Source organism: Fistularia commersonii, chromosome 5 (assembly GCF_037954325.1).
Source record: "Fistularia commersonii isolate RoL2024-O1a breed Wild chromosome 5, RoL_Fcom_v1.0, whole genome shotgun sequence".
NCBI classification, from domain to species: domain Eukaryota; kingdom Metazoa; phylum Chordata; class Actinopteri; order Syngnathiformes; family Fistulariidae; genus Fistularia; species Fistularia commersonii.
Window position 1 is genome coordinate 10,429,076 of NC_141288.1, and position 72,089 is coordinate 10,501,164.

General features: G+C 41.9%; 4 protein-coding genes across 5 annotated transcripts in view; 2 read left to right on the forward strand and 2 right to left on the reverse strand.

The window, feature by feature from the left end:
- LOC147234048 (toll-like receptor 1) overlaps positions 1-1,382 on the reverse strand; it is a 3,688-nt gene extending 2,306 nt beyond the window's left edge. Inside the window, exons 1-2 of the mRNA XM_086146759.1 lie at positions 1,294-1,382; positions 1-1,161 (exon numbers count right to left, since the gene is read on the reverse strand). The exon at positions 1-1,161 is cut by the window's left edge and continues 2,306 nt beyond it. Of these exons, the coding sequence (XP_086002885.1) occupies positions 1-1,161; positions 1,294-1,307 (1,175 nt within the window). The 5' untranslated portion in view covers positions 1,308-1,382. The remainder of the gene's footprint in view (positions 1,162-1,293) is intronic.
- An 18,293-nt stretch (positions 1,383-19,675) lies between these two features.
- On the forward strand, positions 19,676-43,671 carry mkrn1 (makorin, ring finger protein, 1). The gene is made up of 8 exons (XM_086146760.1): positions 19,676-19,799; positions 20,435-20,566; positions 31,637-31,818; positions 37,420-37,643; positions 37,997-38,211; positions 40,013-40,123; positions 40,288-40,432; positions 41,723-43,671. The coding sequence occupies exons 1-8, from the start codon at positions 19,726-19,728 to the stop codon at positions 41,933-41,935; spliced, it is 1,296 nt and encodes a 431-aa protein (XP_086002886.1). The 5' UTR covers positions 19,676-19,725; the 3' UTR covers positions 41,936-43,671.
- A 1,637-nt stretch (positions 43,672-45,308) lies between these two features.
- On the forward strand, positions 45,309-46,650 carry tmem121b (transmembrane protein 121B). The gene has a single exon (XM_086146763.1). It carries the CDS (start codon positions 45,324-45,326, stop codon positions 46,551-46,553), a length of 1,230 nt encoding a protein of 409 aa, XP_086002889.1. The 5' UTR covers positions 45,309-45,323; the 3' UTR covers positions 46,554-46,650.
- A 6,897-nt stretch (positions 46,651-53,547) lies between these two features.
- On the reverse strand, positions 53,548-67,404 carry il17ra1a (interleukin 17 receptor A1a). Of its 2 annotated transcripts, XM_086146761.1 has the most exons (11): positions 67,179-67,404; positions 63,188-63,212; positions 62,385-62,531; positions 60,645-60,766; positions 59,504-59,630; positions 57,789-57,836; positions 57,472-57,620; positions 56,202-56,276; positions 56,039-56,108; positions 55,643-55,750; positions 53,548-55,556 (listed from the first exon to the last, which is right to left on the reverse strand). In XM_086146761.1, the coding sequence occupies exons 1-11, from the start codon at positions 67,272-67,274 to the stop codon at positions 54,157-54,159; spliced, it is 2,367 nt and encodes a 788-aa protein (XP_086002887.1). In that variant the 5' UTR covers positions 67,275-67,404; the 3' UTR covers positions 53,548-54,156. The 2 variants fall into 2 exon arrangements, with proteins under 2 accessions (XP_086002887.1, XP_086002888.1); XM_086146762.1 differs by lacking the exons at positions 60,645-60,766; positions 62,385-62,531; positions 63,188-63,212; positions 67,179-67,404 and adding an exon at positions 59,771-59,948.
- Between the last annotated feature and the right edge of the window lie 4,685 nt (positions 67,405-72,089).

Below are 72,089 nucleotides of genomic sequence, written 5' to 3' on the forward strand. Positions count from 1 at the left end.
GAGGGCCACCAAAAGCCTAAATCAGACAGGAGGTTATCTGACAGGTCCAAGGTTTCCAATGCTGGTAAGGTGGACAGAAGGTTGCAGGGTAAAATGTTCATTCCAGTTTTCGAGAACTTCAGATAAGTCAGGTTTGAAATGGCCTCTGAGCTGATATTAATTATGGGGTACCTGTATTGATAATGAAGCACGTCATCAAAGGTAAGTGAGTGAAGACTGATCGTGTGATTGATGGTTGGAAATGTGAACCCATCCGGTGTATCTTCATTATAAGTGATGTTGACAAGCAAAAAGTTCTCAAGAGGGGAGAGCCATATATTTTTCAGAAGCTGCTTCAGAAATGAGCTATTCGTCCAGGTGTTCTCGATAGTGAGGTTCCGTAACAGTGGCATCGTTCTTATGTTCAGGAAGGGGTCACTGGTCACTTTGCAGTCAGATGGAAATAAAGTGACAAATCTCAGTGCTGCTGCTCCTGTTGCATTGACGTCCCTCAGTACGTCGCCAAACATATCGAATCTCCCACAAAAAGACACAAATAGAGAAATCTTCTGGACAGACAGTTTTCCAAGAGCACCGGACTCATACCTTTGCCAGGCACCACCTGTTCCCAAAGCCAAGTGTCGTAGCGAGATGTTGGTGAGGGCAACAAAGTCATTAAGGTTGATGGACAGATCACCTTCTCCTCCTAATGAAAGAACTCTGAGATTAGTCATGTTCTGAAAGGATGCCGGGAGATGGTAATTGTTATATGGGTTGTGAGCCAAGTAAAGACTTGTGAGGTGTTTCACTGAAATATCAGGAATGGTAGTTAAGTTGTTGAATGATATATTGAGAACTCTGAGAGCCGGCATGTGATCAAACACACCGGGTGCAATGTCCTGCAGACCACAATGTGTCAGCTTCAGGAAACAAAGTTTTGAGAGTCTGTGAAACGCAGCTACATTCAGTCTCCGGATTAAGTTGTGAGAAATATCCAAATATTGCGTGTCATTGGGAAGATTTGTCGGGACTTGTGTTAGATTTTGATAGGAAAGATCTTTCACTCTCTTCCTTGATGTGACACATAGTTCAACGTCCAGTACATCTCCCTTTACAGCCATGTAGTCAAGCTCCAGTAGCAAGGTGATAGTAATCATCCCAATCAGCAAAGCCACGTTTTTACTGAAAACAACCAAAATATAACTTTTTTTAAAACACCGTCATCATCAGACATTGTCATGAGCAACAAACTTTAAGGAATCAATTCAAAACGAAGAGAGTTGTTGAAAGGAGGAATAAAAGAAAACTCTTTACCTTTGTGCAAGCATAGTCTCAAGGGCAAATCCACAATAAGTGTCACCAGCTCCGGCATCAGCAGTGTGCTATGAGCGCTCACTTAAACCCTTCAGCAGTCAACCATTAAGGACTTGTTCCTCTTTTTTTGTCATGTAAAATTCTGATTTCTGCTTTTTTTTTCTAAGGCAGTAAAGCTACGTGACGACTTTTCAATCCAGTGTTTGAACACAACACAGTAGCGCATTGAACTTAAGCTTGTGAATTCCATAGTGTAGTCTAAGGTGAAAGTATCGTAGGTGCGACCAGAAGTGTTGAAAATTTGACTGCGACAGCCACTTATTTATATTACAAACTCCAATTTAGCATCCGTTCAATTGGTTGAGACTGACTGTTTTTGATGCAGGAATGATCTGCAGTTTCAACACAGCCACAGTATGTTTATTGTTTGATTATAACGCAAGCACCCCACACAAACTTGTGACAGCCCCTTGACAAGGAAAAGACATTTCTCAGCATCCATCACTAATGATGCAACCATGACAGGACAGCTACAATATGTGTGCAGACACAGTTATGGCTGCTTAAAAAAACTTTCCCCTACCGCATAATTAGTGACACTTGTTGGATTACAGAACACTATTTGGTTGACACATAAACACCCACATTGTTTCTAGTTGACTATTTTACTGGAATAGCCACCTTCAAAAATTAGCATCTCTTTTATGCAATATAAGCAGATATATTACATGATAGAAAGCCATAGAATCTTTTCTGTTTATCAATTTATTTATAGAGGGTTGGGGGTATGAGTGATATAAATTCACAAGGTTTCTTCATTACACGCACACACACACACACACACACACACACACACACACACACACACACACACACACACGCACACACAAACACACAAAATAACAAAATATGGTCCACCACAGGCACAAAGAAATTAAAAAGCTGTAGCCCTGTGGACATTTTGTATTTTCTGTTCCAATATAAAAACAAATCCACCACAACAACATGAATGAGAAGTCTTCAAATTTATGACCGACTTTGAAGAAGTTATGCGTTTTTTATTTCTTCTCGGGGTTTACACCTGTATTTCGGGATTCCCGCTTGCGATAAAGGAAGAGGAAATTTATTGAGGAACCAAACAAAAAGAGGACAAAGACCTTAACCACTAGCTGCTTCAGTATAATGTCCTTGCTTTAGATTAAAACAAATGTAATTGTACCTCGTACTAACATTCCTTTACTGAGTCCTGATCTTGGTTCCACAACCATTTGCTGTATGTCACTTCATTAAGCCGCAGTTCCAAACTCAAGAATGTTTGGAAGTCCAACCACTACTCACTCTGAACCAGGGTGAAGTTCTACAACAGCAATTTCAAGATGGAGTTGCTGTATGGGTTTGAATATGCATTGATATGCATTAATTGGTATGCATTGATAAGATGCATTGTTGGAAGGAAACTCATTTGCTACTCTATGCAAAACACTATTCCAAAAACAAGGAAAAAAATACTCAAAATGGAAATTATTGTTTCCTTGACTTCGCACTACATGATAAAAAAGTCAGAGTAATTCAAGAACGTTGAATGAAAGTGAAGTCATTATCATTGAAATCATCTTTTCATATCAATATAAATATGATTTTACAGTGCAATTCATTTTTTTTGCAGTGCAATCTCAGGAAACCAAACAGACATAAAAAATAAAGCTATGAAAATGTTTTATTTGTGAAAAGTGGAGAAATTGTCCTATGTATTGTATATGCAAGGCCAGATGTCTAATAAACTCAATAACAGGGCCCTCACAGCCACAAGGGGTCTAGCATGGCAGAGAAGACTGGATATTAAGTCACGACAGAATTCATATGACGATTTGAAACAACTGAAAGTCAGTCGGGTCACTTAACAAGATAAAACATATCAAACATATGTGGCCACAGTGGCTAACACTTTAAAGAACAGACATGCTTCTATAAAAATATTAAAAAAACAGAGCCTTTTGATGCAATCCATAGAAGATGAGCGTTTGAGGGTGTGTCCAAAGCATTCATACAATCTAAATAATAATATAATCAAATCGAATAGAGTCCAACATAATGGCACTGTCAGCCGTCTCTTATTTTTCAGATGTGTGCACTGAAGTCTGTTTGGTGTTCCCTTGAGGTGTGCTTCACTTTGTGGCTGTAGATTGCTCAGTCACTCTCTGGTTCAATGCAAAAGAGGTCATCTCAGTCCAATTTAAAACCAAGCCAAAACATTTCAGTCCTGTTGATATCTGATTGGACGTAAATCTGGCAACAGCTACTATGGTTGATGGTCAATGGTCAAGTGACAGAGGCAGCTATTCTTCTTCATGTAACATGAGGCAACAAACTCTCCATCATATGTCACCCTGTTGTGTGTTAAACAAGCTATCGATAAGTATTCTGTTCAATATTCAATTCAGTTAGGTATTGACCCATATTTTGAAGGTCAAATTTGCAACAAAAGAAATACCATATCATGAATACACAGTTGAATACACTGTTGTTCAGAGAGATATGGTGAAGTACTTTGTTCCAATTAATTTCAGGGTCACAGGCACAGACTCAGGTTCCAGTGTTGAAATTTGTGTTTTGTAACAAGGGACTTTCATACTACTAGTTGGAAACAAGATATCCTTCCTGTCCAGGCCTTATTAATCTTAAATGACAAAAAATATGTTTTGAATCTAAAATGACTAATTTCAATCAAATTTCAAGATGGATGGATGGTGTCAACACTCTTTCCTCAGATCTATCTGTTAACGGCTGCAAAGGGCTCAAATTTGCAATAAACTACTTTTGTTCAACTGAAACGTCTTATTTATGAGATTTGGACTTTAGCTAGAAATGACCACCATTGTTTTGTCCTGTATGTGGTTTGCACTGGACTTGTATGGACAAACTGCCATTTCACTGCCACAGACTATTTTATTCAGCCCTGTACAAACAGGTGTTCATTTATATCACCTTATTAGATCCTTATAAGTGGATTAAGTCTCCCTTTGCCATGACGGGCCCCTAAGCGGTGCTTTCGGAGGTTCCTTTGGGTCTGCAGCTGTAATTTCCCAAACATTGGCAGCAGCTTCTTAGTAAGGTTTAGAATAATAACCTTATGTTGATTCTCCGTTTTAAAGGCAGAGAAATGTCATTGTTGTACAGCAAACCTCTTCCTTCATAGTGCCGTCCAGATTTTCTGCCATTAATGACACAATGGTTCTGCATTGTTTCGCCTCCACAAGTTGGTCATCTGCAAACCTCAGGAAGAAGCTATCCTTGCGAGTGGCATTAAAATGAATCAAAATGGATAAAATCTGACTTGAATTAGCTTGGTCAGGCCCTGTATCCATGTTGTGGTATTTCTTTGTTTTTCCTGACTTGACATTGTGAACAGCCTTTGAGGCTGTATCCATTTTATTTTACATTTATGGTTATCACTATCTTAATTATTAAACGACACAGAGCATTAAACCCATATTAATTTAGGTTCCAGAAGGAGATTTTTAATCAAATGCTATGCAGCTACAGTGTTCATCTTTATGGTCTTCACTTGAATAGCACTTTCAACATCTTGCATTTTCAAGGTGCTTTACAAGAAATAGAATTCATCCATGTATAGATGCACTGATAACTGTGGAGATGCCATGCAAAACGCTAACCAGAACACCACGAGCAACTGTGGGGGAAGTTAATATGTGTGTCAGCACACACACACACACACACACACACACACACACAAATACACACACACATACACACACACACACACACACACACACACGAACACACATACACCCCCCCCACACACACACACACATATATATATATATATATATATATATATATATATATATGTATACATGTATATATTGTTTCGGTAGAAAAAATTTTTTGCCTGGTGGTCTTGGCATACAATGCTCTGTAGCATCTTCCAGAGCGTAGGGGATCAAACAGTTTATGACCAGGGTCTGATGGGTCCGCAGAGATGGTTTCTACCCGTTCCCTGAACCTGGGCCAATGAGGGTCAGGAAAACATGCTAACTGCACTGCAGCTGCATAGATGAACACAAACCTCACTGTTTACACAGTTAGCATTTACCCATATATACAGTGTCGTCCAGGAACAGACAAAAATTCTGTCCCCTCCCAGTACTTTTAGACCCCCACTTTGGGATCCCTGCATTTGAGCATAGCCCAACACTTCAAGTTACACTTGTCTTCAGGCTCAGCGTGTAATTCCCACATATCCCCCAACATTCTCAGACCTGGTCTGTGATCCGTCAGACCCCTGGTGTTTTTAATTTCTCGCTGAATGAAATAACAGTCAAAGATCCTCTTTCAGTTCCTTTTTACATAATAAATATAGAAAAAGTTACTGCTCTGCATGAATCTCTAACTGTCTTTCAGTGGGGCGGTGGCTTGTTCATATACGAGAAACCACTGCAAAAGGTTGTTTAAGATGACAGTTATGAAGCGACCCATGTTTCTTATGTTCAAAAACTATTGTGAATGATGGCGTCATAAGAAATTGAATATTTGGCTGGTGAAAACAAATTAAATTTGCCTTTAAAAAAATAAATAAATCTTAATGTCTGTGAAATGCCGTCATTTGGCTTGAGAACTGACTGCTTTTTTCTCAGGTTGCTTAGAGGCAGTGTTGTAATTATTCTGAAATTAAAAACTTGTTTTTGATTGATCCCTTTCTATTTTTCTACACTGTTTGTAGCATAGGTGATAGAGGAGGTGCCGTTGTCAGTTAATTGAATTTGAGTGAGAGGATTATTTTGTGTGTGTGTGTGTGGGGGGGGGGGGGGGGGGGGGGGGGGGGCTTTTTCTTGCCTTATTTCTTTCTTATAATGTGGTTAGACTTCATTCCCACTCACAGGTACTCATATATAAGTAGATGTGATTGAATAAAAAACAGCATAAACACCAAAGTCCTCCAAACTGAAAACTTGAAATGAAAACCATTTTTCAGACGTAAAAGTAGCTTGGTCATTCATGACATGCACTTGTGACTGTAAATATTTTGACTGTTACTAATCTCTCTCCTGAAAATAGGCCACTCTTAGTTTTGTTTATTTTTGTTTTGCTATTTGCCAGCTTTTTTCCAATACTGCTTCATATGTCATATACCCCGTGTGTGAAAATTTCCTCTCTTGCAATTGCAAAATTGAATAGATTCTGTTCCCTTGATATGGAGGAAGTAATGATTCAACATTCAGGACTTGAATTTGTGTTGGGTGTTTCAATATTTTGTTTTCCAAGAAATTAGAAGCTGGGCCACACTAAAACCTGATGATATGATCACAATCAACTGCTCACTGACCTCCAGAGGAAACAAATTAAATCCTTCTTGCTAGTGTTCCAATCATTAGACAGAAAGGCAGTAATTCAACAACTTTAAAAACAGATGAGTCATCTGCAGTTTAATGAACCGACATCTTATATGAGCCATTAATATCGATAACGACAATAGTTTGGTAAAAAACTTATGGTAATTAGAATATGTCTCAAAAACATGTGACTAAATCCACATCGTGATCCACAGTAAGGGAAGTGAATAGACATACAGGAAAAATTGCTTATTTTAAAATGCACGTTTCATTTATCCATTTCTTCTTTTTCATACACCAATAGCACAATCTGGACTGCCTTTAAGGAAGAAAAGAATTTCTGAAATGCTAGCCTTCTGTCATCTGCTTCATAGCTGAAACACACATTCTAAGTCCAACTAAGGGCATATGTCAAGTGCATCCCATTTTTAATGTATATTATTTGTAATGGAAACATTTTGTATGAGCTGGGTGGTCTCCATATATGGAGAATTTAATGAGGCTTCATAAAATTCGAGACCGGACCTGTTTTCTACTTGCCTCCCAACTACCCCTCCTTTTGATACAGGTGCTTTTCCTCAATCTCTTAGTTTCTAACAAACCCACTGTCCAGAAGCTTGCAACGTTGATTCCGTGGGGAACATGTGAATATTACAAAGGGGTCCATCCTCAAGGCGGGCCCCACGGTCCTGCTAAGGTATAAAAAAACACATCCTAGAGTTGAGTCTTTGTACTCTCCTGCAGATTACCATGTAATCTGTGAGACTTTTTCCTTTGAGGCCTCAAATAAATATGCAAAGACCATTCTCAGAATCAGAAGAACTTCATTTGTTCCCAAGGGGGTGGCAAATGAGGTAGTGGCATCAAAATTGTGAACATCAAGAATAAAAAAAGAAAAAAATTAATTATAGATATATATATATATAAATTACTATACTATACTATACTATACTATACTATACTATACTACATATATATATTTCAGTTATGCTCGCTCTGCATTTATATGATAGATATATCATGAGCGGCAATAATTATTGGGGGGGAGAATTCCTCTCATGTTGGGTGATGGAATGGAACCAGCAGGTGAAGGATAAGGTTATTACGTTCTCAATGAAGGCATAATAGAACGTTGCTAAGATTGTGCTGCTTGCCTCAAATGACCTCAGCATCCTGAGCAGGTGAGGACATTGGTGACATTTCCTGATGATCTCCTCGGTGTTAGAGGAGAACTTCAGGAGGTTGTCGAAGACGATGCCAAGGTATCTGTAGTCCTTCACCATTTCTACTGGCTCCTCCTGTATGGTGGTGGTGGTGGTGATTGCCTCCGCTAGTTGCCTCTGCATACTGGAGAATGTAATGACCATGTCCTAAGTCTTGCTCACATTCATCATCAGGCATGAGGCTTAGCAACAGAGCGCAAAGTCCTTGAGGGCTGAGCCATGGTGGAGTGTGGGACCAGACATTAGGGACAAGAGGACAGTGTCGTCGGTATACTTCATCAGGTGGCAGTCTTTTTGGGAGGACCTGCCATCGTCAGTGTAGAGGACGAAGAGATGGGGAGACAGGATGCAGCCTTGCAGTGAGCAGGTGGAGGTGAAGAGTGTCAGAGAGGATGTTGTTCGCCAGAACCCTCTGGCATCTGTTAGTGAGGAAGCTGATGATCCACTGGATGAGCCGTTGGATGAGGTGGAAACATGTCATCAGCTTCTCCGCCAGTAGAAGCTGATTCTTTGTCATTCATGGAATTTCTTATAGAAGCCTCCAAAAAGAAAGAAAATGTTCACAATATATTATTAGTATTTTTATGATTATTGGCCTGTGTCCTGCTGTGTCCAGCTACAGCAGGACAGTCCCCAGAACTGCGTATGTGGCTGGACAAAGGTTACTTCCACCCTTGGCCTGAAGATACACCAGGCCAAGAAAGGGTGCCTAAAGAAGGGTCAACAGGGATGTCGCATCGACAGCTACTTTTTGAGAAGCAGGTCGACTGAAGTCCAGCAGCGGGACACACACCACAGTCTGTAAGACATCAATGCCTCTGTCCCAGAGGAGGAAGAGCTGGGCACAAGAGGGGAACCTGAATCCAACACGGCACGTCCAGCAGCAGAGAAAAAGCTCCTGGGACGAAGGCCATTTGTCAAGTGACCAAAGTTCTGCGACAAGTCGCTGTGGAAGAAGATCGATACTGATCTCCGCAACTTCCTAGAGGGGATCATAAACACCATCATGAAGAGGTTGGAGAGAATGGGCGGGCTGATCTATGCCTATGGAGCGGAACGGTTCGGTGTGGTCAAAAGCAAACGATCAAATAGAACAGTTCCTACCAATTCCAGAAGGCAGACAGAAATAGGCCGCCTAGTCAAGGAGAGGAGGCAGCTGAAGAAACAATGGTGGAAGGCCACAGAGGAGGAGAAGGAGGAAATAAACCTGCAACAGGAAAAAATTCAGAGTAGGCTTACAACATTGAGGAAAGCTGAAAACCTCCGCAAGAAGCACAGAAGGAAGGAGCAAACAAGATCATGCTTCTACAAAGGCTCTTCCACTTTGTGAAGACTCTCTTCACAAAGGAGAAGAGTGGAAGTCTCTCAGTGTCAAAGGCTGACCTGGAAAAACATCTGGAAGAGACCTTCACAGATGACCGACACCATGAAGAGGTTCCACTCCCAACTGACATGCCATCAGTCAACCCACCACAGCACGAGCTAGACATTAGCCCACCCAGATGGAGCGAAGTGGACAAAATTGTGCATAGAGCAAGAGCCGCGTTGGCCCCAGGTCCCAACAGAATACCATACAGGCTCTATAAAAACGCACCAGATGTTCTGCGATTTCTCTGGAGGCTGATGAGAGTTGTGCGGCAAAGAAGGAGATACCGATGTCCTGGCGGAGAGTTAGAGGGATCCTTACCCCCAAGGAAAAGGATTCATCGTAAATCTGCCAGTTTTGCTAGATCAGCCTTCTAAATGTGGAGGGAAAAATCTTCTTCAGCGTGGTTGCTCACAGACTGGCATGATTTCTGAAGGAAAACAACCTGATCGACACATCAATCCGGAGAGCAGGCATCTCGGGCTTCTCTGGGTGTATGGAGCATGCTGGTGTCATCTGGCATCAGATCCAGGTTGCCAAGAAAGAGGCAACAGATCTTGTGGTGTTCCTGGATCTTGCGAACGCCTTTGGGAACGCCTTTGGCTCATTCCCTCACAACCTCCTGTGGACAGCCTTCAACTACATCAGTATCCCATCAGCTCTTACAACCCTTGTCAAGGCCTACTTCCAGGACATTCAGCTCTGTGATAACAGCAGAGAGTACACCACAGCATGGCAACAGCTAGAGGGGGGAATCATGGCCGGTTGCACCATCCCCTGGCCTTCACCTTGGCCATGGAGGACATCATACGGGCTTCGTGGTTGGTGGTTGGTGGGCAGCGAATAAGACCTGGACTGAGGCTGCCACCTGTCAGAGCCTACATGGATGACTACACAACACTTACCACAACCAAGGCTTGTACAGTACGGCCACTAAGCAAGCTCCAAAATAACATTGAGCTGTCTTGCATGAAGATCAAGCCAAGCAAGTCCAGAAGCATTTCCATTGTCAAGGGGAAACTGTTAGACCACCGCTTCTACATTGGTGAGGAACCCATTCCAACGGTCTTGGAGAAGCCTGTGAAGAGCCTAGGTCATTGGTATGATGCCTCCCTCAAGGATAAAGAGCAAATAGAGCAGCCAGAAAGGAGGTTGCCAGCGGCCTGGAGAACACTGACAGAACCCTGTTTCCGGGCAAGCTAAAGCTCTGGTGCATGCAGTATGGACAACTCCCAGGCCTCGTGTGGCCACTAACCCTATATGAAGTTCCGCTCTCAAAGGTAGAAAAGCTGGAGAAACTGGTCAACTCAAATGCAAGGGAGTGGCTTGGCCTTCCCAGATGCTATAGCAAAGGGATGCAACACCTGCCCATTTCCACTCTAGCAGAGAAGTACAAGTGCGGCAAAGTCAGATTGGAGATGATGCTATTGGATTTGAGCGACCCATTCATAGCACAAGCGCCCCCCATGCTGGCAACTGGGAGGAAGAGGACTCCGCTGGCTGCAACTTAACAGGCAAAGGCAGACCTCAGACACAGGGACATCGTGGGCTGAGTTCAGAAGGAGAGGAGTAGACTTGGGCTCAAGGCCAGTACACCAGCCTGGAGCAAAGCCAATCCAGCCCAGAGACGCAAGCTGGTGGTCCAAGAAGTTTGCCGGGAAGAGGAAGCAGGAAGGCACACACAAGCTGTGTCACAAGCAAAGCAAGGGCAGTGGATGACATGGGAGGGAGTGAAGAAGCCGAAGATCTACTGGAAAGATCTGTGGGAGATGGAGGCCTTCAGGGCGAGCTTTACCGTCATGGCAGCCTATGATGTCCTGCCTTCTTCTGCAGATCTAAACCAGTGGCATGGCGAAGACCCTACTTGCCCTCTATGCGCAAGACCAGCCTCACCTAAGGCCGTTATACCTGGTGGCACAACCAGGTACTAAAATGTCTTGCAGCGGTGCTGGAAACTCGCCGGACAAGTATGAACGCCCTTCCTCCCACATCATCCTGTTGGCACGCAACTCCATTCGTGCGGAAGGGGCAAGCCAGCCTCGCCCCCATGAGAACTGACTTGGGCAACTCGGCAGTGCACAGGACTGGAAGCTGCTGGCGGACCTGGACAAGAGACTTTGCTTCCCAGCTGAGATCGCAGGCTCAGGCTCGTCTACATCATAGAGCTCACGGAAGAAGCTGAACGGAAGAAGCTGAGATATGCTGAACCTGTTGTAGATGCTCAACCACAAGGTTGGAAAGCGAAGGTTCGTCCAGTGGAAGTAGGCTGCAGAGGTTTCATAGCCACCTCAACATCTAGGCTACTTAGAGAGATAGGAGTACAATGACACGCCCACAGACCAAGGACCTCTCCTGGGCTGCTGAGAACAGGAGCCAGTGGCTGTGGTTGAAGAGAAAAGATCCAACTTGGGCCTTCAAGTGAGCTGATGACATCTCGGGAGGGAACCTGGGACGCTTGGATTCACTGCTGAATCCTCAAGAGATGCCGTGGGCCAATCAGCGAAACATCCATGAAGGAGGGCGCTCACTTGACAACCCGAAGGAAGCCATCGCTCACTTGAACCCCACAGAGCATCATCAGTGCCTTAGGTATGCTTTTATCAAGGGATATCAACACCGAGTTCTACACAACAGATCTTATTATTCTATTATTATTGTTGTTGTTGTTGTTGTTGTTATGCCATTATTTTTTGTTATTATTAGTATGCTATTATATTATCATTGATTCCATTATTATAATTATTCTTATATTATCATGAATGTTGTTGTTACTGCTATTAGTTTTGCCAAAGGAAACACTCTTCAGTAATGTATGTTTGTGCAATGAAGGGTAAGTCCCTATAGGGAAAAATATCTGATATTTCTACGAAGGAATTTTAAGAATAAGAATAAGAATAAGAATAAGAATAAGAATAAGAATAAGAATAAGAATAAGAATAAGAATAAGAATAAGAATAAGAATAAGAATAAGAATAAGAATAAGAACAACTTTATTTGTCCCGAAGTAAATTGTTGTGCCAGGGAAGGGCACAAGAAAAATATAACGATAATAAATAATAGTAGAAAAATTGTATAAACAGTAAAAAACAAGAAACAGGGGGAGAATAAGGAATACAAATAAACTATAAAGTGTCTTAAGTAACAAGTGAAAACTATAAAGTGTCTTAAGTAACAAGTGAATAATAAGGAGTGCACAAGAGTATGACAAAATATTGTAGATGTAGCTGTTATGAAATGAAATTTCATTTTCATTTTTATACATTGTTTACAGTGGCTTTGTCCTAATTGTATTACTGTGGGAACAAAAATCTCCGCTGATGGAAAATATTTTTGGATGTGATTAGTGTCCATAAATGGTAAAAGCTGGTATCCTGTAAATATGACTGCTCTAAATAGGTTTTATTTCATTGTTGAAGCAAATTACATTTAAGATAAAACATCTTTCTTTATTGTATTAATTTTTTTATCTAAAAGTCATGTTCTCTTGACCATTTTCCGTACTTCTACATGGGTTCTGTTGTATGTACTTATAATTGTATCTGTGGTAGCACATCCAGTTCCCGTTCTCTTATGTTACAGTTATTTTGTACAGAGATGGCAGAACTTATCTCTTTCTTGTCTATTTGTCTTCAGGACATTTGTCACAAAGTTGATGGAAACATTGTCAGCAGTAGTAATGCAAGCTTCGTGATTGTTTTACTACAGAATTTTGTATTTTTTTGCCTTGTGTTACATTGCTGCTCAGCATTAACTTCCCGATGCCCAGCTGTTAATGTTGGTATATTTATGACCTACTGTGGCTTCATTAAAGGCTAAGATAAATTACTTTGTGAAAACAAGGGAAAGGTTGATGAGTGGGCTGGGGTTACATTTAGCCAGGTGAGCACGGCAATCTCAACCCAATGGCTATCGCCAGTGACATCTGCCCAGCGGTCTGGCTCCCGACCTTGCACCCGGCTGCCTCCTATATACATCCTCTGACCACAGACAGCCTGCCAGCAAGCATTGTGCATGGCTCTGAGAAAAACTGAGGAGCTTGTAACACACGCTGTAACCTAAATATGTCACGCTTGTGTTGTAATGGGTTACATTCATCTTTGAGGGCAAACGAATTGTAGTGCTAATTCATTTTATACAGTGTCTGTCCAGAGCGCTCCTTTACAATACTTCTGCACCTGTGGTCTCCTATCTATTCGTATGAAGATATACAATTTAGGATATGGGAATTAAATGTATACATGTATACATACACACACACACACACACACACACACACATACACAAACACACACACACACGCACACACACTATATATACATTTATACGTCCACATCCACCTATATATTAACTTTTATTTGCCTAAACTATTATTTAAATCAAAGTTTAACAACATAGTAGTTTAGAGAATTCTAGTACAGTACGGGCAGAAAACCAAGCTTAGGATAGGAGTCTCAAGGATTGATTGGCATTAGTGACATCGCCATTGAGGTAAAACTGTTTATGATTTTAGATTTTTATCACTTGAGGTTACATTTTTACTATTTATAAACTTTAATTTTCCTTGTCCACAAAAGGATATGAGTCTCAAGCATTAATAGGCATTAGTGACATTGCCATTGAGGTAAAACTGTTTATGATTTTAGATTTTTATCACTTGAGGTTACATTTTTACTATTTATAAACTTTAATTTTCCTTGTCCACAAAAGGGGACAATTATCATTTCTTGACACAGAAAGTAAAATTCTGCCCTGGGCTTTCCCAAAAGGTGTCTGTGACGCAGTTCTGTCTGGACGGTCCATATTAATTAGCCCAAAGTGATAGTGATAGTTTTTTGTAATACTGGAAGTTTTCTTCAGACTGTGTTTTTTGACAAAATTCTGGCTTTTATTTTGCAATGCACTTCCCTTGTGTGTCATCTGTGGTTTTACAGCATGTAATTTCCCGCTTCCTGTTTCCGGTCTTTGTTAAGTTTCCTGTTCTTTTCTGTTTTTATTATTTGTCCTACTGTGCTTCACCTGTTTAAGATTAATCAGTTATTTTATAACTGAGGAAGCCCTCGCAGAGACAGACGTCACAATATAAATCGAAAAATAAATTACATTTTGTTAAAATAAATTAAATCTGTTACATAAACTATACATCTATGAATAGCCTTCCCGCTTGGAAAAAATATATGCTCCGTCCTTTATGGAATCATTACAGAAGGATTTTGCTGCATTTTTCCTGGTTCTTCCTCATGTTTTTTGGGATATCAGTAATTTAAGCCATTTTTCCAGAGCACAGCCATGACATATTTAATCAGAATAATAAAGCAAGTTGTGCCTCCCAGTATTTTATTGTTGGTGCCTTTGTGACTCGGGGACTCACAGATGGCTCTGATTTGATGTTGAAAACTTCCATTTCCTCTCTGCTAAAGGAAAGGGCTGCCCAAATATGGAGGCAAAGTGTTGCAAGAAGACTGCATTTCAGAAGGCTTAGCAACAACCACTTGCATTTGCATTCATGCACATCTCTGTCTCCGCTCCTCATAAACAAATCTGCCTGATGCGCGACTGTGTTGTGTCTCTGTTTGTAGATCTTCACTTACGCAGTCAACTTTAAATGTCAGGAGAATGAAAAGCAGGAAAATAGATTCTACATTTCCTTCTATCATGAAAAATCATCTCAAGGGAGAAAAATCCATATATGGATGAGATGTGAGGAAAAGCAGGAGCTCTAAACTGAAAAGGAAGTTTGTTTTTTTTTCCTTTTGCTCAACAGAAAATGACAGTATGAATTTATAGCATTGAATAATGATGTCAGACTGGGAAATTTCTATGCACAGCGGTAGAGTAACAGAAAATAATGAAAACAATGACACATTAATGATTTCTCTTATTTGTTGTCTATACTGCTTATTCTGTACTGTTTTTGGATTGTGGGAGGTATCTGGAGAACCTTGCAGAAAGACACAGGGAACAACTTGCAACAACAAATTATACATTAGAAATAAAGATTGATGACATATATGAAGAGGAAAAAAATATTCTAGAACTTAAATAAGGTAGAAAAATACAATTTTATTTAGACCTGTGTGTGGCGTTATCAAGCCCAATTGCATGTGACACCTGACAGCACATCCCCAAGGGGCTTGTAGTCCTCTACCACCCCCTCTTACTCTCCCTTAATCTGCAGTGGTTGCAGAGGATTTCTCCTCTCATGAAGTCGATCGTCATCTCCATGGTCTGGCTGACATTCAGCCAGATGATTCACATCAATCCATTCCACAAAGTTGGCTATCCATTGGCTGTACTCACCCTCCTGTCCTATACCACCCTTAAACCAAACAACTATTGATTTTCCACAGGTGACGTGACTCAGTTATATTAACAGTCAGAGATGTATGAGGTGAACAGGAAATGAGAGACTGTGTTGAATCACCAAACACCCCATTGGACAGAACACTACCCAGGTGGACTATCCAGGCTACTAGGCGGCTGCCCATCTGTCACCAAACCTGAAAACCCGTTTTCATCTTGTATTACAGTGTTTTCAAGTCTCCTGTTGATCCTTGGCTTGCAGCTGGGGAAGCAGTGTGCATTCACGGCTTGCACGGTGGTGTGTTCACAGGATCCAATGTGTTTTGTGATGTTTCTGTTTCAAGTCAGTCATGATGATACATCTGTTTAATTTTCAACTAGCAGGGGTGACCAATTAAACATCTCCAGCATGAAGTACATCAATGGGCTGCACCTCTAATTTAGAGTTTAAAAATAGTCTTCACTACATATGTTTTGAAGGCTGAGCAATAGGGTACTGTGAGGCATGTTTTTTTTCTCCTTAGATATTTATATACTGTATATATTGGTATAAGGATGCTGGAATTGGAACTGCCTGGCTGGAGGACTAGAGGAAGGCCAAAGAGATTTCTGAATGTCCTGAAAGAGGACATGAATTTCGTTAATGTGAGAGAAGAGGCCACAGAGAATAGAGTTAGAGGGAGGGGGTTGATTGTCGCACCACCTGAAGGCAAAAGAAGAAGAAAAATATGTATATTTGTACATATATATGTATACAGTATATACTGTATGCTGCAATGCTGTGTGAGTACTGAGGTCCAAGTTGCTGGCCCGAGGCTCCCCTATATCTTCAGATGTTACTTGGATCTGTGTGTGTGTGTGTGTGTGTATGTGTGTGCGTGTATGTGTGTGCGTGTATGTGTGTGTGTGTGTGTGTGTGTGTGTGTGTGTAGCAAGTCCAGCCAATAACTTGCTTCAGTCAATAAAAAAAATGTGTTCAGCTTCATTTCTCCTTTGATATTTTCTAGTATCCATGGAGTCATATGACTTCCTGTGTTGCTTCACACCAGCTACACTATATCCACATTTTTTAAAGGTTCAGGTCAGTTAAATTATGCAAGATGAGAGAAGTATAGAGTATGATAAATATTTATAGAGTATATGCATAAGAAAATATGCATGGACTAATATTTTAAAATTGCCTCAACCATGTCCTGGCTAGTGCTTTCCTTGTGTGATGTCAAAACTCTCATGAACTTCTAAAGTACAACCCTCCTCGGACTTCCATGAGCAATTATGGTTTTATTTCAATGCTTTGTTTGTTTTATTTGAAATACAATTACCATCATAACTTATGAAAAATAGATGAGAAGTGATATCACAGTGAGTTCTCTATCATCTCATGGCTTCCCTTACATGACCTTTTTACTTCTTCTATATCTATGTTTTATGGGATTTATCATCCAGATTATGTGATCATGTGATGTCACATGTAGATGATGTTCAGTCCACTCCAACCTCCTGCTCTCTGCCGCCACAACTACTCAAGCATTAGAGATATCTCTTTCTGTGTCAGTTTTATGTGTCTTTGCACGAATGTGTGTATGTGTGTGTCTGATATATAGTAAAGCTGCTTGTCTATATGTATTTTTTCGATAATTCTATCTGTCTATCAGTCATTTTTCTAGCATTCTATCAACATCAGTGGACAGAGGGTGCATGTAAGGGTGCATGTAAAAGATGTAGATCATCAAATTCACTGCTTGCCAGCATCTTTCATTTTGGTATTGCTGGCTGCTAAAAAAAAAACAACATTATTTGTCATCTGCAATATGTCTGCCAAAGTCAACATAAAGTGAATAAACAACAGCCATCTTGTGTTTTTTGGCCATATTGGAATCAGTCACATGGACAAATTATACTAATTTTATGCTGGTTAGTTAGCATGTAGCCTATACAGAACAAATGAATTCCAGTCATTTTCATTGCTCTGAGTTCATCAAGCACACCACTTTGCTTTGTTGATAGTTAAATTCTTGCTATCCAATTGTTTGAGACATTTGCAATTTCTTCAGAGGTGCTTGTTAAAAGTGGAAAACAGCTCGAACAGTCTACTGTACTCATTTTCAGTTTGTACAAGACCTTGAAAATAATAATTTAAAACACGAAGTCTCAGCATATTAATATACAGAGAAATAACCTTTGTCTAAAATTTCGTTTGCATTTGAAATATTTGGTTTTCTTTGACTGAATGTATACATTTTGACCAAATTTTAAAGTTCAGGGAAGGTCCGTTTTACAACCTTTATCACACGCAAAATTGCAGGTTTTGAAGATATGTTGGAAAGTTTAACCCCATCATAGAATATAAGTCTTTATTATCCACACGGACCTAATGCTTTGCAATACTAAGTAATATATACTGCTCAAAAAAATAAAGGGAACACTTAAACAATACAATGTAACTCCAAGTCGATCACACTTCTGTGAAATCATAGTGTCCACTCAGGAAGCAACATGGATTCATTTTGACTTGTTTTAAGGACATTACATCAAAGTTGGATCAGCGTGGAGTGTGTTTTTACACTTTAATTTTGAGTGTGATTCCTAATTCCAGACCTCCATGGGTTAATACATTTGATTTCCATTGATCATTTTTGTGTGATTTTGTTGTCAGCAGATTCAACTGTGTAAAGAGCAAAGTATTTCTTAAGAATATTTCATTCATTTAGATCTAGGATGTGTTTTTTAAGTTATCCCTTTATTTTTTTGAGCGGTGTATATAGATGTGTGTGTGTGTGTGTGTGTGTGTGTGTGCGCGCGCGCGCGTGTGCGTGTGTGTATGCGCGCGCCTGCGCTGTGTGTAGTGAAAGAGAGCTTTCAATTTAATATTTACAAAATTTATTTTTGAGAAGCAGAGAACACATTGAATTTTTCTGATTTCTTAGTGAAGAGGCCAAATAAAATGTGTCATCCAGGTTTTATTTATCCCGAGATGTCCTCCTATCTCAAAAAAACAGAGCTGACAAATAAATAAATGGCTGCGACAGCTGGTCGATGAAATGCGATGACGAGCAACGTTCCAGACAACTTCTTCAACCGCGTATCAAACTTGGTATTGCATCTATTTTCCAGGAGAAAATTGCGGTAACGGGTCCCTGCAGCGGACATCGGGTCCAGCGAGGTTTCGTTGGCCTCTAACTGTCACCAGTCATGTGCGAAACAAGACGAGTTGGGACGGAGTTCTCCGGAACATCCGGCTCAAAGTGTGGCACGGGGGTGTGGGATCGCTCGTTCATTTCGGTGTATTCGCTCTCTGGAATTGGTAGAGTGTGTCAAAAGATTTGTTCGGAGACTGAGCCGCTGGGTGTAGAGAGGAATTAACCGGGGAAGTTTTTCATTTGCAACAGAGACCGTTTGAAATGGAGGACACTCTTTTCTCTATTTTATTATATTCTCTTTTCTTTTCAATGAACTGTGTCAAAATAAGCAAGAAAGAATAAGTGGGTGTGCAACTATGGACCCTCTCCATGCAAATGATGAAAGGGGGAAGATGTGTTTATGATGTCACTGTATAGGGACACAAAACCACCTGTTCTAGGAATAAAGAAAAGTGTGCAGAAACATTGACAAGCACTCTCTGAAAGAGTGAACCCAATGGGAGCACCACAATGGTGAAGCAATTATATCAGAGTGACATTGAGGACAACAATCTGGAGAGTATATAATACATGGGTAAAGGTAGTGTGTGATGTAAAGGGGAAGTAGTGTTAATGATATCACATGGGGGTGGTAGCAAAGGGAACTGTAATGCCACATAGAGTATAAAGTGAAAGAGGAAGCTGTGTCATACAGTGCAGTGCCATTTGCTTCAAGAGCTAAGGAAGATATAAATAAAATGAACTGAAACGAAACATTGCTGTCGATTCATAACAACAAAACGGTCACGTAGAAACTACAGTTCTAACGTAGTATTCCCTGATGTTACAGTTAAATTAAGATAAAAAAAAAACAACAACAAAAAAACAAAACATAAAGGTCTCATTTGTCTGATCCGGTTCAAGACGCCTGGTTATTACATGACAAGAGCTCAACTGGGTCGAGTGAACCGCTCGTTTGATGATTCGGTCGAGCCAATACGCTTTAACTATTCGTTCATCCAAACGACTCGTTCGCGAGCGGCACAAACACCAGCGTCTCAACATAAACAGCAATGGCGGAGGCAGCTGCAGCGTCTACAGCGGCTCCAGCACCATCAGGAGGTTGGACCAAACACGTAACCTGCAGGTGAGACAAGACGAACTACACTAACCCTGTCGAAGGCGATGGCATTGCCTTTCGTTTGCATCGAACCAGTGGCAGATGGACGGCCGGTCCGCGGCTGACAGCAGCGTCCTCCACCGCTCGGCTCAGCTGTTGTTGGCGAGCTAGCCCTGTGTTGTTGTATTTCTTACTCGGTCTCATGGCTTGTTTGCTACGCTTTGAACCACATTTACTCAGCTAGCATTGGCAAACAAAAGACGCCGCTGAAAGACGCCATAAAACAAGCCCCTGAAGCCTTAACTTCGCCCGTAATTAAACGTATGCCCGCACGCGTAGCTCATTTTCTTTCAAACCTACATGTTGATGAATTAGATCATAATAATTCCGATAATGGCACCTGCTACATCCGGACTGCTAGCTAATGCAGTGTGGTGAAATGTTTGTTGTGACCCAGAGTACTAGCTAATTGACGCTAGCTTGGTGAAATTGAACGGCGACATTCACACTTGTTCTACCGAGTATTAGACATCTTTTACGAAATCTGACGTTTTTCCCTCTTTGCAATGTGCATTTTTACCAAAATAATGACACTTTCAGTCTGTGACATCTCCCCCTGACGTTGCCTACTAATGAACCGCCACCCTCTCCTGTGTTTGCAGGTATTTCTTACACGGCCTTTGCAAAGAGGGAGAGAACTGTCGATATTCCCATGATCTGACCAACAGCAAGCCTGCAGCCATGATTTGCAAGTTCTTTCAGAAGGGAAACTGCGTGTTTGGGGACAGGTGCAGGTAAAGAGCAAACATATTGTCTCAATACTGTTTTTGATGCTAAATAGCAGATGAAAAGCAGGCCTCTTGTGTCCAGCTGCCAGTTTCAGTCAGCTGCCACAATCCTAAAAAGTGCCTGTCAGTTGAGCTGCCTCACGACTTCCTTTCTAAAACTAGCAGCATGTCGAGCCAGCTTTCTTAGAAGTGTCTCCTGCTCCTTCTACCAGATGATCTGACACCTGACACTCTGCCATCACAATGTAAACATGTTATTGCTCTGTGAAGTAGAATCCTCTCTCACCGCCACTCTGGATGAAACCCATTTAAATACACGTTACTCTCTGATTTCTTGTCGAAATCTTCTTGTCTTGGTAACTGGACTTGAATTTCTTCACTTGAAGATGTTCCAGCCGTCATCCGAGAGGCTTCTTCAGTTCTGAAGAACTGAGCTGAAAAACTGAACCATGACCTGGATGACTGAGAACCTACATGGACACGTTACTCACTGATAGCTCATGGCCCCTCTGTGAAGGAATGTTGACTGCATTCCAGCTTGTGTCCTTGAGTTGTAAAAGATGAGTGTCTGTGTGGGCTGATTGTAGTCTTTAATGCACAGTTTATCATCTTGATGGATGAAAAGAAAGTCAAGTCCAGCTTGTCAAAAATCAACTATTCTTGCCCAGGAGCTTTTCCACATGATTTTAAAATTGAGACATTTGAGAGCACACGTAATCAGAACTGTTATAAAATATTTTCAATAGTTTTTTTTTTTTCAGTGGTCATAATATAGCAGAGATTTCTCTCTAAACCATTGCATTATTTGTGTGCCATTTCACATTATTGACTTTTTTCACTTAAAATACTGGACATTGCTTTCAGTTGGCAGCCAGTGGAACAATGTGCAAAATTGTGTAGTTCTCAGCTATTGGAAGGTACACAGCCTAGATTTCCTGCTTGAAAGGGTTTTGTTTTGCTAGTGTGTGTGCCATGGGGCAGCACTCATGTTAAATGGTGTGATGTTAGTGTGTGCATCATTTTGAACAACGGTAAGTGTTCGGGCAGCTCACCTGAGTTGGCATTTGAACAGAGGATTGTAGGTCAATGTGTGGATTGTTAGAAAAGAGAAGAAGTTCTTTATAATTTCCAAATGCTTTCTAAATAACTTGCATGTAAACTATTGCTGTATTTGATAAGATGTGACACAACATCTCTGATATGACAAATTGCTTATAATATCAATGATTTTTAGATGTTTCTATGTATTTCTTTGAAGGTCTGCACATCAAATTACTGTCTTATGGGAAAGGTACTAGTTTGTGAGATTTCTCTGCAAATTATAGTGTCATCTTCAGTCGGTTCACATTTTTGACTATGTTCACTCAAAATACTGGATCTTGCTTCACGAACGATCTAGTTGGCAGTACTGGCACATTGTTGAAAATTATGTTATTCTCAGCTGTTGGAAGGTAGACGACCTAGATTTCCATCAACCAAGCTGTCACCGCAATCCCTTATCACATCCCATCTCCCAGCACTGCAGTGCTTTTCTTTGCATCAGTGCCAGTAGTATTAGTCTAGTTGTTATCCAATTGAGTGCAAGTGTAGGGAATATTTCTGCTAACAATAATGGGACTAAACAAGTGCAACATTTAGGTGTTTATTTGTTGCAATGAGCTTTAGAATCATCTTGCCATCATCTTGGTGTCACTGCTGTTGAGTAGTTTCCTTCTGTGTTTATTCAATGACCTTTTTCTCAAATAGTTTGAGCTAATTTATGAATTTTTCTCAGAAACATTTTAACTAGCTGGACATTATTTTTTGCTGCTTCTGTGTAGGCAGAAAAAAATAATCAACTCAGACCTTGGGGATTACAGATCAAGTGCAGTGTGGTTTGTCACTCAGTCCTGGTGCAGAAAGATTCAAGGAGTCTGAAGAATATTTTCATAAAGCAAAATAAAAACAGATTCAAGATTGTTGACAGCTCTGCTTTATCTTCCCCGCACACTGATCTTCCCACTGATTTGTTTGTTGGACAGAGAGCAGAGCCGCCGAACCCCAGCCATCGCTATCCATACAGCATGCAACCACTCTTCCTTTGAGAGGCAGATTAGCTCCAGCGTTGCCAGACAGTGGCAGCCAGCATGTACAGACACGGTCTGCTATATGTCTGGCTCCAGGAGCATCCCCGTAGTTACCCCCCTCTCTCAAATCAGTACCAGCACACACCAGTTTCTAGGCTCTTGGTAATTCCTCTTGAATAGTCAACCTGCCACTCACAAGATTGTAGTCGAGGTTATGTAGCTTTGAGATGCTGTTTGTGAAGTTTTTGTTTGTCACATTCCTCCATCCTCAGGATGGAGCTGCATTAAGGAGGCTGCCCTCATTATGTCTTTGACCCCATGGGGCTGTGTACCCTGTCTATAAAAGGTGTGGGGGGGCTGTTGCTGTGGGGGTTCGCTACGGTTGAGTTGCCTGTCTATTGTGTCGGGCTCTGTCTCGCTCTCTGAGCATTGGTGTAGCTTGCTTGCTCTCCCAGAGCCCCCAGTACCAGACACACAGCGCTGCAGCCTGCATAGCAATTGCATAACGCTCTCTGTTTCCCTCCTGTTCATTTTCTGAGCTCCCTCCCACCCACCTTCTCTGTTGCTGGGTTCCCTAGATTGACTCTGCTGCATGACACTCCTGATTCATTAATGCATAGCTGCTGCCCTCCTCCCCCCTTTCCAGTGGCTGTCTGGGAACTGACTGGTTAAGAATCAACAATCAAGATTTTTTAATTCTTTGTGCAGGCACAGTGAAATTTTGCAATGAGAGTTCTCTGTTTGGAGTATGTACAGGATAAAAATAAATAGACAGACAAGTTATATACATAGTGCACAGTTATATACATAGTGTGGATGGCATGAGGGGTGTTATGAATATGACTGAGTTTAAAGTGGAACTTGGTGTTGTGATGGAGCTCACTCTCGCAAGGTAGTAGGAGGGATGCTGTGTCCTTAGTCTGTTATGGTCTTTTTGTCCTAGTGTATTGGATGAACAAACACTCTCTCAATGGTAAATTATATTTGAAGGTCTGATACAGATGAACGTTAAAAACATGTAGTTGAATTGTAGCATTTATCTGTGCCGAATCTCATTTGTTTTTTAGTATGGAAATTATAAATCTTTTAAAACTGTTTCTTTCAAAATTCAGACATGGATTAATGCTCAAAGATAGATTTCATGATTATCTGCTCAAATACTAATAGTAGTTCTGCTTTGAAATCCACATTTGTTTCCAATGGAAATCCTGTGCAAATGCAGTTCACTGGCCCAAATAGTTCTACAGTCACTTTAACAACTTCATTCATTGGCCTCCACAAGCTTGTAAAAATGCTAATACTCATATTCATGAACTCCACAAATTAAGACAAGGAGGCCTAAAAACATGATGGAATCGGCTGAAAATAATGACTGAAAATTTGTAACCGTAAAGGGCAACATTTGCAGCAAATGTCTATTACTAATTAACATGATTCAGTATTACACTTAACATTTATTTACTGTAACTAGTCAGACATTATTTATATTTTGCATCTATATCATATTCGTTGTTGCCTGGAAGAGAGGATAACTCCCTCCAGTGGTAATCTAGGTAACCACAAAGAACTAAATGTTTTGTGATCCTCAATTTCTGATGTTCTATTTAAAAGCAAGATTAACTTGAATTTGGAGTCTATTACTACATGCCTTTGCACGCAAGCAAATATTGTGATATTGGAACTGAAAAGCTCTTTTGTTTCATTTTCAGTATCACCCAGCCCTGTGGCTCTCACAGCTCATTTCATCTGTTGGGCATCAGCTAGTTATTTAAATGGAGATCAGCTGAGTCAAACTGTGCTCAAATGATACGTGTCCCATCAGTTGTTACACCAGATGCCTGTTACTCAGGAATGTATAAGGTGCCAACACAGTTTATCAACCACATGACTGAACGGTGAAATGCAAGAGCAGGAGAAACCCGCACTCCAGATCACAGTTGGCATGAAAAGCTATAGAAGAAGTGTCATGGGAAATGAAAGTGCATTTGAGATGTGATAAAGCCCTAGGGGTCATTGTGTGTTTTGTGGTGTTTTCCTCTGTAGCACTTTATATGTTGTAGGTAGTTCAGAGCGGCTGAGAGCATTTTGGTAATTGATCGTAGTTTGCTATTGGTCAGGGCCATGGTGCTGGACGTACTGGCCATGACGTAATTCCAAAAGGATACATTCTAGAAACCAAGACTTCACACTTTCTATCGTGGTTTTTGCATTTAATAAATAGAAGCTATATCTCTGTAACTCATGTCTGCATACTTTCATTCCCAACCTTTTGTTTGGTCTCACAGGCCAAGATAGGCTGGATTGTCCCCAAGTTGTTTATGTGCAGCCACCAGAATGATAAGGTGTCTGAGAGAATCATTGCAATCCCAATGCAGCCACGGCCATATAAAAAATTAACCAGGTTTCACATCAGTAATTTTCCCATTGCCTTTGCTCTGACTTATTTGATTTCAAGCTTAAGGGGACAGATTGAGAAAGCTTGGCTACCCCCTGGCTGCCACCTAATCAAAACTGGCCCTTTGAAGGGGTGATCTAAGACCAGTTTGAGCCACCACCCTCTGCCTTATTGAAATTTGTCTTGACCTGAGGAACCAAATTTTACAAGGGGCAGATAGAGCGACATCAGGAAGGACAGATACTTTAAATTTGTCTATATCAGTAGTAGCAACTTCAAAAACACACCTCCTTTGAAAAATATTGTGAGAGACTTTAATTTTGGAGCACTCCATGAGATGTATATATACACCTTTATAAACCAATGAAAGACAAGGTTTGAGTCTTTTTCTGAGTAGAATTTTGCTTTGCATGTGAAAACAACAAAAGGACATGATATTCACAAGTTTTAATGAAGAGATGTGAGTTAACTCTGGAGAAATATTGATTTTTCATACTCTTTGAAGGTCCTCAGTCATCAAGTTCATGGCCTATCATTGTCCAATCTTATAGTCACTGGACTTATTTTCTTTAAAGACCTATCATCCGAGAGACTCATTTAGTTCTTTCATACTGTGCGGAGCCTCCAGTAAGTGGTGGACTAGGTGGTGGGCAATGGTCTCATTTAAATGGGGTTTATTTGCCAGTGAGTAAGTAGTCAGGCAGCGCACAGATTAAATGGTGTTGTGTTAATGTGTGTGCCATTTTGAAACAATGGTGCAAATTCAGGCAGCTCACCTGAGTTGGCATTTGGACAGAGGATCATAGGCCAATGTGTAGATTGTTGTGGCACAGGGGGTAGAGCAATCGCCCTAGAGCAACCAATTTTTCTGGTTCGATTCCCGGCTCCTCCTAGTGTTTTGAAGTGTTGTTGAACGAGACACTGAACCCCTAACCTGCTCCCCTGACGCTGGTGGATGGCATGCCTACTGCTTATGGTTGATCCATGTTGCAGAGAACGAATTTCCCCATGGGGATTAATAAAGGATAAATTATTATCATTAGATCACCTAAGTAGCGGCTCGGACAGGGGCCTGCTGTGGGGTCATTGACTTCTCCAAGCAAGATATAGCATCCAGATAGTTCTGAAAGCACTCTACCTTGTTGATCAGACAAGTGTTACCCCCCATATCTAGTATGCTTTCATACAAGATACTCCCTCGTCTCTGAGGAGTGAAGAAGCCTCTAGGATGATGTGTGAAATGGTTTCAAGAAAGTCACAAGACACAAGTCCAGTTCCCATGACAAATTTTGTAACCGATCAAGCAATTTACTAGATTTTCCAACTGGGAGGCATCGGATCTATCCTCCTATGGAGAGGACGGACCACAGGTCTAGAGAAGCAAGCCTGTTAGTTGACTAAGAAATAAGAAGCATATCTGGATCAGGGGAAGGAACAGGGACGATCGAGATCGGGTTTGTGAAAAGATTGTAGACGTAGTGCGGTTGTCTACTGACAAAAGCCAAAGCCATGTTCAAATTATATCGTCCGGCTTCTACAAAACCGACATCGACCATCTGAATCGAGGATAATAAGGTGAGAGGATCAGCTTGTCCCAGTGGTATCCTGCATTTCCTCTTCAATCCAACAGTGTTACAAAACTGAGTATTCAGAGACAGTAACAGCAAAGCTGCAAGAAGCAGAGAAAAAAGTGTTTTCTTTCACAACTACAATATGCGTTTACCAAGTTGCCAACAGGGAAATGGGATTGAAATGAACATTTGTGAACAGTGACTGCTGTTGATGGGGCTGTTAGAATGGGATGAACATGATAAATAACTGAATGTATCCGTCAGTTATGACGGATACATTCTTTCCACTTTTCATTTCCATTTCACCATAAAATTCAACATGCTGGCACAAAGCATGCTGAGGAACATTGAATACAAGCTAGGATATCTTAACCTGGGCATCTGAAAACACTGGAAAATCATGAGATCTATTCATCAATATTACAAATGTCAAAGGTCTGATCACTTTGTTTGCATGGACATCTGGATGCTGCTATTTGATTGAATGTAGGTTGTGACCTTAATCAGGACATGTGCAGTCACTGGATTTAGAAATTGATATTGATGATGTTCTGAAGTTTTGCCATTGACTAACCAATATCAACCGTATTCCAAACCTTCTAATATCAGTGCCCAAGATGGCTTTTTAGCATCAGTTGATGTTGTTGTGGACTCTTCTACCCTAGGCTCACACAGGGCACCTTTTGTGGCCCGGTGAGTGGAGCTAGAATTTGTTATTAATAATAACTGACAATCTTCAGTGATTATTATTAGTTATCAATCAAAGTTCTTGGATTATCATTAACTCAATTATGATACCAACCTCATTCTCGGCACCACTAGCAAAGCTGGAATACAGTGCAGTGGGGCAAAAAGTATTTAGTCAGCCACCAGTTGTGCAAGTTCTCTGACTTAAGATGATGAAAGTGTCCTGTAATTTTACTCACAGGTACACTTTAACTATGAGAGACAGAATGAGGAATAAGAAATCCAGAAAATCACATTGTCTGATTTTTAGATTAGACAAGATAAATAAAGAAATAGAGTTTATTTGCAAATTATGGTGGAAAATAAGTATTTGGTCAAGAACAAAGGTTAATCACAATTCTTTGCTTTATACCCTTTGTTGGAAATGACAGAGGTCAAACATTATCTGTAAGTCTTCACAAGGTACTCACTGTCTGTTGCCAGTTTTTTTGGCCCATTTCTCCATGCAGATCATCTCTAGAGAAGTGATGTTTTGGGGCTGTCACTAGGCAACACATACTTTCAGTTCCTTCCAAAGATTTTTTCTTTTCTTTTTTCTTCTGTTTCTGTCACTCGTTATTGAAGTGTACCTATGATGAAAATTACAGGCCTCTCTCATCTATTTAAATTGGAGAACTTGCACAATTGGTGGCTGACTAAATACTTGATTGCCCCACTGTACTTTTTCATATAAGTACAGTGATAATAAACCCTTTTTGGTCACCACATGGTGGTTGAACACAGAAATAGTTTGAGTTAACAGAAATAAGTTTTTGTAAAAGTATGTACTTGAGGCACAACAATGTTTATTGATTGTTCAGTATAAGTCCAGTCATGGATTCTAATGTCCACATTGTTTCAAGTCAAACTAAAATGTACCATCATGTACATAGCCAAAATTGAGATTGGGATATTATTACAGTATAAACAGTAGCGGGTACTGTGGTATTTTCAATGAACTCAAGTGTCATAAGCCTTCCTTCATCCATCAATATAATTAATTTCAAAGTTCAGCTCTTAACCTCCGGTTTCTGGAAAACAGGACACCAGCCTGTAGCAGTCAAGCTGATTGACACCAGTAGAAACAAAGGCACGAGTTACTTGGGTAGTCTGGGATTCCAATAAAACATAATGCTGTATGCACATTCACAGGACATCATGATGTCACTGCTGTTATGACTTGTTCCCCACATACAACAGTAAATATAGAACTTAGGCAGGGTCATGTGACAAATCTGTACCATCTAGACCCCCCCCCCCCCACTAGACTACTAATCCCTCCCATCCCCCCAGACTAGAGTCTGAAAAGACCCATTCTTACTGTTTCCTCAGTGACAGCATGGGAGTATTTAGGCCAGACTGATGCCAGACATTTCGCCAGGTTGTTTGACAAACCTCTGCTTTTTCTGCAAAGTTGGTCCCTTTTTTTATTTGTTGTTGAGACATAATATATGGATATGTGAGAAAATGTATCAATTACTAAAAAAACAATAAGTGAAAGTCTGCAAGAACATGCTGAGCAGTTTTGGGAGTTATTTGGGAAAATTAGGAGTAAAGTCTGCTGACATCAGTATTTACAGATGATATTAACAACACGTCCACTCTCAAACAATGTACTAGTCGTTGTAATGTAGTTGAAATAAAGAACAAATAATAATCACTTTTCTGCATTCATCATTTCTTTTTGTCTGTAAATTTTCAATTTCAATTTATTATTAGGAGTACATACCTAAGATGCCATTGCCCTGAACAGAACAAAATTACAAAACAAAACAAAAAAATTTTGACTGTTTATCCAATCAAATCGAGGTGGCAGGAGATGATGCTTCACTCTTGTTCTTGGTGACTGTACGTTAGGGTTCAACCCGGTGGACTAGAGGGTAGCCTCCCTCTTCCTTCGGGTGGGGGGATGTATTCTGACTGTTATTTGTGGCTATGCACCCAACAGCAGTTCAGTTTCCCACCTTTCTTGGGGTCGGATGAAGACAGGGGCGGAGCATTCATCTGATCACCACCTGGTGGTGAGCTGGCTCCGATAGTGGGGGAGGATGCTGGTCAGGGGTCTGCTCTGTCAACAGTGTATCCAGTGGGAGGAGGGTGCTGCTGACCTCAACCTGATAAGTTGTAGATCGATGACAGGAATACATCCGAGACCTCCTCAATCCTGTGAAAATGCCTTCTAATGAGGAAGCAGGGCCGGGGAACTCTGGAGCGAACACATCTATTTCTGGGGCTGAAGTTGCTGAAGCAGTCAAAAAGCTCTTCAGTAGCAGGGCCCCAGAGATGGATGAGGTCCAACCTGGGTTCCTCAAGGCTCTGGATGTTTTAGGCTGTCCTGGCTGATATGCCTCTGCAGCATTGCATGGATGTCGGGGACAGTACCGCTGGACTGGCAGACCAGCGGGTTCACTGGAAACGGGGTAACACCCGTTTCCATTGAGAGTTGGACTCCGGCAGGGCTGCCCTTTGTCACCGGCTCTGTTTCTAACTTTTATGGCCAAATTTTCTGCCGTAGTCAGGCCGTCGAGAGGATCTGGTTTAGTGGCCAAGGGATCGAGTCTCTGCTTTTTGCAGATGATGTGGTTCTGTTGGCTTCATCTGGATCTCCAGCTTTCATTGGAGTGGTTCGCAGTGTGTGGTGGCCAGGATGAGGATCAGCAATTCCAAATCCGAGACCATGATGCTCAATGAGAAACAGGTGGAGAGGTCCTGGCCCAATGGAGTTCAAGTATCTCGGGGTCTTGTTCACAAGTGAGGGACAGGTGGAGCGGGAGATTGACAGGCAGATCAGTGCAGCGTCAGCACTGATGCAGACTCTGTCCAGTCTGTCGTGGTGAAGAAGGAGCTGAGCCAGAAGGTGAAGCTCTTAGTTTACTGGTCAATTGAGGTTTCTACCCTGGTCACAAACTGTAGGTAGCAACCAAAAGAACAATATCGCAGATACAAGTGGCTGAAATGAGTTTTCTCTGCAGGGGGGCTGGACTCTCCCTTAGAGACGTGAGAAGTTCGGTTGTACGGGAGGAGTTTGGAGTGCAGTTGCTGCTCCTTTGCATAGAGAGGAATCAGATGAGGTGGCTCAGGCATCTGGTCAGGGGGCCTCCTGGATGCCTCTCGGGGGAGGTTTTCCAGGCATGTTTTTCTAGGAGGAGGGCACGGGAAAGACCCTGGACACGCTGGAGAGACTATGTCTCTAGACTGGCCTTGGAACACTTTGGAGTCCCCCCGAGGAGCTGGACCATGTGGCTGGGGACAAGGAGGTCTGGGCCTCACTGTTCTGGCTGCTGCCCCCGCAACCCAACTCTGAATAAGTGTGGGACGATGGATGGATGGATAGAAGCTATATACATTTTAGAAAATAATAACCCTCAAACTTTTTCTCATTATTTTCACAGTACATACCCTTTTTCACAGAATACCATTGGGGAATTCCCAGTTAGTGTACATTTCCATTCTTCAAATCTTTGAGCCCATAAGAAGTATTGGTAGATGCTATTTCAGTAGTAGATTGTTATCATTTCTGAGAAGTGATTGAAAATGTGAAAGCATTCAGTTGCATTTCCCACCCTGTTTATCATGTCTTTTATTTCTTCTGTTTGTCAGAGAAAGGTTACAGTTAGTAATCCAGTTATATTTTTTACATGCAAGAAACACACAATGGCCTCTGTGAATTAAAGACGAAGTAAAACAGTAAAGCCTGGTTCGGGGTAGTTACTAACAAGGATGTGAAACACAAGAATAAGTTCGAAACCGTCAGGGTCCCCCGACGCATCATTTGATGCAATGTGAGTTAGAGAATGTCAACAGAACTATTGCATCAGCAGATAATTGCATGTTGTTTTGGTTTCAAACTATATTCTACTGTCTTGCTGAGGCTAACCATTGAGCCTATGGGCAATGTGGATTACAACATTTAATTTCAAGAGAATCATAATAAGGTTTTTTTCTGTCAGAAAGCAGCCCTAGGAATTTCTCTACAGTCATTCAAATAATGTTTCTTCCCTTTTATTAATAGGTCTCACAGAGAAATCCCGCAGTGTTTTTTTTCCTCAGATGACGAAGTGATGCTATTTTATATATATATATATATATATGTATATATATATATAGCCTTTTTTTTTGCATCTCATCTGTTAGTCTCTGAATCCTGTTTAAAATCAAGTTCACCTATTATTGATTCATTTTTTTTTTTTTTCCTTCAACCATGTTTCTTCCTACAGCCCAGGAGCCTCTGTACATTTGACTATGTCTTGTTCCCATCCAGTCAACTTTTTAAGCAGATGGTGGCAGGTTGACACCCAGGCCCTTTGTGTCTCAACAGGTTTGAACACTGCAAACCAACAAAACAAGAGGAGCTCCCTCCTTCCCAGACGCTGACGCTGCCTTCCACCTTGCTGGATGGCCAGTCCGACCCAGAACCCAGTGGGCCCACGCCTGGCCCAGGGGCTCAGGACTGGGTCAACGCTGCAGAGTTTGTTCCGGGGCAGCCATACTGTGGTCGGGGTGAGAGAGCAGACCTTTTTGTTTTTTCAAATATTCAGAGTCTATATTTACTCTTCATGACCGCGCTTGTCGGTCACTACCTGGGCCTGACACATTGTAAGCCTTGCAATAGAAGAAAACCTTCTGAAGTATAACTCACGACTCTACATGCTGTCACAAAGGCCTGCAACTATTAATCCACACCAAAGAAGAATTCAGTAAAACCTCAACATTGTAAATCTAGTGAAGAGAGAATTTATTGAAGAGCCTGAGTTCTCTTTAGCTCTGTCCTTCCCTCTTAAAAAATCATTAAATTTTTACTTTTGTTTTTGTGTATTTGAGCTTTTTTGTCTCTCTGTGTTGACACAACTGAACTAACAAGCATCCGTAGGAAAGTCGAACGGTTTTCATACTCATAATTGAGCTTGAAGGCAAGATGCTTGGTGACATGTCCTTTTGGTTAAAAAAAACAAAACAATCCATGTATAGGAGTTACAGACAGTACTGTTATAATAATCTATTATTAGATTACTATCGATAGTAGCTTAGACGTGTTGCAGTCTTGCTGTCTGCATTCAACAGATAATGGCGTATCATACAGGTATAGAATTTACAAATGTAAACATTTCACTCTCACCTATGGTCACGAGCTGTGGGTAGTGACCGAAAGAACGAGATTGCATATACAAGTGGCCTGAAATGAGTTTCCTCCGCAGAGTGGCCGGACTCTCCCTTAGAGATGGGGTGAGAAGTTCGGTCATGCGGGGGAAGCTTGGAGTAGAGCCATTGCTCCTCCGCAAAGAGAGGAGCAAGATGAGGTGGCTGGGGGATCTAGTCAGGATGCCTCCTGGACGCCCACCGGGGGAGGTATTCTAGGCATGTTCATCTGGTAGGAGACCATGGGGAAGACCCAGGACACTGGAGAGACTGTCTCCAGGCTGGCCTAGGAATGCCTTAGGGTCCCCCCAGAGGAGCTGGACCATGTGGCGGGGGAGAGGAGGGTCTGGGCCTCACTCCCCGGCTGCTGACCCTGCAACCTGACTCCGGATAAGCAATAATCAGAAGATGGATAGATAGACGGATGGATGGATGGATGGAGAAAAATATAAATATGCTTATTATTATACAAAATGCTGTAATTGACCAATGTGTGTGTGTGGACGTGTGTATTGTATCGTGTACATATACGTATGCATATACACATATATATGCGTGTGTGTGTGTGTAACGTACTTTCTGCACTATAAGGCGCATCTTCAATGAATGGCCGATATATTTTTTTCATAAATGAGGCGCACTGCATTATAAGGCGCATAGAATAGAAGCTACAAAAGTGCCTGGTGTTCTGTTATGCATCCACTAAATGGAGCTGCGCTAAAGGGCACGTCAACAAAACAGTCACATAAGTCAGTCAAACTTTATTAATAGAATACAAACCAACATTCTGACAACTCTGTTCACTCCCAAAACAAGTTAGTGCATTCACAATACAGTACCGTACGTACCGGTAGCTCTTACCTGTATTTGCGCCTTTTCGTTTAAAGCAATGTAATTCCAACTCAATTTGTTACAGTTCAAAGCGTTTCATAAAACGAAAGCACCAAGGACCGCCTCTAAATTCATTGATGTTATGTTCGCATGTTTGTCCTTTAACTGTAGCCATCTCGCTTTGTTCCCTTGGAAACTGTTTGGTCTTCTTGACTGGGCGCTGGTCATCTTGTTGCTTCCTACACTATTGCTCCATTGATTCGTTAATGTTGAATTCTCTCACTGCTGCTCTATACCAATGTTCTACTGCGTGGCTGATTGGCTTGAGTTTAAACTTTACGTCGCAAGCGTGTCTCTTGAAAAGAGACGTTTTGTGTCTTTATTCACACACAAATGGAAATGAAAATGCACGCTTTGAGCAGTCAGATATCCCAGCATGCACCGCTGCTACTTCTTCTATGGGAGAAAATTGAGTCGGCGGCTGCTTCCCATAGTTGCGAGACCTCTTGCGACTCAATATTGATTCATATTTAAGGCGCACTTGATTATAAGGCACGATGTCGGATCTTGAGAAAACTAAGGTTTTTAGGTGCACCTTATACTGTAATTTCCCAAGTATTGCGTGCACCTCAATATATGCCACAGCGGCTAGCCAATCTCTATCTTGGGCTTCCTCCTGCTCACTAAAACCGTCAAAGTCGTCTTCGCCGGTGTCAGAATTGAACAGACTCAGAATTTTCCGGTCATTTCATCAATCCAATGTGACGAGGATAAATCTTTTAGCGGCGTGAAACCTTGTTAGCCCCCCCAAAAAAAATCCATATATTAGCCGCATCGTTGTTAAAAAAGTCACGGCTTGTGTGTGTGTGTGTGTGTGTGTGTGTGTGTGTGTGTGTGTGTGTGTGTGTGTGTGTGTGTGTGTGTGTGTGTGTGTGTGTGTGTGTGTGTGTGTGTGTGTGTGTGTGTGTGTGTGTGTGTGTGTGTGTGTGTGTGTGTGTGTGTGTGTGTAGATAGATACTGTATATGTGTACATACACAGTGGAGCAAAAAGGTATTCAGTCTGCAACCAATTGTGCAATTTCTCACACTTAAAAGATGAGAGAGGCCAGTCGTTTGCTTCATATGTACCTTTGAACTATGAGAGAGAATGAGGGAAAGAAATCCAGAAATTGATATTTTCTAATTGGTCAATAGCAACAGTTAATCTCAATACTTTGTTATATAACCTTTGTTGGCAATCACAGAAGTCACGTTCTCTGTAAGTCTTCACAGGGTTTTAACACACTATTTCTGGTATTTTGGCCTATTCCTCCATGCAGATCTCCTCTAGAGAAGGGATGTTTTGGGCCTGTCACTTGGCAACATAGGCTTTCAACTGGCTCCAAAGATTTTCAATCGGGTTAAGATCCAGAGACTGGCTCAGCCACTTCAGGACCTTGAATTGCTTCTTACGAAGCCACTTCTTCTTCGGTCACTGTGTTTCGGGTCATGGTCATGCTGAAAGACCCAGGGCATGTATCAACTTCAATGCCCTTGCTAATAGAAGGAGGTTTTCACTCAAAAGGTAACGAAACATGGTCCCATTCATTCTTTCCTTTCAACTGATCAGTTATCCTGGTCCCTTTGCAGAAAAACAGCCCCAAAGCATGAGTTTTCTCCCAGTCCTCCTCTGGATCATCCATGCTCTATCAAACTTGAAATGGGCCTGGACATTTACTGGCTAAAGCGGGGGACTCGTCTGGAACTTTAGGACTTGAGACCCTGGCGTAGAAGTGTGTTACTGATGGTATCCTTTGTTCCTTTGCTCCCAGATCTCTGCAGATCATTCATTAGGTCCCCCTGTGTGGTTCTGGGAATTTTTGCTCACCGTTCTTGTGATAATTTTGACCTCACGGGATGAGATTTTGCATGAAGCCCCAGATCGAGGGAGAATATAAGTGCTCTTGTATGTCTTCCATTTTCTAATAATTGCTCCCACAGTTGATTTCTTCTCACCGAGTTGGTTACCTATTGCAGATTCAGTCTCCCCAGCCTGGTGCAGGTCTACAACCTTGTTTCTGGTGTCTTTTGACAACTCTTTGGTCATAGTGGAGTTTAGAATGTGACTGTTTTGAGGTTGTGGACAAGTGTCTTTTATACTGATAACCAGTATACAAACATGCCATTTATACAGGCAATGTGTGGAGGACAGAGGAGCCTCTTAAAGATGCTGTTACAGGTCTCTGATACCCAGAAATCTTGCTTGTTTGTAAGTGAGCAAATGTTCATTTTTACTTTTTTAAGTTAATTTACCAATTCATTCATCAAAAATCCTGCAATGTGATTTCCTGGATTATTTCCCCCCATTCTGTCTCTTATAGTTGAAGTGTACCTATGATGAAGGTTACAGGCCTCATCTTTTTAAGTGGGATAACTCTCACAATTGGAGGCAGACTAAATACTTTTTGCCCCACTGTATTATTTTCTGTGTGTGTGTGTGCGCGTGTGTGTGCGCGCGTGTGTGTGTGTGCAAACATACAGTTTTAAAAAATTTTTCTGTAATTTTCATCATGGGTGCTCTTCAACTGTGAGTGATGGAATCTAAAATAGAAAGCCAGAAAATTGCATTATATGATTTTCAATTATTAATTTGCCTTTTATTGCATGACATAAGTATTTAATCACACTACCAACCAGTGAGAATTGCTGCTCTCACAAACTTGTTAGTTCTTCAAGAAGCCCTCCTGTTCTCCATCCATTACCTGTATTAACTGCACCAGGTTGAACTCCTTACATTTATAAAAGACACCTGTCCACACACTCAAACAAACTTCGACCTCACCACGATGGCCAAGACCAGAGAGCTGTGTAAGGACATCAGGGATAAAACTGTGCACATGCACAAGGCTGGGATGGGCTACAGGACAATAAGCAAGCAGCTTGGTTTGAAGGCAACAACTTTTGGCTCAATTTTTAGAAAATGGAAGAAGTTCAAGATGATCTTCAGTCTCCCTCGGTCTGGGGCTCGCTGAAAGAGCTCACCTCGTGGGCATCAATGATCACGAGGACAGTAAGGGATCAGCCCAGAACTACTCCGCTGGACCAGGTCAATGACCTGAAGAGAGCTCGGACCACAGTCTCAAAGAAAATCATTAGTAACACACTACACCATCATAGATTAAAATCCTGCAGCGCACGCAAGGTCCCCCTGGTCAGGCCAGCATATGTCCAGGTCCATCTGAAGTTTATACAGAAGTGACCATCTGGATGATTCAGAGCGTTTTGGTCTAAACTCCATTTCCTGTGTTGGGAGGAACACCATCCTGGTCATAAAGCATGGAGGTGGAAACATCATTCTTTGGGGATGCTTTGCTGCCAAGAGGACTGGACAACCGCACCTGTTTTGAGGAGAGCATGGATTGGGCCATGCATCTGCATCAGCCTTGAAGATGGGTCGTGGCTGGATCTTCCAGCATGACAACTACCTGAAACATACAGCCTGGGCAACTATGAGTGGCTTCATAAGAAGCATTTCAAGATCCTGAAGTGGCCTAGCCAGTCTCTAGACCTGAAGCCAATCGAAAATCTTTGGACGAAGCTGAAAGTCCATATTGCCCAGCGACTGCCCCAAAATCTTAAGGATCTGGGGAAGATCTGTATGAAGGAGTGGGCCAGAATCCCTGCTGCAGTGTTTGCAAACCTGGTCAAGAACTACAGGAAACGTCTGATCTCTGAAATTGCCAACAAAGGTTTCTGTACCATATTGTTTTTTCTGATATGAAATACTTGTCATGTAATAAAATGCAAATTAATCACTTAAAAATCATACAATTTGTTTTTCTGGATTTTTGTTTTAAGATTCCATCACTCACAGTTGAAGAGTACCTATGATAAAAATTGCAGGCCTCTAAACGCCACGCTTTGCAAGCGGGAGAAGCTGAAAAATCAACAGTGTATCATAAAAATACTTGTTCTCTCCTCTGTGTGCGTACGCGCGTCCGTGCGATCTGACATCGGCCGTTTAAATTACACCCATTATCTTCAATATAGCCAAAAGACTTCCAATGATGTTAGAATTCGATTACATTGCCTGTGAACATGGAATATTGGAAGAGATATCAGTCAGTTGATTCCAAATCTGTGTTGTGCATGCAGCTGAGCCAGTGAAAGTGCAGACCCCTGTCCCACTCATCGAGGAGTTCGACAGCGAGGCGGTGCAAGATGGCAAAGAGCTGAGGAAGCAGCTTTGCCCATATGCCGCCGTTGGCGAGTGCCGCTATGGACTCAACTGTGCCTATCTCCATGGCGACGTTTGCGACATGTGTAGCCTACAGGTGCTCCACCCGACAGATAGCAACCAGCGTTCAGAACATACCAAGGTACAGAGCAAACACAAGCTAATGGACATTAGACAAGTTAGAGCAGGACTCTGATAGGATGGGTTCAAGTCTTTTAAATGTCTTTTATTAGATAGGCTTATATCAGATTTTTTCACAAATGTGATGTGATGGGTTTTTTTTTTGCCTTATTCATTTACAAGTATTTGTCAAAAGAAGTAGTCTTTCTGCTCCTTTTTAGAACATGTGAACTTTTGATTGTTGTTGAACATAAAGATAAGCCTCTAACACTAATAATAAACCTGAACAGGCTTGACCTCAAAGGGGAAGTGGTAAGACCCACAGCCCGTTGTGTGAGTGTGTATGATGGCACTACATGCGTCACCCTTTCGCAGGCGTGCATCGAGGCTCATGAGAAAGACATGGAAATTTCCTTCGCCATCCAGCGCAGTAAAGACATGATGTGCGGCGTGTGCATGGAGGTGGTGTTCGAGAAGGCCAACCCCAGCGAACGTCGCTTCGGCATTCTGTCCAACTGCAGCCACTGCTACTGTCTAAAGTGCATCCGCAAGTGGAGGAGCGCCAAGCAGTTCGAGAGCAAAATCATCAAGTGAGTCAAAAGAGTAAATTCTTGGTACCATTAAGCTAAAGATCTATTGGAACATTTTACAAACTACATTCTCTCCAGAAACTTTAATATATATTGATCAAGTTGTGGGTTATTTTTACAAAAAATAACCTATTGTTTTTTTTTCCCCATTGATTCATCAATGTACTTAATTTACCCAAAACACGTTTCATAAATATTTATTTCAATCCCCTGCTGAATAGAAACAAGCCATCCAGGCTCCATGATTGAAAACGTACCGGGTAATCATAGCAAATAGACCCAAAGTCTTCAAAAGAAGAAAGTGTTCAGGTAAAAGGAACGGCAGCAGCACTAAATTTAGAAACGCAACAACAAAACGGGAAAAAAGCCATATTCTCCTTAAAGCCCTAATTAGGGAAATTGCTGCAATTAGTGAGATATTTGAATCACGTAAATAATTTAAACCAGCGGGCCTCTCAGTACCAAACAAGATCGGCTCTACTGTCCCTGCTGTGTCTCATAAAATGTATTTTTTCTTAATGCAGTTTTTTTTTTTTTTTTTTAGAGTAAAAAAAACATTTACAGAAAGATTGGCTGAACTTAAATTGGCATTGGGGTCCTAAGCAATGTAGCTTGTCTTTGAAACATTAAATCAGGATTCAGAAAAAAATCTGAGCAAATGCTTCTCCAGAAATACATTCCCTTTGCTGCTGCAACACAATAAAAAGAAAAGTTTAATTTCCTGCAGTGTAGACGTATTCTGCGCTTATCTGATTATAAAGATAAAAAAAGATCCCATTGTAGGTCAGTTATTTTTGGAGAAAGGCCCAACCCCGCCCTTAGTGGACCTCCATTGTCTCACTGCAGGTGTCGACCTCCTGTTTCCAGCAGCAGCAGTTTTTGAATAAGAGAAGTCCAGACATTTGCCGACCTCTCGACTTGATCATGACAGTTTTAAGGCCAGTAACGGCTCTTCGTTTTTAAGGAGCGATTAAGACAGGTCATGATGTCAGGATGCATGTGAGAAGCAGGATACACATGAGCCTGCATATTTAAACATATTATCTTTGATTTATATAATTTAAACAAGGCAGTTGAGATTTTGCTGTTTCAAACATATACGTTATATTTCAGGATCGATACATCTTATTGTGAGACTTGCCTGTAGGATATACATCCAGGCAACCATGGAATTAGGCACAGTTTCATCTCAGATGTTAAAATATCACCACAAATATTTATTTCAATCCATTATTTGGATGCATCATCTAACAGAACACAAGAACCGAATACAAGTATTTGTAGGTTTTCGCATTCGCAGAGAAGTTAGTATTTGTAAAGTACATCCAACGACTTTGCAGAAGTCAGATTTCTGCTCAGTGACACAGCAGCACTTGTTCAGTTTCCAACCTTTTCACAAAGTCATGCGTCACAGAGTGATTCTCTTGACCAAGCGGTTGACATCCCAATGTCAGCGGGCTGCAACAGTGAAAGTTGTTCTGCTGGTTTCCTAAGCGCTCCTGAATGCAGCTCCAACGCAGAGTCTGCATTGTAATTATTGCTTACAGACATGCAATGCACAACCCTAGTTTTATCAGTTTAATTCTTCAAAGTAAAAAGCAGCCTCTCCCACCGATTTCTCACTTTCAGTTTCCATCAAATTTGTTTACAGCAAAATAGAGGGGATGGGTGAGAAATGATAAATCATGTGAGTTAAAAAAAAAGGAAGAAAAAAAAAAAAAAAACATGCACCCGTTCAAAGAAACAAGTTAATGTGATGGTCCGTCAGGCGAAGCATAATCACCTTCTGTTCTGGCTGCAGGTCCTGTCCAGAATGTCGAATCACATCCAACTTTGTCATCCCAAGCGAGTACTGGGTCGAAGACAAGGACGACAAGCAGAAGCTCATACAGAAATATAAAGATGGCATGGGGTATGAAGACCACCATCCGTGATTGTGTCATCCTTAACAACGAGGAGAAAACTAGACAGTCTCAGAGGCTATTGTTAACCCTTTTGTGTTTTGTGTGTGCGTGTGTGTGTGTGTGTGTGTGTGTCTGTCTGTCTGCCCGCCTGCCTGCTCTCCTCCCCCAACAGGAGCAAACCCTGCCGATATTTCGACGAGGGACGCGGAACTTGCCCTTTTGGCTCAAATTGCTTCTACAAGCATGCTTTTCCTGATGGGCGTTTGGAGGAAGCTCAGCCTCAGCGAAGGCAGGCTGGGTCCAACAACAGGAACCGGGTAAGAGCTGGCTTCAAAACATCGGCGGCCCCGCCAAGATCAGCTGCATGTCCTTCTGTTTGGGTCTCTCTGCACTCAGCTATCGCTTGTTTCATGCATTCACGTCAGTTCTGGCACCCTCTGCCGGCAGATGAATGAATGTACAACATAGAATAACACTTAAACCCTGAATTACACACACAGGGACTGAAGTCCGTACCTAAGCACACATCACATCTGCCAACTGTTACCTGTATTTTCGTTACCTGCAAATATGATACAAATAAATCTGCATTTATTTGAGGGAAGCAGTGTAAACACAGTAAAATCATTAGTGTGAAATGCCTTCTTTGTAGTTAAACCATTTCTTTTCTATGAGCAAGAAAAGAAGCAGTAGATTGCTCCTGATGTACTTACTTGCTAAAATATTGTAGAGTGTATTAACTCTTAGAGTTTGGGGGTTTGATATGTGTTTATTGTTTGTTTGAAAGAATGACTGACATAACGATGAAAAGAAAATGAAAGTTCACAGCGGATGCATTCGATCAGAAAAGGGGCCTAAACTTGAGTCTTGTCTGTCTAAAAAAAAAAAATTGCAGACTTTGAAATTACTGATACTTTATTAGGTGCTTCTCACTGCCTTGGTAACTCCGTTATTGTCCTTATTCCACAAAAATTACAAGGCAAAACCAGTCATTTTCCATTTATCTGATTAAGCTAAAATTATCCTAGCAAGGGGCCTTCTGGGAAAAATAAACCACTGTTAAAATTATAAGACACTGCCTGAAGAGGAGGACAAGTCACTCACGCCCACAGAGCATGGGATAGTGGGTGAAGAGAATTCTTTTCCAGCATGTTGGACAATTTATGACAGGTTATAAATGATGGTTTCGTTCAAGTGTTTTTGCATGAAATCTGATGAGTTTACTTGGAAAAGCAGAAGAACAAGATGGTGTTTGCATTAAAGTCTCATTACATTACATTACAGTCATTTAGCAGACGCTTTTATCCAAAGCGACTCACAAAATTGCAATTCAATTACCAAAGATCCAAAGTACCAGTAGTTCAGAAGTCACCACTCTACCAAATAGCCATCTCAAAACCATATACAGTACATACATACATACTTTCATTTTTTGTTTTTGGGGGGGGTAAGTGCATTTAGTGGGGTAGTGCTTGGTGAAGAGGTAAAGTCTCCCAAAATATGCTTACTGGAAGTCTGATCCAGCTGCTGCACCACCTTCTGTGTCTGTGCATGCGAATCCTTCCTCCTTTCAGAATCCAAATCTCTCCTCCAACCCCCTCTCACAGAACTCGCGACGGACGCCACTGTGGGACATCTTCGATGAGCGGGAAAGCACCGACTCATTTGACAACGACGACGAGGACATGGTGACGTTCGAGCTGAGTGAGATGCTCCTCATGCTGCTCGCCGCCGGAACCGACGATGAGGTGACAGACTCGGAGGACGAGTGGGACTTGTTTCACGAGGAGCTGGACGATTTCTACGAGATTTACCTATAGCGGCCCCACCACTAACCCGCCCTCTCAACACCCCCATGTATACTAGACACTAGAATGGACTGTCTTGTGCGAGTGATGGACAGTAGCTCCTCCCCATTTACCCTTATTGTGGCAGTGCCTTTGAGCAGGCCATTATTAAACTTATAAAATATAAAAACTAAAATTGAGAAAAACAAAAAAAAAAAAGTCCTCCCAACAAGTCAGTGCACTCGTGCTAAACAATTTCTAGACATCCACCCTCCCCCACCCCCCCATGAGTCTATCCTTGTGCGGTTCTCATCGAAAGGAAAAATACTAAAAAAAAAATAAAACAACAAAAAATCAATATAAGGTTTAACAAAAATTTATTCAAATATTGCTAATAAACATTGTCAAGTTTATTTGTGGGTGTGGGTTTGACTTGTTTCTCATCTACCCAGGTGTGTACAGGGAGAAGTTACAGTGTGTGATGGGCACGTTGTAAAATTTAAAAAGCTGCTTTGGCATTACATACACACACACACACATATATATATATATAAATATATATATATCTGATGTTTAATAAATATGTCCATAAATATGTCCTAGTACTATGGATAAAAGCCCTATAAGTCCCCTAGAAGTTCCTCAGATGCTTCAGTCACTGAGCCGCCGAATAAGCTTGAATATCAAAACATGAGACGGCTGATTATCATTGACCTGCGGGAGTGGATCCGACATGAAAAAACAGTCGAGGAAAAACAAAGTTTGATTGAAACCCATTGACACCGTGTTAGAATCGAGACCACATACCGCGTTCAAAAAGAAACACCTCATGTAATGATGAGGAGATGCCGTTCCTCCGTGTCAAACCCTACTGAATCCTCTGCTCTGAGTCTCTCCACAGTAGCCCTTGGTTTTTGTCACAGAAATACCTTTCTCATTGTTTGGTGGCTTTACACCAAACAGGGAAAGTGGCATTTGTTTTTTTTTTTTTTTTTTTTTTTTTTAAAAAAAGAAGCAGCAGGCACTTTTCTGTTTCCATTCGTCCAGGTAAATGCACAGGGATTAAAATCAATATCAGCAGCAATATTGCGATTTGGAGATATTTGCTCAGCTTACATCCAAATAGACGTCCCATTCCACACTCAACCAAATATCAACATTCAATCAATGCAGGTGTCCAGTGGGGAACGTAGATACCATTACGGCCTGACACAATATATGGAATACCTGTAAAAGATTGAACATCTACAGTGTTACACTTTACATTGGGAAAATATGACTCAGGTGACTTTTCATGGTCAGATGTTATGATGACTTGCCTTTTGTACTGTCCCATAAATGGTTATTTGGAACCCCTCTCAGGTTAAAGGTGTGCTCAGTGACTGGAATGTTCCTTCTGGACTTGGAAAACCATTCCTTTTCTCCTTAAACCCTGCAGTATCAGTGCAGTGTCGGGTGTCTTGATTTCACCAGCTCTGTATTCCCTCATTGATAGGGGGAAAAAATTAAATAAAAATAACTCCCCTCCCCCCCAAACATCAGCATACTTTGAAACCTGTGGTACCAAGTCCTTCCTCAGAACCAGGCAGCAAAGATACAAAAAAAAGTTGTGATTACATCTGCTTGGCAGACAGACGGCATTCGCCGGCGCTGGCTGGTCTCAACCTGTCGAACTGCTTCGGAATGCATATGTTTATACTGAAATGTGTGTTTTCTATGTTCCACAGCCATCCATCCTAACTTGAAATTAAAGTTTATTATCAAACTCACTGCTTCATGGAGCGTTTTCTGACTTTTTTATTGTTTCGTTGATTTGTGTCTGTGTTTTATAGCTAGCGGTCCTCTTATGTCAAACATGAGCTACTAGTAAAGACATAATACTAAAATTTCAAGCCCGATTTGATAAATGTGGCCCAAAAATATATATACATTCTATCCATAAGGATTCTATCCTCATCACTCCCAAAGAGAACCTCAACATCTTTACCTCTGCTACCTCCAGCTCTGCTTCCTGTCTTTTCCTCAATTCCACTGTCTGTAAACCAGTCAGCATCGCCGATCTCACCACCATCTTGCACACCTTTCCTTTCATTCTGGCTGATACATTTTTCTCCAGCCATTTTAACTAGCTTGCACATGTTTCTTCACCTCTGTTTCAAACTCTTCACTGCTCTGGACTGTTGACCCTAGGTACTCAGAATCATCCAGCTTCTTTATCTTCACTCCCCGTAGCCTCAATATTGGGTTACTCATATTCATGCACATGTAGTCTTGCAGCAGCTAACCTTCCTCCCTCTCCGTTCCAGAGCCCTGTTCTAACTAAACATCCCAATGTCATCTAACAACACCACAGTCCATGTCTGTGGAGGTTTTCAGTCATCCAGGTGTTGCAATCTTCTTGTCTTGGCAACTTGACTTGAATTTCTTCAGATGGAGACGTTTCACTCCCCGCTTCCAGGAGGTGTCTTCGGTTCTAATGACCTGTGGGGAGTTTTTGAATTTAACTGCCAGGGTTTGGGGTGGGTCTTGGTTATGTTGGCTTGTTATGTAAATGGGAGAGTTGATGTGCAGAAACTAGGTGTAAGTGAGAGTAGTTTTACTAATCAATGTCATTCGTTGATTCTGGTGGAGGGTCCTTCCTAGTTGTTTGGAAGGTGATAGGAAGGACCCACCACCAAAACCAGCTGCTTTTTGGGATTACCTGGATTGTAATGTGAAAAGGTGAAGCTAAAAAAAAAAGAGTGAAAACTGTTGAATCACATGAACTGAGGCTCATGTGGACGTAACCAGGACTGGTTTTGGTGGAGAATCTTTCCTGGATGTTTGGAGGATGCTGATGGGCCTCATCCATGGGAGCAATTCCGTCTTGGTATTGATCCAAATACGGCATATACATTTGTGAAAGGTTGTATCTGTAGCCCCCTCCTCTGGACCAGACCACGACCAAATGGATCTACCTGACCAGCTTTTTCAATCGTTTCCTGTCCTTCTTCTAGTGTCCACTGTAGACCACTGCAAAGACAGCTCCAAGTTGTCCCAAAACGTCCTAAATGGTGACCTGCACACACCAAGGGAGGAGATGGAGACATCTTTGGTCTTTCTTGTACAGGACATCTGTATTGTTTGTCCAGTTTACGTTGAGGTGAACACCAAGGTACTCCTCCACAATACAATCACACTGTATTATTTCTGTATTCTTCTAAACACGGGGAACATAATTTCTTTTTTTTTTTACATTTTTATTCATTTATTATCATTTAGGAAGGTAGGCGGGGTATCATCACCCTCCCTCCACCCCACAGCCAGCAGGCACAGTTGACGCCTCGCTCTGCGCATGTCCGCCCCCCTCCACCTCTAAAAGCACCGGGGAGGAGGAGGAGGGGGTGCAGAGGAAAAAAAGGAAGGCGACCGTGCAAATACAATGATCTCAGAAACTGCCAGCGACAACCCGAAGGCCGAGTACCGACGATCCGACGCGCACATTAGCCCCGACTCCCCCACGCCCTCCTCTCCGGAAGCCGGTCGGTTGCCGAGCGGGAGGCGGGACACCCAGACCACCACCACCACCACCGGCGGCGGCGGCAGCAGCAGCAGCAGCATCCCGGAGGAGAGCGGCAGCATCCGGCCCCTGGTGTCCACCTCCCGCGCCATGACATCCGCGGAGTTCATGCAGAGCGCGCCCCTGCTGGCGCACAAGTCCCGGCGGAGCGTCCTGTACAAGGCGCTCTGCTTCCTCCTGCTCGTCTTCCAGGGCGGCGTCCTGGACTTCTACCTCATCATCTTCACCGACCTCTACTGGTGCTCGTGGATCGCCACGGACCTGGTGGTGATCTCGGGCTGGGGGATTTTCTTCATGAAAAACGCGCGCAGCAAGCGGGAGCGGGCCTGCGGCTTCCACCAGAAGAGCTCCATCTTCGGCTGCAACCTCGGCGAATTCACCTACGCCTACCTGGCCTGGCTCATCTACGTGATCGCATGCACGCCGAAGGTGGTGCTCATCCTGGAGACCTCCATTCTGGACCTGATCGCGCTCAAGGTGCCGTGCGGGTTGACCGGTTTCAAGGTGGTGGTCCTGCTGTCGGCGCCGCTGCTTTTCTGTCTCATCAACTCCATCATCGAGGATCTGAACGGCGCGACGCGGCACCGCTCGCACGGCTGCTTCGCAACCACCTGCCTGGACCTGCTGGACGCCTTCACGCTGCTGGAGATGCTGCTGCGAAACGAAATCCCCGCCGCTTACCTCAAGTACACCGTCGTGTCGGTGTATTTCGTGGCTCTGGCCGTGCCGGTGGTGTGGCTCTACGAGTTGACCGCGTCGGAGCTGCGTTACCGCTGGCTGTGCGCCCGCTTCTGCACCGGCCTGGTGGTCAACGCGCCGCTGCTTGTCGTGCGCTGCTTTCACGTTTATGTCTACAAACTACCGGTGTCGGTGTTCATGTTGAAGAACGTTTTCTTCCTGGCCTGCAGACTGCTGGAGTTGTTGGAGCAGTGCGCGGCGGTGCGCGGTGCGCGGAGGCTCGCCGGCGGCGGCGGCGGCATCGGTGGCGGCGGCGGCATCGGCGGTAACGCGGCGCAATTCTCGCACTGCGTGTCGGAGAACGACATGTGTCCGCACGGATACGTCAACACCCTGGCCGTGACACAGTCGTAGAAGACACCCACCCACTCACGCGTGACGTGGAGGGGAGGGGGGGGGGGGGTTCCAGGCGTGCGGGGAACGTGGAAAGGTCGCAGATCAGTTATTCCTTTAAGCGCAAAATGTTAAAGGCATCGGGTCGATAATCAATCGAAGTCACGTCAATAAAAAAAAACAAACCTAATATTGAGAGGCATTTCTGAAATCTCCAGTCAGCAAAAAATAATTTTTTTTTTTTTTTTTTAGAAAAATCAAGCAACAGAGTAAAGATGTATTGTTTCCCAGCAATGTAAGTTTTTAAATAATGCTATTTATTCTCCGAGTTGCCCACATTTAAAATTCGTTTCTATATTATCTTTATTGTGGTGTTATACATCACCATTTATTTTGTTTTGACGTCCTCGCCTTGTCCTTTTACCTCGTTTTTTGTTATTCCCACGTAAGAAAAGACATTTAGTTAACGTTTATGAAGGAAATGTGCGAAATTAGGTAAATTAATTACTTAGCAGTTGCGACACAGTGATTGGAAAATGGGCGTCGGAACTAATCTTTTTAAATAGTGGGAGAAAACGCGATCTATTTATTTCTTTATAATAATTCATTAATTCATCATTTGCGTTTATTAAAATAGTACGAGTGGAGCTGTTTAGATAGATAGATAGATAGATGGATGGATAGATAGATAGATAGATAGATAGATAGATAGATAGATAGATAGATAGATAGATAGATAGATAGATCATAAAAGCTGGTAGCGATGCAAATTAAGTCCACAGCCTTGTGAAGTAAAGGCTGGAATGTTCGACTCTTTTACCATACACACATTTATTACATTTTACATTTTAAATTTCAGTTTCTATGTAATTGAATGCACATTTTTTTGAATGATATTATGGAAAAAACAACATATCAAGCACATTGATGATTTTGAGTTGACCAGCTCACATCCCATGATTTCTTTACACACTAATCAAGCACCACTGAGTTTTTATATGAAGAGCAAATGAAAAGTTCAAATGCCTCCCCTCACTTTACATGCACACCCAAACACATAACCACGCGTACTTATTGAATTGTCACAAATTCACTGTATCTTCAACTTATCTGCCCGGTGTTTTCATTAGGGTTACTTTTTCAATATAGCTGAATGGCGTTTTCAATTTTCCCGCATGTCTGGAACCCACCGTTTTTCATAGCCCCTCCCGAGCCACACAGGCCGTCTTCAGGTGCTACATTTCATGCCTGACAACAAACTCTTTTTACGTGTGGGACCTGGCCGTCGTGTATGATCAGACCCGCAGCACTTTGGAGCAGAGACCACAGCCGGGCTGCTGTTTCGGGGAAAGTGCAATTTGAAGAACTCCCCACACCCAACTTAACCCTCTCCCCCATCCTGAAGTTCCACTCCGCCCTGCCCGATGATGTACATTTGTGTTGGCTGTCGATAGTGGTGTCGTTCGCTGGTTTGTGCCGATTGTGGTCCTGAGAGTAGACACGTGTTTAATACATCAAGACCCAACAGTGCCGTCACCTGACAGCCGCTGTCCGAACAGACTCTTGGCCAACTTCTACTTGTGTACAACTGGCTGTACTACTGTTTTATTACCGGTACGACCCTCCTTCCCCGCGTACTTTGTCTTTCCATTTGGTTTTATTTTGCTTCAAGGTTAGACCGTCGGGGCTTTAAGGTCATATCTGGAAAAGTGGTTTTATGTAATGAAATGAAATAGCACTTTTCAGTAAAATCGAAAACAGCGACAAACCTTTCAGGATATTAGAAACACACATTTAAACACACCTTTGTCACGATAAAAAGTTGTGTTGTCAGATCACAGGATCACCTTGTTTCCAAATGGATTGGTTATTGGCACTATACACAGATCACAATCTCTACTGTTCAATACATATCTACACACATGAATAAGTATATTAATTATTTTGTTTCTCAAATACATTTATCAATAACAATGGCTATGATAGTTTTTACGTGGACAGTGAATTTAATGGTCTGACATGCATAGTCCGGCCTTATTACACAGCATAGACGTCAACCTATGTGTAATTCTCCCACTTTTTTTTTTTTCTCCCTAGTGATTTTTTTGGACACAAAACCTTTACCCAGTTGAGAATTGAACAGTAAGATCCAGAACTTTGAAATTACAATTTTTATTCATTTTATTGCATTTGTTTTATTTTATTTTATTTTATTTTATTTTATTTTATTTTATTTTATTTTATTTTATTTTATTTTATTTGTGTCAGTGCAAGTTAATTTGCCTGAATCCTTATTGCTAGTTAAGTTGTTCTGTCCAAATCTGAATAGCTTGCTGACCTTATCAAGCTCCTCAGCTGTGGAAAGTATGTTATGATCAGGCTTTTTTACCGCTGTAATGTACAGATGAAGACACCCTGATCGATACCTTCAATTAGGATTTGGACTCAATAGCTGCTTATTGCTTAACTTTATCACCGCCTACCAAAGCTTTTTGTTTAGTGGCCTGTTTTTGCTTCTCGTCTGCGCTGCTCAGACAGCCATCTGCTGTCTCCACTTGAAACACAGCCCGATAACAAATCCACCGCAGGTTATTGTCAGCATGTCAAACGTTACGATTTATACACAATCACAGTAGCGGATCTTGAATAACATCACGTGGATGAGCGGTTTCAGTGCCTGTTAGTCCGAAGTCAGTTCGATGAACTGAAATGAGTCGCAATGAAGGTATCAAATGTAAGTGCAATTCCCTGGCTTGGTTTGCCTCCCAGACGGATCACTGGGTCAGATGTCGAGTTGTCTTTGGCCTGGTTTGTGGCACAGGGTGGTTTGCCTTTTTTCGAAGGCGGGATCACAATATCCTTTGAATTCTACATAGAGATTGATGTTGGTTGTGAGATCTAATTGCTTCAGGGTGTAAAAGATAACCGGTTCATCAAGAAGTTGGTGTGTGTGGAAGTTTCATTCATTCATCATCCTAGACTGGTCACCTGTCAATCACAGGACCACACAACCATTCGCCTTCTCATTCGCGTATCAATTTATAATAATAATTTATCCTTTATTAATCCCCATGGGGAAATTCATTCTCTACAATTAACCCATCATGGATTAACCATGTCGTCCACCAGCATCAGGGAAGCAGTTAGAGGTTAAGTGTCGTGCTCAACAATACTTCAACACACTAGGAGGAGCCCAGAATCAAACCAGGACCGTTCGGTTTCAAAGATGGTTGCTCTACCTCCTGCGCCATGCCACCCTTTAGGAAACCAACATTAATTTTTTGGGGTGGGAGAAGAGAACATGGAGGAAACCAATTCCAATTAAAGATCAGGGATTTAAGATAAACTTGGCTGATGTTTTGCCCAGACCGGAGCTCCTTCCTACTGCAGCCCCTGTATCAGGCACTCTTTAAATTAATTGAAATGGGGATTAAATCATTACCTACATAATACATTATCTGGATGTGATGGGTCCCATTAGAAGTCTGTCTTTGCCCTTTGCAGTTAATAGTTTGACTTACAGGCTGCAATCAACGTTTGTGGCATGCTCAGTCCGGCCTTTATTTGGATCATCCTGTTTTTCTTTTTCTTTGTTTCTTTACAAGCCTTTAGAGTGCACTTAATGTCGGCACCCATCAATTTTAAGCCAAATGAACACATGCCTCCGTCCAAATGCTCATCTGATGACAGTTGGTATCAGGCTGCAGCGGGTTTTTGGACAATCCGTGAATGTTTAATGCTACTTTGTAATCATCTTTTAAACCCTACTGTTGAGGATGAGGGAAAAATCTGGACGGTGAAAAGCCAACTTACAGAGTTGGGGTTTGACTCATCGGGTATGACGCTGACCTACATTATCATGTTGTTGTCCAGCCAGAAGGAGCGGATCGGGACTTTTAGATATAATGACTGTCTGTCTGTGGAGGTTTTCGGTCATCCAGATCATGGTGAATTCTCGTTGAAATCTTTTTGTCTTGGCAACTAGACTACGTAAGTGGAAGAGTTGATGTGCAGAAAGTAGGTGTAAGGAGGGTTGCCATGCTAATGGGGGTGTTGTTGGTTGGAACACAAGAGCGACTTAGTAGGATTACCTGGAAGGTAAAGCTAAACAAAAGAGTGAAATCTGTTGGGTGACATGAACTGAGGCTCATGTGGATGTTACCGGGGGGCTAGTTTTGGTGGCGCATCCTTCATAGCACCCTCCAAACAACGAGGAAGTACCCTCCACCAGAATCAATGAACAACTTCCCATCAGCAGAACAACCCCCATTAAGTCTAGTTTCTGCACATCAAGTCTTCCACTTACATAACAAGCAACCCGCCCAAAAACCTGGCATTTATATTCAGACACTCCCCATATGTCATTAGAACTGAGGAAGCCTCCCGGATGAAGGGTAAAACACCTTGAAGTGAAGAAATACAAGTCTAGTTGCCAAGAAGATTTCAACAAGAAATAGACTGACTGTCACTAGGCAGATAATTCCTGGCTCTGCTTGTCAGAGTCTATTTCCACATGGTTTCACATTCAGAACAAGGTCAGTCTTAATAGCTGCTGAGTCTCTGTGAACATCCGATCTGAAAAACAAAGGGGAAGATTATGGCATAACTAAGTCCCACTAACCCTTTAACCCTATGGGAGAAAACTAAATTCTAATTTTCTGTTCTCTTCGCTTGATGCTGTCTTCAGCCATATCTGAAGGCCTTCAGGAGAGCCCCGTTCTCTTACAGTTACCCTCCGGGGATCAAATCCTCGAAGGATTTCTGACCAACTAGACAGAGAAAAAAATCCAACTAGGATTAGAAAAAAGAAAGCAACAAGGCCACGTTGACTAACCAAAGCAGCTACTTTCTGTGTTTTCATGCCTGTTGCGTCCAATCAATTACTCCTGTGTGCAGTTTGGGGGTGACGTAGCATTTGCATGGAAAACAAATGGAAAGAGACGCCATCAAGGAGGGTTTCCCTGCTTGGTTGTTTTGGAAATGAGTCTGTTCTTGTAACCATTGCTCACCGTTGTGTACTTCGCTGGGCATAAAAAAAAAACACCCTGATTGGAGGATGTTGCCTTAATTGCGCCCCCTCCACAATACATCCATTTGATATTTAATTACTGGTGCCCAGTGAACCCAAAAAGGCTTACTTAAATGCATCTTGGTTTGCTTTTGAATTTTGCCTGTGTGAAACCATGTGACACAATGTTATAATACACGATATGAGATCTCAATGTCTGCCAGAGGACTTTTAAAATGTAAGGAAAAGTAGCGATTGCTGGAAATTGACCAGCAGTCGGGTTGGAATCTTCTTAAGACTTTTAAGCAAAAGAAAGCATCACATCAGGTGGCCATAGATTATCTTTAAATTTCTCTAAAGTGAATAAGTCTGTCCTCCCGACTGACCTGGCCTAAATTTCAACATTTCTTACTGTGCTCAAAACAATACTACAAGCTTAGACATAATTACTTAAGATGGTGGCGATTTTACCCCAATTAAATTTCGCTATCCCTTGAATTTTATCCACTAAGTTTTAGTGATGAAAGGTTGAAAGTATCTTTGGAGACGGACAAGAGACATGTCCACTAACTCAGATCAAGGTTTTGCAAACGTCCTCAGATGTTCCAGGGTCCGCTGCCCATTTGGACCATGACAGGTTTTAAAAACGCAAAAGGGATTAGTTTGAGAAGCATAATGCTCTTAAAAGTGATCTTTTTGCTGTCTGTATCTAAATCCGCTGTTGGTTCTGATTCTCAAATTAGATGTTATCAACCCTTGCAGCCACTGGGGACGGGGATGGTGCAAGCAGTGACCCTGATTTTTTGACCTCTTCCTGGAGGGTCAGAGGTCACCAGGACTCTAGAGCCACTACTGAACACGTCATGACACATTGACTGCTTCTTTCGCCTTAGTCTGGCTCTTGTATTGTACTGAGAGCAGAACAACTCCTTCTCCATTGCTCCTCACATCTTTACCAAAGTACTTTAAATGTTCAATTTTTATACTGTTTTGTATGGTTTCCTTTTACAAGTACTCAACTAACCCTTTGCATTTGTATCCTATGCAGTACATAGAAGCTTTCAAACAATCTTTTTTTTTTTTTTTTGGATTAGCACAACAAGCTGAAGAAGGTTTAACCGTTATTTCACATCCAATCGGGTCTCTAACCTGCATGAGCTGGAACGTCGATACTTCACATGATACTACCAAAGGACAAGCTAACACAGACCTGAATATTCCAAGGACCCAGTCGTGATTATTCATTTTTTCTATTTTAGACTATGTGAAATATTTGTGGAATTTCAACACTGCTGTCTCATAGAGTAAAAAATATGGGTTTCTTTCTAATGTGTTTACAAGGAAACAAACATGGCAGTTGTTTACAGATAGCACTATCTGTACTGTAAAGTAGTGTGCTGTAAATCTGTACCAATGTAATCCAATCAGTGTACTGTAGATGTAAGACGTTGGAGTTGAAATAAATCAAGAGGAAAGTGACCAAGCAGTATGGAGAGCGGGTTCACGACTCGTTTGAAAAAAATAACACCTCATACTGGAAAAACACATTAAAAGACGTTATGGAAAAATTAGTGCAAACCTGAATAAAGAGAGATTGAAACAGGGATCGAGGAAATGTAATTATGAAGTCTGATATTCAGAAACCAATTATCCATATCAGTATTGCAATATCTGCTTAGGTAGCTGTACATAAATAAGTAAATAAGATAGGTGTGGCTTAAATTGGCAAGCATTTTAGTAAGAACATTTTGCAACAAAAAGAGAAAAAATACATATACACAAAATGTGACAAACAAATTATGCCCTTCCATTTTTTAAGCAGCCGTGGCAAATACTGCATGTTTCTTTAAAGAAAAGCAACAATACAACGCTGATTAAGCAGTGAGAATACAGGCAATATTAAGTTTACTTGAAGTGAAACATGCATCTGTGAAAATGAAACACAATGCAAATGTATAATGAGTCACCTGAGAAAGAAAAACTCAAGCCACCAGAGAAATCAAAATCATTATTAATTCCTTTATGCCATTCTCCACCCTTGGAGGGTCAAGCTATGTCTGTTGTTACACTCTACTTACAACACGGAAATAAACGCTGTGCGTGAACACAAAGGTGCTTTATTTTATTATTCTTTTTCGCTAATGGGTTGAATTAGCAGAGATAGTGCACAGCACTAAACCTGCCTGTATATGTTCCAGAGTTAGCCTAAGAATATAATTATCATTCCATCTTCTGGACAGATGGGTTTAATCCAAGAATGAAAATGAAGCGGTTGAATTATGATTCATCTCTAAACTCCAGTGTTTGTCCTGATCAAATTACCTATTCAAGGTAAGTTGAAAGTTTTTTTTTTTTTTTAATGTTACCGTTGCATGAACTACTCAGCCAGCATCCGTGGTGTCATTGCAGTGGGGTAGGTAAATAATACAAAATTAAAAACTCACAACCCAAAGCTATTAAAATCAATTGAAAGGCCATTAGATTCAATAGTTTTTAACCAAATTAACTGCTTTACCATATATATATATATATATATGCTGATATATATATATATATATATATATATTCTCCAGAAGGAGGGAGGGACTAGAAACCTCTGCTCCAAAAATCCAAAAGTTACTGAAAGCTGTTTTCAAAGAGCTCCTCCTGCAGCCTGGCCAGTGCCAGCAGGGGATCATTGTGCTGGACAGACACTCTAGAGCTGTATCCATGATCCGAACCACTGCTCAGACCCTTTCTACTGTACTCCAGAACCTCCTGCTCCTCCATCTCTGAGGCCTGGCCCGGGCAGAGCTCAGAAGGAGGGGGGCATTGGCTCCCCGTGCCTGATGACTGTGGGGGCGCTGAGGATGGGGCACTGCCGCAGGCAGAGCCGCTGAGGTCACCCCGAACGTAGAGCTGGCTCTCAGGAAGGAGGGAATCCTCTTCTTCGTGCTCCACGGGAATGTGACTAACATGATCCGCCTTCATGAAGATCCAATTCTGTTGTGCGGGGGACGTCTCCATGACAACAGGCTCGACTACGCAGAGTGACGGTGTGCTGCGTTGGTCCAGGCCTGCCATGTACTGAATTTTGCATCCTTGAGCCGCCGCTACTTCGACAAATGCTTCCGACACCTGGTGGCGCTGAGGGTTCACTTCGGGGTTCATAACCTGAACGCTGCAGTTGTTGGAACTGATATCCACAACTTGGGTACGGACAGGAGGCCCGTGCTGGATCAGAGGTATGCTTTCGTGGATGGGTGGGATCTGTAGCTGCTCCAGGAGCCGTCTGGATTCGCCCCGGACCTCCTCCTCACCACTCAAGCACTCCCTCTCAAACCAGTCCGGATTCTCAGACTGGAAAGACTGGAAGGTCTGGATGGCTTTCTTCAGGGCGCTACCGGAGGGGCACTTGAAATACTCCTCCCCGCCGATACCCTGAATGTGGTTGACTTGACCTGGCTCGTACTTCTCCATGTCCAGGATGCGGAAGTACAGCTCTTCAAAGTGCTTCATCAGTTTGTACTTCACGGCAATGTCAAACAACAATGGCACATCCTCCTCGCTGCTGATGTCGTTGAAGTAAGCCACCATGTATTTGCCCAGCTTGCCTACCTGGTGCATGTCTGGCAAGAAGAGGTTGAGGAAGGGTGTGAACATATCGTCCATTGGGGAGAGAAGATCCTCCCTCAGGGTCACCCTGCCATGGTCGCACATGGCCCTCCACTTCGCCTGGACGCCTCGCGAGCAAAGCACCAGGACTTTATCCGAGGGGTTGGTCAGCTGACGCTGCTGCCACTCCAGCCAGCGGAGGCGACCCACCACACCGACAGATGTGGTGTCCAGCAGGTCCACCAGCACCTTGGCGCCGCATTTGGCCTGCAGGAAGGCACACAGCTTCAGTACCACGTCCCTGTAGAGCCGGTGATCTTGGGAATAGATCACCAGAACTTTGGGGATTTGCTTCAGTTTCTGATATTGCTGCTGCTTTGGGTTCTCATCTCCACCTGGTGTTGGTACAACACCACGTTTGCCTGAAAGTAAAGAGAAGTTTCTTTATGAATAAAACATCCAATACTTCCATAGCTGATATTTGAAATCTGATCGTCCGATACTGAACCTGACTTCCTGCAGAAGATGCACATGGTTACAGCCAGGAGCAGAACCAGGAGGGCTGCTGAGGGGGCGACGAGTGTGTAAAGACTGTAGTCTGAAGTCTCTGTCTGCTCTGCAGCCAAGAGTTGATATAAACTTCATTTCTTACCATTTTACAAATGTGAAACTGTCAAGAATGGCACTGACAGCAATCTTAATAGTCCAACTTTTTAAGTAGTATAGTACATTTTACTTTAGTCATGCTACAAAGATACAAATGTGAAACTTAAAACATTTTTTGGAATTATCTCTTGCTTCTTTAGTTTACAATGCTTCATTGAGCCAAACTCTTGTGAATTGTCATCATAACGTCTTTAAATTTAGTATTAACTGCCGGAGCAACTCTCCATCATATCCTTACTTGGACAGATGCTCAACGTCCTCTGGTGACGGGTGCAGTCGTAGCCACATTTTGGGAATAGTGGATTGATCTGTTGAAAGAAAAAGAACAGAAAAAAATGAGTGAAACGGAGGTTTGTGCTCGGTGGGTGAATGAGCAAGCGAGCGGATGTGAAAGGTCTCACGTCCACGTTGAAATGGCAGCAGGACATCGGCCACTTATTCAGCTCGAATGTGGTGTTTAGGGTTGTCTGGTTCTCCTGGGAGCGGGGGGTTCCATGTGTACGGTTATCAATCGAAAATAGGGACACAGTGAGAAAGAATAATTATGAAATATATATGTACACTGCATGTATATGTACAAAAACACTTACATGATATGAAATTCATATATGTAATACCATTTAGCTAGATACACAAGATTGTTCACTACATTGCTTCAAAAAAATCATTGGCATATTTGCCAACATCAATCAATCTAAAAATATGGAAATGATTTACATAAATCATTATTTTTAAAATAATATTCACATAATATCTATATATATATCTATGTGTCAGTTTGAATGACATTCTAATACCTGAAAATAATTTTTAAATACTCTCAAGAAGGACAGGGCAGTTTATCATATATTGTCAAACTAGAGTGTTTACGTACTGTTTACATACAAAAATCTAAATACAAAAGGTCTATCAAAAAAATGTGTATATATATATATATATATATATATATGTGTATATATATATATCAGCATTTGAAAATGTCAAGAGTAAATTGGCAATTAGTAACTTTAAAAATGAATCAAAACGAAAGTAACCTTAAGATAAGGAAGAAATAAATCAATAACAATATCAAAAACAATAAACCAACAAAAAAAGAAACTACAAATTTGCAAAAATTTAAGAAAAAAAGAATAACGGATAGAAAACAAGTGAGCAGTTCGAAACAAATCGAAAGGAACACAATAGGACCAACAAGAAAAACATACTTGGAACATGTTAAACATGAAAACGATTGGCCTCTGTTTTTTTTTATTTATATATGACTCATCTTCACACCCTCTTCATTCTGTGTTCCAACATGTCTTCATTGACGAGCGGGTCTGCTGCTATATTTATACACTATAAAAAAAGGGGCTTCTGAATAAATCAAGGGCCCCCCCCCCACGATCCAGCCCTGTACATTCATGGGCCATAACACAACTGAATCTTGCAGTGTTGCAGGATGTGATGGTCTTCTGAAATATCCCCTGCCTGAGTATGAGTGAAAGTAGGTTGCAGATGTAATGAGCGCCTTTATTTCAACACATGAAAAATGCTACTTCCTGTTTTTTTTTTCTTTTTTTTTTTTTTTAAAAAAGGGAAATCTGGGGCTGAAATCTAGGCTGTAGCCGCAGACTGTCGTGAAAGACAAACTCCTTTACCTTTTAAGTCTGCAGTGAAGCGCAGCCTCACCTTGTTTGTGCGTGCCATATATTGCACTGAATTGCAGGTCACGGTAACGATGTAGTCATTACACAGCATGTCGGTTCTGAAGCCAACGGTCAGCCTCCCCCTGACGCCAATAACTGCTGAGAGCGTGATATTAGGCTGCCATAAACTTCCTGCAAAGGCACCACAAAACAATTCTATTTTAATCATCACTAATGTAGGCCTAGTTGTAGTATTTACTACATTCATATTTTCATCCACTTCCAAAGTAACTAGAGGTCAGAAGAGTTTTGGATGTGAAACAATTTTACCCAGGATTCCCGATGTTGTCAGTCACTCACCCCTCTCTATACAAAAATGTGTCACCTGCATGTCTTCGTTCTGACAATCTGAGGAAAAAGCCCAGATGATTAAAAGGAAAGTCTTGTAGAGAGAAAGAGAGATTACAGATGCACAAAGTTTCCCTAGTTTTGTCCATTTGTCCATTCAAACACAGTTGCAGCTCAAAATATTTTGAAATCCTGTGAAGGACCATGCAGAGCCCATATTTTCACAGGAGATGACATACTGTTTTTTTTTATACATGACGAAAACATTAGCTTTACTACTATATGACTTCAAATGCAGCCTCGGGGGGGCAGGGGCCATTGTCTCCCTGAGACGGTCCCAAGCCCAGATAAACGCCGAGGGTTGCGTCAGGAAGGGCATTCGGCATAAAACTTTTGCCAAAACCAGACATGTGAATCAAATCTAATCACCAGATTACACCGGATTATCTATTTGCATTACCATATCTGGTGGAGAAAAAGAGAAAAGCCTTCATAATTTGTACACTTTTCATCAATAGCTAACAAAGCTCATCCCCCCCTTGAACTGGCAGCTCACCCACACACACTACAAGAACCTACAACTAATTTAAACAAAATCAAAACTGAGGCAGAATTTTTGTCAAGATGACAATCAAACCAGATCATACCGGATTGGTAAAGGCCCGGGTTAACAATGACGACCATTGGTACCGATTAACCACAGGGAACCAATAGATCAAGATGTTGAAGGATTTCAGGTACTTGGGGTCAACAGTTCATAGCAACAGAGAGTGTGGAAAAGAGGTGAAGAGACGGGTTCAAGCAGGTTGGAATGGGTGGAGAAAGGTGTCAGGGGTACTATGTGGTAGAGGACTATCAGCCAGAATGAAAGGAAAGGTGTACAAGACAGTGGTGAGACAACAATGCTGTATGGCCCAGAAACAGTCACAATGACGAAAAGACAGCTTAAGGTAGCAGGGATGAAGATGCTAAGGTTCTCTTTGGGAGTGACCGGGATGGATAGGATCAGGAACAAGTCTATCAGAGGAACAGCACATGTTAGATGTTTTGGAGAGAAGGTCAGAGAAGACAGACTGAGATGGTTCTGTCACATACAGTGGAGGGATAGTGAAAATATTGATAGACGGATGCTGGAATTGGAGGTGCCAGGCAGGAGGTCTCGAGGAAGACCAAAAAGAAGATTTATGGACATAGTGAGAGAGGATATGAAGGTAACTGGTGTGAGAGAGGAGGATACAGAGAATAGGGTTAGATGGAAAAGGCTGATTTGCTGTCGCGAACCCTGAAGGGAAAGGCCGAAAGGAGAAGAAGAAGAAGAAGACCATATAACTTCACCATACGATGCTGGGGGGGGCTGTCTAAACAATTAATAAAAAGATACTAAAGAATAATAATTCATAATGGTTGAAAGAAATATAAGAATTCCTGCCGTTTAAATCACTTATCGAAACAGATACTTTTTTTTAAATACCTTGCATGTGACACAGCCCCTGCGTAAATTATCCAGCAAATCAAAACTGGTAAAACAAGAGCTTTATTTTTTTAAGGAGGTTAATCACTTACTTGACTGACTTGTATGTAAACTATTAAAATAATATTTAACAAGGAAAAAAAAGAAAATATATATATGAGGAAACTTCTATCTAATAAGCTAGGGACATGGAAAAGTTTGTTCCCTTTGTTCTCGTCCAAAGACAAATAAAAACTAGGCTGTTTTTTTGTCTCACCGGGGACGGTGAGGTCAGCGCTGATGTCATAGAAGCTGTGTCCCACTTCTGGCTTTGGGATGTTGAAGACGGAGACCCGGTATGTCTGGCCCGGATCCAGCACCAGCATGTTAGCCAAGAAGGACCACTGAAAACACAGAATGGCACAGCATCACTGATCAACATGGCTGACAGCTAATGATTGACAAAGTGCAATTAGCTAACTTTAATATTACAAGCTTTAGTCAAGGAAGTTTATTATATCTGGGCAACAATGTGTTTGCTCACCAGGATGATCCCCTTTATCATTTCTTGTCCATTTGATAATTTATGACCATAGAGGCCAAACAGAAACATTAGATGTAAACTTGGTTCTTTGGGGTCCAAACTAGAAACAAGATACTTACATTGTATTTAGGAAAAATCAAGACCTGAGTGAGGACCTGCACATCTTCCTAAAGCTGAGAATCAGCATCATATCTAGAAACCCACTTCAAAGAAGATCTGATAATGGCTGACAGTTTAGTTCAAGCTGGGCCTGTGACGCACAATGAGTGGTGTGAACAGCCGGAGGGCAGGCCGCGGCTGATTGGAGGAGAGGCACATGGCAGCAAGTGAAAACAGGATTGAATAACTGACAGCAGGAGAAAATAAACAGACAAGAAAAACAAAGGCTCTGATTATATAACCCTTCTGACAAGCCCTCATTATCATTCCTAACCTCTATTCAGCTTCCTGAACCCAAACCCTAGGGGTTGGGGGATGAGGTTGAACATCAAGGTGCCAATCTTACCAAGAATGCTTCAGACCACCAGCTGGTTAAGAGCTTGAAACAGCCTTAAGGTACATCAGACAAGTGGTTGTCATGATGACTGAATCCTGCATAACTTCAGTCAGTGAGGTTAAGAGCAAAGTGGGTCAGAAGGAACAGGAAGCAGAATAAAACTGATTGTGATAATGCGGCTGAAAAATGACTGTGCTTGATGGTTTGACTTAAAGCCAACTGTCTTGTCTTGTTAGACGAGACAGTCAGCGAGGAGGAAATGGATGTCTCGAATAACTCTGACTTGCACGTGAAACTCTATAATAAAATGGGAAAAAAAACTAAAAGAGATGATAAAAAAACTAAACACACTGGGTAAAGTCCATGATCTTGACCCACCTTCTCCCCCTCAGGATTTCTCATTGCGAGATTCCCTTTGAAGGAGTACCGGACACACTGATTCCTGTTCGTGGAGACAACCAGCAAGTGCAGCTCAGAGGCCTTCAGGTAGCGGATGCTTCCTGTGGAGAGCCGAGTTCAAGGGTCACTTCCTGTTACTACTTACACACTCAATAGCCGCATTTCACATTTGTAGTTTTAACTGTCATTTAAGTAATTAGGCACTGATGGATTGACCATGGAAGTGAATTAACCTGTATTTCAAGACTGCACAAATTGGTTTATCCAGGATACTAAAACTTTCTGAAATGAAATGGAAACACAATGTCTAATACTTGCCACTTGGTTTGTTTGCTTGCATCTGCACAGTATGTTAACAACAGCCCCGTAGGGGCCTTCGGGCCACAAAGCACTTTATGCAGTTCCTAGAACCGTTTCAGGAACTTGGCATAATTTTCTTGCATTAGGACAGCTTATGAACAAGGGACCTCAGTTCCTGGAAGCATTTTCTCTCCTACTCCAAGGTTGGGTTTCTTATGGTTACCCAGGAATTCTTATTACATAGGTGCTTGATGCTTGGTAGAACTCATAAACCACGGCAATTACCCGATACTTCTTCGGAAGTGCCATTTTTAAAAACTACTGTGGTAACTGGTCAGCTATGGTTTTGCAACAAACTAATCAGCACAGACCGCATTGTGGCGCAGTGGTTAGCACTTCAGCTTCACAATACAGAGGACCTCAGCCTCATAGCACAGAGAGCCCTGGATCAGTTCCGACAAGGGGGACCTTTCTGTGTGCAGTTTGCATGTTCGCAGCGTGCTCGTCCCACAGATTTTGCCCCGAGTGAATGGTTGTTTTTCTAAAAAAACAGTTGTTGCAATTGACTGGCGACCAGTCCAGGGTGTATCATGCCTCTTGCCCAATGACAGCTCGGATAGGCTCCAGCACCCCTGAGTGCAGGATAAGTGGAAGAAGATGAATAAACAGGGACAAAGAGGTAAATTTTCTTCTGGCCTGCTAAAGAGTGATTTTGCCAAAATGTCACCGTTAGCTAACGGAGGGGGGTTTCACACTGTGGAGCAGTGCTTACATAATTAAACCCCTTTCATAGTTCCACCATGCACAGCATGAAAGCTGAGACAACTTTACTCTCCATGTTATCGTCTTAGTGGTGGTTTGTTTTTCAGTTTTCGAGCTTAAGGTGCACGTCAATGACGCTTGCGTCATACCAGTCCCTACTATGGTCCCTTACTGCCTCAGCCAATGCAAAACAAAAAAAGATACCCCTGGAGTGGGGTAGGGGGGATTATTGGAACGAAATCTGATCTGGATAATTCGTAGAACTGTAGTCTTAGAACTTGTCTGTTCAAAAGTGGCTCTTGCCTGTTATTCAGTTTCTCCTGAAAGAATATGAGAATATGACTCGGCTATTGAAACATGCAACCACGTTGAAAGATACAGCCTATTTTAGCCTGCTAACTTGTTAGCAAGATCTTTCTGAAATCTACTTGAAAAAATAATAGATTGAAGGAGTAGAAGGGATGGACTTTTGGTTACTTGGCTATGCAAGTACTTGCAGTTAGCAGTTTCGAGGCTAGCAGTTAGCATTTCAGTGCCCAAGCCTGAGGGTGTAATCATGATTAAATACAACTTCATTAGTTCAAGTCAAAGTTGGAGATGCCGCCTCTTTGCTTCCCAGGTTTGTTACCCGACAGATCCCCGAAGTCACTGACTCACCGTCATCCTTGATCTTCCAGGTGGCAAGTAGAACAGGGTGCAGGTTATTTGCTTCATCAGATCTGATAGTGATAGATAAGTGCAGGTCCTCAGGAGCACTGGGGGTGTAGTCGTTCGTTTTCAGCCAATCCGAGTCCATGCAGTTGGCTTGAAACATGCGAGAACACATAGCACATGCCCCATTAAGACTTTTAAAAGAGCACATTCATTCAATCAGTCATGTATTTTGTGCATGTTAAATCTCTTCGACATTATGACCTTTGATGCGCCGCTAACACTCCCTGAGGTAGTTTCTAGTGTGCGGTGATGCTCTGCACATTCAGACAAAACCTCTTTCCTATGTGAATTTTTACAGAACCACCATTGAAGTTGACTTCAAAATGCTCAACTGCTTCCCGTGTGGCAATGGGATGGGAAAGATCCCAGTTATGCAGGCCTCGAGTCAAAATGATGTTGTTGGTCTTAAAAACATCGCATCCAATGATTGTTTTGTGGATGATGGAGAAGAAGAATCCACGATTGTGTTGTCTTAATGCACCACCATAATGTCACATTGAGCATGGTGAAGTAAAAATTAATGAATAAGCAAAACAAAAACAACATATAAGACTTCATTAAGTAATAACAAATGATTGTAATGTTGCATATTTGTTTCGCTATAAAACATTACATCCTTAAAATCATGAAATCTGAGGGTGTCTAATCTTCAGAGGCATAAACTGGAGTGATTTAAGGCACCATTGCTAATTGGTTGTGCAGACGTGGCACATAGCAACAGCGGAGAGAGAAGGAGCGATACTCACTGAAGGATACTGAGCAACTCAGTCCCTGCAAGACAAGAGAGAGATTCATCAATTCAGAATTTATCAAGCTAGAAAAGTGCAAAGCCAAAAGGTTTTATTCATCCATTCATTCATTAACTATGTGTCCTATCCTGTGGTCAGAGTTGTAGAGGGAGGGCTGGAAACATCCCAGGTGTCATTGGGCGAGACGTGGGGTTCACAATGGACCGGTCACCAGTCGATCACAGGGCCATATATAGAAACATACAACCAACCACCCTCTCATTCATACGTGTGAGCAATTTAGAGTCTTCAATCGACTTGCAGCTTATTTTTGGACTGAGAAAGAAAAACAGAGAATCCTGTGGAAACCAACGCAGACACCGGGAGAATGTGCAAACTCTACGCAAAAAGGCCCCTGTCAGAATCGAATCAGAGACCTTCTTGAAGTGAGGCGGAAGAGTGAACCACAGCTCCACTGTATCAGGCTAAAACAATATCAATGTAACAACAACAGTAATAATAATAGGGATAGGAATAAAACTGCTTTCATTATCCATAACTTTTTAATTTGAAATAGAATCAGAAGAATCAGAAATAGCTACTGCAGATTACATCATACAGTAGAAAAACAATCCTGTTCAAGGATGATATGTTCATTTTCTGAAATGAACAATTACAGCTAATTCAGGTAAAATAGATTCCTCTTGTTTTTAACCTTTAATCCAAATCAGTTCCCTTTTTGGGAAGTTGTGTTCAGCTCAGGGGAGACATCAATGGCAACTGATAGCCAAAGTGAAATGTTTGAATGAGTGGTATCGCAGGTTGTTCTTCCCTCCTGTTGTTAAGACTGTACAGTACAACCAGCACGGTTCTCAGCAAACAACAATGCCTCGCTTTCCATTTGCAATCAACAATTGTCATCTAACGTATGTGCGATACCTCATATACAAATCACAGTTTACACTGTAAATATGAAGTCCACATTGGATATATATACTCCAGTTGATACTCTCAATACTAAGTTGTATATTCAATTTTTGGACAGAAACATCCCCCCGAATTCGGCCGAGAAGATTTTGAACACCCCAGATAAAACCTTTCCACATGATATGGTCGGATCTCTTTTCCTCACAGAAAGCCTACAAAAATCCGGGCTTTGACAGATCCAGTCTTGATGTATTTCATTGTGGCAATGATTTCAGTCATTACGTCGTTCAACTCGGGATTCAGCTGTTCAAATGCCTGTGCTATTTGATGTATCATACCGTGCGTCTGCTTCACATTGAGAGAGAAGTGCCAAATGTATGCTTATAGTCTTCCTCATTTCCCAGAAATATCCTGAGCTCCATCTTTCCAGACCCTCCTCTTTTAAATAAGCAACTGTTATTTTGAACAGTTTGTCATCAGTGGCTCTCTCATTTACACGTTTGCAGAAAATCAAATACCTCTTAAAACCAATGCCATCAACAAATCTGACAAATGTCATCAATGAACTGTCAGTCACTTGGTTCACCTGCTTCGCGAAACTCTTGACTCTTATTTTGCCATCAAGTTGCTCCTCTACATCTTTTGACATGTCACAACCCTGATTCGGTTATTTGACAAGGGAATAGACCATTACTTCATCAGTCGTGGTATGTCAATACCAGAGGGAAGTGCAAGTATTAATTCCTAACCTTTTTACACTGCGCAACTCTGTAGGCTTCTTTATGTGAGGTGAGTTGAGCATTTGCAGGTACATATGCAGCTTTAGTGAAGTGAAACAGACGTGTATAACAACCGCGCTATTTTTCTCTCAAGAAGTCAACTAACTTTTCTCTGTGTCCATATGTGTAGTCTCTAAGTGGCATCTCAACTTGTTCAGCTTCATGCTGTCAGCTATTGCTGGTAGTATTTTCTTGTCTTTGTTTGACCAGTTCTTATTTTCAATGGAAATTCATCTGCTGTCCGTTTAGCTGGTTGTTCAGTCACAAAACTTCTCTGTGCTTCGGTAACCTGCACTGCAGCATGCGTCAGATGTTTACATTTAGCCTTGCTCAGTTGGGTAGCCAAATCTGCATTTTTCCTGCAGTTTCCATATTTTGTATTAAGTGCTATTAAGTGCATATTAAGTGCTGCCGGAGGCTGATTTTGTTCCATCACACAAAAGCAATCCATAATTTTGTCATACAAACGTATGTCCATTAGGTTTGGGGTCAATTTATGTTAAAACTGGCTAAAAGGACAAAAACAAACAAACTATAGTGCTCATAGTTTTTAATGCCATCATGTTGCTAACTGTCCTTCAGTTTTAAGGAGATTGTTAGAATCACAGTGCAGAGAGTAAAAACTAAGTCTGATCTTCAGGACCATTTCTGGTGATACAAATAGTTTTGTTACTGTGATTAACAGCGACAACATGTCTCACAAATATGAGGACACCAGATCCTCTCCCCAAATGCACTATGATGATGATATCATCAGGTCACACCATAGAAAAAAGTGTTAATAATTAGTAGACTTTCTATCAATAGCATACAGAGCCTATCCCTCCTTGATCTGGCAGCTCACTCACACACACACAACAAGAACCTTCAACTAAATTAAACAAAATCAAAACTGAGGCAGAGTTTTAGTCAATATGACAATCAAACAAGATCATTCCGGATTGGTTAGGGCCCGGGTTAACAACGACCGCCATTGGTTCCCTACAGAGAACCAATGGAAAGTGGGAAACTGTAGGTCCAAGGAGAGGAGGAAGGCGTGTTTGGAAGCAGAGGGAGAAGAGGAAATGCAAGAGTCTGGGACTGAGTGTAGGGATTTTGAATGTTGGGACTAAGACAGGAAAAGGTACATAGTTGGTCGCCATGAGGCAGAGAAGGAAAGTGGATATATACTGTGTGTCCACCAGACCAGGTGGAAAGGTAGTAAGGCTAGAAGGTTAGGAGCAGGCTTTGAGTTGTACCATCATGGTACTGACGAGAAGAGAAATGGAGTAGGAATTATCTTGAAGGAGGAGTTTGTTAGGAACGTTCTGGAGGTGAAAAGAATGTCAGGTAGACTTATAAGTCTGAAACTGGAAATTGAATGTGATGCTCAATGTTGTTAGTGGCTATGCTCCGCAGGTGAGATGTGAGTTTTAGGAGAAGGAGAAGTTCTGGAATGAGCTAGATAAAGTGATGCAGAGATGAGAGAGTGGCAATTGGTGCAGACTTCAATGGGCATGTTGGTGCAGGCAATACAGGGGATGAAGAAGTGATGGGTAGATCTAGTATAAAGGATAGCAAAGGAGAGGGACCGATGATGGCAAAACAAAGGGCTTGCGATGACCTAGATGCTCGGTTGGACAGAGAGAATGATCTATACAGGTTGGCAAAACAGGGAGATAATGATAGAAAGGATGTGCAACAGATGCAAGAAGCGTGATGGGACGATGGAAAGAAGGTGGAAAATGAAAGACAGGCAAGGGTAGAAGAGGTGACTATTGTGGGCCAAAAAGTCACACAGATTAGTAAAAGTGAAGTGAGGAAGGCATTGAAGAGGATTAAGGGTGTAAAGGCAGTTGGTCCTGATGATATACTTGTGGAGGTGAGGAAGTGTCTAGGAGAGGCAGCGGTAGAGTTTCTGACTAGATTGTTCAACAGGATTTTAGAGAGTGAGAAGATGCCTGAAGAATGAGGGGAAAAAAAATGAAAGTATACATTTATCTTCAGTGGCATAAATTTATGCTGGTATATTTATTTATTAAATACGTCCTCACTTGTTTATACCTGCTTATAACTAGTATATACTTTACATACTTTTACTGCTAATTCTATTTTGAGTTATATGTTAGTTTTTGTTATATTTCTGCGCCCTGTGCAGGAGCCGCCGCAACAAAAGCAACGACCCCCTCAGGGCTCAACACAGTGTTCTGATTCAACAATAAATCTAAATTGATCAAATTAATAAATAAACAAACAAATAATCGGGCAGAAATCACAACGGACCGGATCTTCAGTGAGAACCGGTGAAGCCGAACCGGACTCACCTGCTGGGTACAGTTGACAGGCGGGTTACTTAAAACCCACACGGCGGACGACAGGCACGCAGACATTAGCGTCAAAACGACCGTTCGGAGTATCATTTTTATATCTCAAAAAAAAGTTTAATTCCCTAATAAGTATTCGAGCTAATTTTGAGTGGCTGAAAGCGGAAGCGCCATTGAGAACCTCTAAGAACCGAACACTTCCTGCTCCGACAAGGACTCTACCTGTTTACCGTCAATCAGTTTATGCTGCCTTCAGGTCTCATGGGAATGTCGAAAACTTTTTGTCCTGGCAACTAGATTTGAATTTCTTCACTTGAAGACGTTTCACCCCTCATCTGAGAGGTTTATGCATCAGAACTTCATGTCCAGTTTCCAAGACAAGAAGATTTCGACAATAATTCAGCATGACCTGGATGTCTGAGAATCTCCACAGACAAATCTCATGGGAATATACATGCCCAGATATGTGAATTACACTTCGACCGCTGATTAGAAAAAAATACAACTCTTAATATTATTATTTGTTTTCATCAAAACGTGGAGGAATTCTCTGTTCAAATAAGATACAAACAATTATCATCGTCTTTTTTATTTCCCAAACAATTTAAATGGCGACTCGAGTGTGTCAAAATTAAATTTTCTAATTAGTGATGTCCTCAGAAAATTCAAATTGATGGCGTGCATATGAATTGTTGACGTAAAATGCATAATTTTCTACTTCATAAAATCATAAAAGTAGAGAAAAGTTATACTCCGACATGGGTCACATTAAGTTGCAAGTCACTATAAAACCTTCTTAAAGAATATACACTCACATCCCAGTAGTGTGTGAGATGAAAATAATTGTCAATTTTACAAATGTACATTGAATGTAACATAAACTTTTACTTTCGGACTTAATGTGAGTGATCCAGGATATCCGTGTCTGAGTGTTTTCTTCATGACAAATAAAATGAAAACAGTCAGAACAAAGAAAGATATTCTCTTCTCGCGGCGGGGCGAGAGACCGGAAGTACGTATCCAACCTGAAGCTGCACTGACACATTGACACCAGCAGTCGTCGCACGAACACTGAGCTGCAGCAGTGGTACATTTCTGCTGTGTTGGAGACCACTGGCATGACGACCCCCCCCCCCCCCCCTATGAAATAGTTGAAACATAAATATGTAGTAAACATGCAAATAAAAAAATTAATAAACCACAAGATCTGAGGAAAAATAAGAATAAGAAATAAAACTGCAATAAAAATGCTTGTCCTACTGCTGATGTAATTTTTTCGATTTCTTTTTTTTTTTATGAATCAATTTTTTTGAATAATTATTTCCCTTCATCAATACAATATAAACAATAATAGGAGAACAAGACGAAAATTGATGCACAATCAAATATCCTTTTACCCATGTGTCCACCTACAACCCTGGAATAGTTGGTTATTTTTGCAGTCACGGAAAAACACATGGAAATATGTGTCAAATATAAATATGCACTAACACACATAACGCAAGCAAAAAAAAGCTACATTGCAGCAGTGTTACAAGTCTGCTGTGTTGGAGACCACTGACATGGCGACCCCTCCCCCCCAAAGACATAGTTGAAACATAAATATGCAGTACACATGCAAATAAACAATTAAATAAACCAAAAGAATAGAGGAACAATAAAAATAAGAAATAAAACTGCAATAAAAATGCTTGTCCTATTGCTAATATAATTTTTTCCAATTTCTTTTTTTAAATAAATAATTTTTTTTGAATAATTATTTTCCTTCATCAATACAACATAAACAATAATGGGAGAACAAGACAAAAATTAATGCACAATCGAATTTCCTTTTGCCCACATGCAAACGTAGAACCGTGGAATAGTTTGTTATTTATCCAGTCACTGAAATACACATGGAAATATGTGTCAAATGTAAATATGCACTAACACACATAACACAAGCAAAAAAAAAGCTAAGTGTCCTTTCCTCACTGTGTTCTGATTGAAAACATGAAAATATGCAATTAATACTTGAAGTCATCAAAATCAGCTAAGGATGAATATAAAATCATCTGAGGACAAAAAAATATCTGAAAGAAGCCTTTATTTTGAAAATTACTTAAACGTCATTAAAGATATATAAATATTTTCAAGAGGATGGGCAGCACAATGGTGCAGTGGTTAGCACTTCAGCCTCCCAGCAAGGATGAAGGACTCTGGTTCGCTTCTGACAGGGGGACCATTCTGAGCAGAATTTGCATATGTCTGCGTGATTCTTCGGTTTCCTCTGGAAACATACAAGTGGTTAATTAGAAAAAAATGGTTAAATTGCCCCGAATGAGTGAGTGAGTGGTCATCTGTATATTTGGCCCTGTGATTGACTGGCCCCCGGTTTAGGGTACCCTGCCTCTCGACCGAAGACCGATGGGATAAGCTCTAGCATCCCCTGCGACCCTGAGTGCAGGATAAGTGGCAGGCGATGGGTGGATTGATGGATATTCAAGAGATAGCTTGAATATGTCACTGATATATCAAGAAGAACTTATTTAAAATAAGCAAGTATCAATTTTCATTTTCATTGAGTCTCTGCTTTTTGCAGATAATGTGGTTCTGTTGGCTTCATCAGGTCATAATCCCCAGCTCTCAATGGAGTGGTTCACAGCAGAGTATGAAGTGGCCAGGATGAGGATCAGCGCCTCCAAATCCGAGACCATGGTGCTAAACCAGAAATGGATGGAGTGGCCACTCCAGGTTGGGAAAGACATCCTGCCTCAAGTGGAGGAGTTCAAGTATCTCAGGGTCTTCTTCACCAGTGGGGGAAGGATGGAGCGGGAGATTGAAAGGCGGATCGGTGCAGCGTCTGCACTGATGCAGACTCTCTACCGATCTTTCGCGATGAAGCAGGAGCTGAGCCAGAAAGCAAACCTCTCATTTTACTGGTTGATCTACGTTCCCACCCTCCCCTATGGGCGCAAGCTGTGGGTAGTGACCAAAAGAACGAGATTGCGGATACAAGCGTTCGAAATGAATTTTCTCCGCAGGGTGGCCGGACTCTCCCTTAGAGCTAGGATGAGAAGTTTCGCCACCTGGGAGAAGCTTGGAGTAGAGTCACTGCTCTTCCGCATAGAGAGGAGTCAGTTGAAGGGGCTTGGGAGGCTGGTCAGGATGCCTCTGGGCATGATCATGTGGAAGGAGAGCACGGACACGCTGGAGAGAATATATCTCTAGGCTGGCCTGTGAACACCTTGGGGTCCCCTCCAAGGAGCTGGACCATGTGGCGGGGTAGAGGGAGGCCTGGGCCTCGCTGCTTCGGCTGCTGCTCCTGCGACCTGACTGCGGATAAATAGTGGAAGATGGACGGATGAATGGGCGTGAACCTTGCCTGCATTTGCTGGAACTACAGTTTCCCTGTGTGCATGAGGGGGCACTTGAAAAAATTTAAATTGATGACCTCAAAAAGAAAAAAGTGATATAAGCTTCTTTCTCACCTACCTGATATTATGACTGCACCCATGGTTCCCTGGCCCCTTTAGCATCAGGTCCCCTAGTCTCACGTGCGCACAAGTCACAAAACTATGTAAATACACATGTTCCACTACACTACCACAACTACACTACACTATCCTTGCTGAAATATTCTGTCAGACATTTCATCCAACCATCACTAAATGAAAGACTTGACAGTGGAAGCACCCCCCAGCCTGCTGAGGCAGCGCTGAGCAGGCCTGGGGTCGACGAATGTCTGATATTGAACTGGGTATAGTGTGACTGGTGAGATGAGGGCTGAGTGCAGGTGTGTGTGGAGGGGGGAAGGATTAAATGAAGCTTCTTTTCAGAAGAAATCAGAAGTGTGACAACGTGTTAGGATAGTGCAGACATGGGAGCTGAGCTAAGCCGCCTGACTGGAAACTCGGGATGGCACGCCACCACCATGCTTTTGTGTTCAGACGAGATCAAAAAAATTGAAAGGTTTATAGTTATGTGTGAGCATGTGTACCCTTGGTAGTGTCATTTAGATTAATACACTCAAAGCCATTTCACACATGAATTGACTAATAAATGACTAATAATGGCCTGTAGAGGGACTATTTGACTAATAAAAACCCTGTGCATTCAAATCTGTGGTGACTGATAATGCCCCACGCCTTTTGACTATATAACACTGTGTTCTTGTTAAAAAAAATGTGTGACGTGCATGTATATATTAAGATATGTATATGTGTGGATATATATGTATGCTTGTGGATTTATATGTATATATGTGTGCTTATGTATATCTCTGATATGTATGAGTAGATATGTCTATATGCATGTAGGTGTAGTATGTAAGTGCATGTCTATATATATGTATATATATAGACACACATATGTGTATGTAAAAGAAGGATAGTGTATACGTTAAAAAAATGGCGCAATATTCATCTGATCATGTCCAACAGATACACAAAAAATGTAAGGTGTACATAAAATGCAAACATTTTCTATCTTGTGGGAACATTCATCTGTTGGGATCCAGGGTAATGTGTCCGTGTGCAGCTCCTTTCACCTCAGTCTTTCACCAGTGAGACCGACTGAGCAAGAGAAGGATTTCCGCTGTGGTGCAAGACACACCTGTGGATCATGAGGCCTCATCAGGCTTAGCTTAAGAGGAGCCTGCTGCAGCCCTTCAGGTCCAGATGGTTGTATAGAGTGGGTATTGCCACATGGGCCCCTCTCCCAGGGACCTGTCATCCCTTCCTGGCGGATCTTCATCTCCAGAGTAAGATCCATTATCTTTGTTTAATTCCAGAGTCCAGAATTTGCTAACACTGGCCAGGCTTCTTCCCTCGTTGGTGTATGCTCGCCGCCTGTCCCTGACCGGGCTTCTTCCCAGCTCCAGAAGCAGACGCCTGTCCTTGCCCCGTTCTCGTTCCTGAGACTCCCATGACG

Excerpts from the sequence above, each read along its gene's own strand:
- mkrn1 (XM_086146760.1), top strand. The coding sequence starts at position 19,726 with ATGGCGGAGGCAGCTGCAGCGTCTACAGCGGCTCCAGCACCATCAGGA. Across the intron at positions 19,800-20,434 it reads ACCAAACACGTAACCTGCAG|GTATTTCTTACACGGCCTTT; the intron begins GTGAGACAAGAC and ends CTGTGTTTGCAG. Across the intron at positions 40,124-40,287 it reads AAATATAAAGATGGCATGGG|GAGCAAACCCTGCCGATATT; the intron begins GTATGAAGACCA and ends CTCCCCCAACAG.
- tmem121b (XM_086146763.1), top strand. The coding sequence starts at position 45,324 with ATGATCTCAGAAACTGCCAGCGACAACCCGAAGGCCGAGTACCGACGA.
- il17ra1a (XM_086146761.1), bottom strand. The coding sequence starts at position 67,274 with ATGATACTCCGAACGGTCGTTTTGACGCTAATGTCTGCGTGCCTGTCG. Across the intron at positions 63,213-67,178 it reads CTGTCAACTGTACCCAGCAG|GGACTGAGTTGCTCAGTATC; the intron begins GTGAGTCCGGTT and ends CTTGTCTTGCAG. Across the intron at positions 55,751-56,038 it reads GACGTTGAGCATCTGTCCAA|AGCAGACAGAGACTTCAGAC; the intron begins GTAAGGATATGA and ends TCTTGGCTGCAG.